The sequence below is a fragment of the Gymnodraco acuticeps genome, unplaced genomic scaffold, assembly GCF_902827175.1.
Source record: "Gymnodraco acuticeps unplaced genomic scaffold, fGymAcu1.1, whole genome shotgun sequence".
Taxonomy (NCBI): Eukaryota; Metazoa; Chordata; class Actinopteri; order Perciformes; family Bathydraconidae; genus Gymnodraco; species Gymnodraco acuticeps.
Genome location: NW_022991201.1, coordinates 568,469 through 640,557, shown reverse-complemented (window position 1 = coordinate 640,557; position 72,089 = coordinate 568,469).

The window sequence follows — 72,089 nt, the reverse complement described above, 5'->3', positions numbered from 1 at the left end:
CGGAAATCCCAGAAGTTATCTTGCTAAACGAAAATCCTGCTTCGTAGTATAACCCCTGGTCCCGACCAGGTTAGCCGCACAGCATAAGTTACCTTGGAGATCTAACCTGCTAAAAAGAGAACCAGCTTCGTAGGACCGGAAACCCCGAGTTTTCCCTGAAGTTAGCCGACTAAGCGAAAATCCTGCTTCGTAGTATACCCCCCAGGTGCTTTGAGTGCCTAAATACATCCCTAAAAATGTTCAGCCAGATATTTCTAAGACAGAGTAGTACGTAGTAGTACAACTGAGAATACAGAGGAAGTTGGCACCTTTTCCAAGCCCGTATTGGCTCTTTTTTGCACGATGTGAGTAAAGCAATAATGTAAAAATATTTCCTAAAGGCACAAGCTTTGTAAAATGTACAGTAGTAGTAGTTTCAAACCTTTCTGCTGAAACCACAGTGATGTTTACATACTGAAACATGTTTTTAACCATCACAGTTTACCTTGTGTTGGGGCCACTAAAGAGGGAGCGTATGGTCTGGTAATGAGGAATACATCTGCAGATGGACACATTTCTGTCCATATGCTAAAGCATCCAGAAACACATTTTCAAGACAGTGCACACATGCTGCAGATTGTATATCTGTAAATCCCTGTCTACATTCAGTTCTTCCTGCTCAGATCATGTCTATATCATGAGGTTTGCCCAAGGGCATCATTACAGTAAAGTTTCATCTCATATTGAAACTCACACTATTTAATTTAGCCTACTTTGCAGAGGGATGAGAAGTAATTGGTAACACGCCATCCATTCTGAGTTAAGATAATATTCGCCAAGAATATTTTGAGAGCCAATAAAAAACCCAGATATAATGCAAACTACTTATAGATGCAGCCACATTATCACTCCTTCACTCCTTTATTCTTTCTATTTTTGTCATCTCTCCTTACCCTCTCCTTTCTTTTTTTTTCAGACAGCCAGTAACCTGAAAGCAGGCTAAAAAACTGAAAGACAAAAAATTGCCAGAATATTCATACTTAAACTTAAAAAGTATCTGTAACGTGCAGAAAGACGTTTTCCTGATGGGGATTAACGCAGGTGTGTTAATTCATCTTAACTCCCTGGGCTTTTCCACTCCTCCCCAATGTAGAAGAGAAGGTAGATGAAGAAAACCTCCCCCAACGTTTTTTTTACATTTTTCCCTTCCCTTTTACTGTTTTTTGCTGCTTAAAGAAACAGAGACCAAAGGTTTCTGAAGTGGTTATTCCCTCTACATTCAGCATTGTACTTTGTTTGAGGAAGCTCCTTCACAAATACCTGCAGGCGGAACTGAAAGACAGAGAAGAAGAAAGAACGCCAGGAGAGCCTTATATAACGGGCTCAGACGTATCCAAACAAATCAAAAAGGCAAAGGGGGGCTTTTATTGTGAAGCTGACAGTTGTGTTCCCTAAAGTGGGGGATGATGTTACAACCTGATGGCGTGAGATTGGACACAGGAGACACTCAGTTTGCAGGTGTACACATATGTGTGGAGAAACACACACACAATGTCTCCCTCTTCCTTCTCTTGCAGACACACTTGGAAAAGCACAGGCAGAGAGAGAGATGAGAAAATGAGTCGATCCTGTCATCGTCAATCCGTGGATATATGCATGTGAGTGTGTGTGTTGTATGTGTGCATGTCAAGGAATGGGAATCCTGTGTCAGCTGCCCTGCACAATGTGTCACAACACATCCTGATCCAGATCCATCACTGAGAGCTCCTTCCCATCATCCGTCACAGTCTCTTCCTCCTCCAGAAGTAGTTTGAAAGGCTGAGAGGGTCGTTTGCTGCTGGCTGCCCTCTATCAAAGAGCGAGCATGAAAACGGGGGGAAATGGAAAAGAGGATGGCTGCCAGTTTGCTATACGATAGAATCAAATGAAACCTTTATTTGGCTGAATTCTTATGTGAGGTTAGTTCAGTTTCAAACAACCATATTTAGATAAACTGATTGTTATACATTGTGGAGATACAGCTGCCAAGTTAGAGAATACAGATTTAGCTACACATTAGCAACACCACTGAGATTAAGACAGTAAGGAACAATACAAAGAAACACCTGAATGTGCTATGTTGGGCTTTTAGATGCCAAGATGTTTTGCTAATTATTTTTATTTTTTTACACAAAAAATGCAGATTAATCATCACCACACTATTACACTAGCCAAGAGGCTTTTTTTCAACTATAAGCCATTCAAACAACAATAAAACAAACAAGAATGGCATTCAGAGAGCGTAAACCTTCACCAAGGCCAATGCTGCATTCACATGCCCCTTGGATTAATACAATTTCTTAAGTGTGTTCTTAAACAAACAACACTCAGAGTATGTTGTGTGATAGCCTTTTTCTGTCCATGTTCCTAATCTGGAACTATCTGGAACTACATTTTTGGATTGTTCCAACACGGCATGAACACAGCACAAATGCCCTGTTTGGCAATGTTACATTTATTTGGTGTATCCGCCTCTTGATTTGTATTGGCTCTAAAAGTGATTGCCCATCGACCAAGTTTAATGAAATTCGGGCAAGTATAGGCTTCCCTTAATCCTGCCTAAAAACAGACTAACAGAGAAACCAAACAAAAACGTAACCCCCTTGGCGGAGATAATAAAATGTTAAATAGCACCAAGAAAATCAACAAAACATTTAAGCAAACAAACAGTGGCTGAAATGCTCACAATCCCCTTCAATCTTGTATTGTTGGTGTTCTGTTGGTGTGGGTGGAATTCTTAATTCAAATCAAGATGGCCAAGAATTTGCATTTTTAATAGTCATTTGTTTTTTGGTGCAACGTTTGAACGAGCGTAGCATCAATTTCCTCTGCTTACATTTTTACAACCACAAAATAACTCTTGAAATCCACTACATATCCAATAATCCAGAATAAAGAATATATGACCCATTTCACACCAGCAGAACAATGTGATGATCTAACAGGAGGCACAATTTGAATTCCGTTCCCCTAGTTTCCCTTACTTAGAAAGCACAATACATGGCAATTACTTTAATTTCCAAGTAAAAATATTGAAACTTAAGCTATAGCCTAAATCAGAATGCTTTCACAGCCTTACAAATAAGTATGAAATGAATGGGTTGCATTGCATCTAGTTCCCTGTAGGTACTGATGCCCCAGGAGAATAATATTAAGATGCTTAAGATATCAGTAATATATTTATTTGTACTCCTAGACATCAAATATATGTATCCACTTCAACCATAGTAAAGTGCTCTGCTGCCTCGGCTCTCTTATGCACTTTTTTAAAAACTCAGCGGATATAAATGCAATCTGTCTTATCCTTTAAGAGGTTTTTGACACATGGATCAAATGGGTCTTTTGAGATGCTTGTTAGTTCCCATTGTAAATAATTCTCGAAATCCCTGCACAGACACAGTTATATTTCACACAGGCTCCGCCCTCTACTGGACTCTATGGGTACTACTCTCTATCATGCTGTGCGTGCTTTCACCTACTGAGTTTACGTAAACCAGAGAGTACCACAGCCTCATAGCTGCGGCTCAGGGCGGACGGACAGGACACTGAGACTGGGTTATTCACTCCAGTTTTGCATCATCCCTCCTCCGTTCAGAGGCATGAGAGAGGCAAATCTGTCATCCCAGGAGGAGATAGGTTTCCTCTCGGCATGCATGTGCACTCTCAAGTCAGAGAGAAGGGGCACTATTCCCTGTACTTCCTGGTTCCCAAGAAGACAGGAGAATTCAGGCCCATTCTGGATCTTCAAATGCCTGCACCAGCACATTGCATGCAAGAAGTTCCATATGTTAACTATGAAACAGTTACTGGGACTGGTGCAGCCAGGCGATTGGTTCACAACCATCGACCTGAAGAACGCTTACTTTCATGGCGAAATTGCTCCAAAACACAGAAAGCATTTGCGTTTTGCCTTCCAGGGGGTAGCCTACGAGTACAACAGACTGACGTTCGGCTACTCCCTATCCCCACGCACGCTACGGCGCTGCAACCGCTGCGGGACCATGACATGAGGGTGTTCTTTTATCTGGGCGACCTCATAGTCATGGCCAGGTCCAGGGAATGGGCAATGTTTCACACAGCCCAATTGATCCTACACCTAACCAAGTTGGGTTGAAAAAGAGTTGCGGTCAATTGGAAGAAGAGCTCCCCCATACCTCAACAGCAGGTAGAATATCTGGGGGTGATGCTCGATGCAGGCAGACTACGTGCCACCCTGACAGAAAGCAGACAAGCATCCCTGCTGCGGGCAGTCTGCAGCCTGTGTCAGGGGGCGACGGTGACAGCTTTGATCATCATGCAGACTTTGAAATTGGAACAGTCTGCAAACATGTTTGAAACTGAGCACTTTGGTTCCCCTGCATCATTTTAAAACTCAGCTGGGTGACATGCTGTTTGATACTCATGGTACCTGTCTCTGTAAATAGAGTTTGTAAACTGTACCCTGTACATTATGTTGTTTGTCATCGTTATTGTTGTTCTGTTGTTTTTATGTTACATGTGTAACTAATGTCCTGCAGGTCACCCTTGAAAAAGAGATCTTTTGATCTCAAGGGGCTTTCACCTGGTTAAATAAAGGCTACAAACAAACAAACTTTGGGTCTCATGAAGGCTGCTCACTCCGTAGTGCCACTCGGACTTCTGCATGCACGTCGCATACAGAGGTGGCTTACCGGCCTTCGTTTAGATCTCAAGACACAAACGACGTCTGGTGATCATCCCCCCCTCAGTAGAGAGCAACCTCCGATTCTGGGGGTCCCCAGAGAATCTGCGGAGGGCAGCTCCAATGGGGCAAGTGACCTCCTATATCACAGTCTTTACAGACGCTTCAGTGACAGGATGGGGGGGACGTGCTTAGAGAGAGCTGTAGGTGGTTGCTGGCCTCTGACAGAGGCTCGGCACAGCAACCTCCTGGAGCTGCAAGCAGTGATGCTGGTCCTACAGCACTTCAAACCCTTAATACAGGGCAAACATGTGCTAGTGAAGAGCGACAACCGCACCACAGTGGCGTACATCAACAGGCAAGGTGGAGTCCGCTCAATAGCCTTGTTGACCGCGGCAGAGAACCTGTGGTTGTGGGTTTCACAGATTGTGTTGTCTCTAAGGGACCTGTACATCCCGGGACGGGAGAACGGGGGGCCGACCTCATTTCAAGAGGCGGACCCCTGCCAGACGAGTGGAGGCTTCACCCGGAGGTGGTGAAGCAGTTCTGGACTCAGTTCGGGAGAGCAGAGGTGGACCTGTTCGCCAATTGGCGCAACAGCCACTGTGCCCTGTGGTTCTCCCTGGCCCGGTGGGACAATCCGCCCTTGGGGGTGGACACATTTGCACACGAGCCATGGTCAAGGAAGCTGCTTTACGCCTTTCCACCGCTGCACCTTATCCCCCCCCATCTGGATAGGGTGAGGCGGGAGCAGCTGTCAGTCATCCTAGTGGCCCCAGATCGCCGCCTGGCGCCGTGTTACGCGGGGTAACACAGATGATGGGGGGCCAGCCCTGGGCTATTCCTCAGGTCTGGGGAGCGCTGTCTCAGGAAGCAGGGGCAATAGGGGCGTTACCCACTCTGGGCCAACCTCTCCAGGCTTGGCTCCTGAGAGGGACAGGCTGAGACAGGTGGGGCTGTCTGACAACGTTATTCAGACTATACAAGCAGCAGGAGCAGAATCCACCACAGCCTGTTACAGGCCAAAGTGGGGCGGGATTCCGGCGATGGTGTGAAGGAAGGAGTCTAGAGCCTCTGTCATGCACGCTGGGCTCTATTCTTACCTACTTAGAGTTACTGGTGGACAGGGGGCTGACTCATTCCACAATTAAGGTGTATGCAGCAGCCATTTTGTCCTGCCATGAGGGATTTGGAGGCAGGTCAGCCTTCAGTCAGCCGCTTATGTTGCGGTTTTTGCAGGGGGTCAGGAGACAGCGCCCAGTAGAGCATGCCTCCGCCCCGCAGTGGGACCTGCCGTTGGTGCTCGAGGCTCTGGTCACAGAATCATTTGAGCCCCTGGAGCTCTCCTCCCTGAAAGCACTGTCATGGAAGACAGCATTGCTACTTGCCTTGACTTCGGCCAAAAGAGTGTCTGAGCTGACCGCTCTGTCGGTGCACCCAAGCTGCCTTTTGATCCGGGGTGACCGTAGCGGGGCGACACTCAGACCGAACCCCTCCTTTACTCCTAAGAGCCTAAGGAGTTTGTTCAGGTCAAGGGCTATTCAGTTAGGTGGCTTTAATCTTCCACCCCATATTGAGGCGAGGGAGGCTAAATTGCACCTCCTCTGCCCAGTGCGTGCGCTAGCATGTTATGTAGAGCGCACGGCTGCCATTAGACACACTGAACAGCTGTTTGTGTGCTTTGGGGATGGTGTGGCTAGAAAAGCTCTCTCCAAGAAGCGCCTAACAGAATGGCTATGCGGGTGCATTACACATGCCTATGGACGGGCGGGGAGAGCCCTCCCCACTGGGGTCCGTGCGCATTCTACACGGGCTGTGGCTGTGTCAAACAGCCTTATTCAGCAGCGTGAGTGTAGAAGATATATGCACGTCGGCGTCTTGGTCTACGCCAGGCTCCTTCATAAAATGTTATCTCCTGGACATGTCTGGCTCCTTCTCGTCGTCTGTGCTTGCAGAGGCAACGCATGACTGGTGAGAGGGGGGGTGGCTGTGGGTCAGCAGGTGTCTGACCCCCCCCCCTGGACATAAAGCACTTGTGTTTTCCCATGCTCCTGAGGGACTCGGGAGACATGGTGCGCAATCAGCCCCATACAGGGCTGGAGGCAGGCTGGGAGAGCCTTCCTCACTATTGTCCATGCCCACTCTACACGGAGCGTGTGTGAGTGTGGGGGACGTGGTGCACTTATGTTTTCCCATGCTCCTGAGGGACCTGGGGAACATGGTGCGCGGCAGGCTCCAGACGGAGTCTCCGCACAGATCTTTTCCATGCACACTCTACACGAGGTAAGCGTGTGTGAGTGTGCCTTATCCAAATTGCGGCCCCAACTTCTCTACGGTTACAACCAGATGGGAGGAAGTGGGGATGCAATGGATGTTAGCCAAAAGCCGGTCAGGGACGGTGTGGTGGGTCGATGTTGTTGGATGACAGGGCGTGTATACATTGGAGCTCCGCCCACTGTACCCATAGAGTCCAGTAGAGGGCGGAGCCTGTGTGAAATATAACAGGGGGTTACGTATTGTAACCCTAGTTATATAAGCACAGGCGGAGCCCTCTACCTGGGGGCCCTGTCTAGGATAGGATAGTGGGCGGCGGGTGTAGCCGCCTTTATATACTGTGGGCCTGCGCGCGCATTCAGGTAGGCTCGCCCCGATTGGCCGGCTACGTTTACGTAAACTCAGTAGGTTTACCCATAGAGTCCAGTAGAGGGCTCCGCCTGTGCTTATATAACTAGGGTTACAATACGTAACCCCCTGTTACGGTGTAATTATGCTGAAACACATTCAATAAAGCATGTTTTCTCCCTCTCTGAAATCAGTTGGAAGCTATGAAGCCAAATTAGGGCAGCCTTGTTTGACATCAACAAGGTTAAAAAATAAGTCTAATTTCTCTGTCTATCGAACAAACAGACCGGGACCGTCAGACTGAGAGGGAAGAGAGGGGATATTTTTGTGTTGTGCATGTGTGTGTGTTAGGCGGTGTGAAGGATGATGATTGTCTGCTCTCTCGCAGCTGTCTCTCAGAAAACACAAAGAAACTTTAAGTCACTAAAGTCCTTAATTCAGCAGTTTGAAACTAGGCCATTACATTACATTGTGTGTGAGCCCGGAAGAGAGGGAAAATAACAACGCGTGTGTGTGTGTGTGTGTGTGTGTGTGTGTGTGTGTGGTGTGTGTGTGTGTGTTTGTGTGTGTGTGTGTGGTGTGTGTGTGTGTGTGTGTGTGTGTGTGTGTGTGTGTGTGTGTGTGTGTGTGTGTGTGTGTGAAGCCTGCAGCTGAAATAGGTTGTTGCCTCTCATTACTGTTACATCACCTCCTGTCTTGCATCGACAGAATACTGCGTTAAGCATGCACACAAGTATGCAGATGTGTGTGTAGGAAATGTTAAAAGTTGCCGTGTGAAACTCTCAATTGATTGTGTGGTGTGTGTGTGTGTGTGTGTGTGTGTGGTGTGTGTGTGTGTGTGGGTGTGTGTGTGTGTGTGTGTGTGTGTGTGTGTGTGTGCGTGCCCTTCTGATCTCTCCTCACTTCCTGCACGCAGCATCTAATCCCCCTGGATTGCTGTTTAATTTAGTGTATTGATCGTCCACAAAGAGGCGAGTGTGTATCTGTCTCTATAGTCTGTCAGTCAGCAAGATTGTGTGTGCAGGTGTTTGCTATTTTGTTGGTATTTCTTGTGTTTGTATATGCAGACGGAGTAATAAATAACTTGCATTTGAATTGCATAAAGGAGAATAAATATACACTGAACAAAAATATAAATGCAACACTTTTGTTTTTGCTCCCATTTTTCATGAGAAGAACTCAAAGATCTAAAACGTTTTCTATATACACAAAATAACCATTTCTCTCAAATATGTTTGGCCATTAAAATGATTTTTGATTCGATTTCTAGCGCGAAGTGTATATTGTACTTTTAGAATCCGTGTCCAGTGGATGTGTAGGATCTATAGTTTGATAGATATTACGAAGATGATTTGACGTCTTGCCAGGAGAAAGTGTATATATACTGCGTCTTTCCCCCTATTAATTTATATTGACGGCAGCGTCCATGTAAAGTTAGCGTCAACCCTAACGGGGTGAAAACAGTATTTCCGGTCTCGAAGTTTTCATAATAAAACCCTATATATTCCCCTCACTGTCAAATGATTACACAGTGATATCTGCATTACTCATCCACTAAAAAACATCAGTTTATCTTTGTTAATTACACAACATTGATTGGTTTAAATTGTGTACAATGCTTTTGTGTTTTTAACCTTCAATTCGGAGAAACAAATAGTTTTTTGGGAGTTTAGGATGGCCGAAGACACTACACTACCCATAATCCTCAGCTATCATTTGGGACTACAACATCCGCTTTGCTTGACAAACCCCGTGATTAGTCCTCAAGCTCTGTGATTGGATGTTGGAGTGGCAGTGCGCCAAGTTTACACCGAGCGTCAAACAGCTCTTTGAAATGGAATGAAACCACGGCAGACTATCCAAAACTAGATTCGAACGGGTCCAGCCCCACCCCCCAGAACTACACATGCTGGCTAATTGTGTTTCGCAACATGTTCTATGGCACGTCTCTACTGGGAATTGTACGTTTTCGTATTTCCCATCATTAGAAGTTGCCAGTATTAAACTGTGTACACCCTTGGAGGTTTAGGGGATACGAAACACATTGGTGTTATCAAATTTAAAACATATAATTAATAAATGGGTGAAAACTGCTTGTGTCCATAATGGGTAGCATTAATATATACCCACATGACAGCTAAGGTCAAGGTTCAAACGAAGACCTTAACTTAAAGTGTTCTTTAATGTTGAAATAAAGCCTTATTAGTTTGTCTATTTTGCACATCCTCCTATTACTATCTCTGGACGTCCTGTACTAAACTGTTTTATTGTAGAGATCACTACAGTATCTTCTTGATATTTTCTATTCTATATTTCTATCATTGACCTTCTACTTTCCCCCTATTTTATATGTAGGCTACTCTTAATATTTAAATGTTTTCATCAAATATAACATATCAATAAAAACATTCAATAACGTGCTTTAACCACTAGGCGGTGCGGGTTAAAAAACTGTCAAGTTTACAGTGTTAACACAATATACTTTATGAAGATGTTACAAATAACACACAGCATACAATGTAATAATACCTTTGTATTATTAGTGTAAGAAACGTATGTATGTATAACATCTGAAGATGTGTAGTTTTATTCATTTTTTCACATAATTTTACAGGATATTGCTATATTATTTCACATATTGTAGTTCTACACATTAATATCTGTGGTATATCCATCATTTAATGGTAAGCTATTGGAATTCTGAATCCATAGATGTGTCTCCCATCACCCCTGACTATTCTCTCAACTCAGTATTTACATTATTTAATTCAAAGGAAAATCAGTAATATATTTAAAAATGACAAGTCCTTTTCTATAAGCTGTGCACCGTTATGGTGTAAATACAGCCTATCTACCAATTGAATCAAATATAAAAGTCAGCCGAATTACTTTTGATACTGCAAGGAGACGTATTGTGTGAAGAGAAATTAAAGATGTTGTTTAATTGCTGATATATTTATGATCCACGTCACATATTCAGTTTCGGTGGCAGTTTGTCCAGAAGTCTTCTAATCAGGGCTCTATAAATAAAGAACTACGGCAGATGTGTAATATTTAATGCAACCGAACCGTGTATTACAATGCCGTTATGTGATGACTTTCAAAGAGAAAAGCAAGCACACTCGGAATAAAGTATTATTTTTATTTATTTTTGATGGTTTTGGATTTCACATCGCATAAACACCATATCCCAACGTGCAGTGCGGCTAAAACATCCAATCCCCGAGTTTCAACGATAGCTGAGTATTATGGGTAGTTCGGGTTAGGCAAAACCTCTGAAAAAAGAAATGTGTCTCTCAGAATTGAAAGGGAAAAATCTATGGGAAAAACACAAAAGCAGTGTAAACAATTTAAACCAATTAATGCTGTGTAATTAACAAGGATAAACTGATCTGTTTTAGTGGATGAGTACGGCAGATATCACTGTAAAATAATTTGACAGTGAGGGGAATACGGTTTTATTATGAAAACTTCGAGACCGGAAATACTGTTTTCATCCGGTGAGGGTTGACGCTAACTTTACATAGGGGGAAAGACATACACGTTATCCTGGTGAGACCTCAAACAATCTTCGTAATATCTATCAAACTTTATAAAACGGACAAGTCAAATCATGCAATCTGATTGGTTCTTAGCCGTGATATACTGAGCGTATACCACGGGTAGAATTGTAAGTTACTTTTCACAACAAGTCAGTATCCCTCCGCGCCTGAGAAAAACAGTATACCGTTGGGCTGAAAAGCAAACTGCCTGCAGTTTGCTTTTCAAACTGGAACAAGAAAGCAGCGGAGAAGTAACGGGGCAGAAACCCTCCTTTTTACACAGGCGGTCCAGACAAAGACATCAAATGGCAAAACATATTCAGTGTGCAGTTCCTTTGGCATTAGGGCAGGGATATCTAGATACTTTCCAAGGTTTGACATAATGAATTGAGCTACTTTTAAAGCAAGCAACGTTGTTTTCAAATCTGTAATCAAAGAGGTCCGCAAAAACGCTATCGACCAATCAGATTGCTTGATTTGACTTGTCAGTTTTATAAATATATTCAAATTTCTTCCGTTACGAAACAAACTTAGAAAGCATAAGATGGAAACATTTAAGATTAACTTTGACCTCCGGGGGGTCTTACTATGGAGGAGTGGATTGAGGAGTGCCTATCTCCAGAAAAAAAAGCACCTAAACGACGACATGCAGAGCTACGTGAAGAGCAGGTAGACCAACTGGAAAAGTAGCACCATTAAAAAGCTTTCTGATGCGGGTCTTGAAACAAAGCAGAGAAATGATGACCGTTAGCGGTCACAGGTGCAAAAGCTCTCTCCAGAGCTACTGGAAGCCCAATCTCGGGGACCGGAGAAAGTGGAGCAATATTCTCGCCACGCCAAGCAACAGCCTAGATTAGAACAACCTCAACCTATACAAGTAACCACGTAAGCCATGCTACTGATGCTGGACAGGTTTTCAGTGGCTACACAATAAAAGTGCAACACGCAGTGCAACACATCTCCTTCGCATTGAGTTGATCAGGTTGTTGATTGTGGCCTGTGGAATGTTGGTCCACTCCTCTTCAATGGCTGTGCGAAGTTGCTGGATATTGGCAGGAACTGGAACACGCTGTCGTATACGCTGATTCAGAGCATCCCAAACATGCTCAATGGGTGACATGTCCGGTGAGTATGCTGGCCATGCAAGAACTGGGATGTTTTCAGCCTCCAGGAATTGTGTACAGATCCTTGCAACATGGGGCCGTGCATTATCATGCTGCAACATGAGGTGATGGTCGTGGATGAATGGCACAACAATGGGCCTCAGGATCTCGTCACGGTATCTCTGTGCATTCACAATGCCATCAATAAAATGCACCTGTGTTCGTCGTCCATAACATACGCCTGCCCATACCATAACCCCACCACCACCATGGGCCACTCGATTCACAACATTGACATCAGAAAACCGCTCACCCACACAACGCCACACACGTTGTCTGCCATCTGCCCTGAACAGTGAAAACCGGGATTCATCCGTGAAGAGAACACCTCTCCAACGCGCCAGACGGCATCGAATGTGAGCATTTGCCCACTCAAGTCGGTTACGACGACGAACCGGAGTCAGGTCGAGACCCCGATGAGGACGATGAGCATGCCGATGAGCTTCCCTGAGACGGTTTCTGACAGTTTGTGCAGAAATTATTTGGTTATGCAAACCGATTGTTGCAGCAGCAGCTGTCCGAGTGGCTGGTCTCAGACGATCTTGGAGGTGAACATGCTGGATGTGGAGGTCCTGGGCTGGTGTGGTTACACGTGGTCTGCGGTTGTGAGGCCGGTTGGATGTACTGCCAAATTCTCTGAAACGCCTTTGGAGACGGCTTATGGTAGAGAAATGAACATTCAATTCACGAGCAACAGCTCTGGTGGACATTCCTGCTGTCAGCATGCCAATTGCACGCTCCCTCAAAACTTGCGACATCTGTGGCATTGTGCTGTGTGATAAAACTGAACATTTTAGAGTGGCCTTTTATTGTGGCCAGCCTAAGGCACACCTGTGCAATAATCATGCTGTCTAATCAGCATCTTGATATGCCACACCTGTGAGGTGGGATGGATTATCTCGGCAAAGGAGAAGTGCTCACTATCACAGATTTTTTCAGATTTGTGAACAATATTTGAGATAAATGGTTATTTTGTGTATATAGAAAATGTTTTAGATCTTTGAGTTCATCTCATGAAAAATGGGAGCAAAAACAAAAGTGTTGCATTTATATTTTTGTTCAGTGTAAGTTTGGGGTTTGAATGCAGTGAGTTCAGCACTTCTGCATATATATTTATCTTAAGTGTGCAAGTGAGTTTGGATTTAAGGCATAGAGCAGCAGAAATAAAATATAAGATGCAAAAAAATATTTATAAGTAAAAGAAGGAACTCCACTCCACTTCTTCAATAAATGGTTAAATGGGTTGGATATATATAGGGATATTATTCAAAGTTATTTAGAATAAAATAATGGCTGGTTATATAAGAATTAACCTCAATAAGCGTGTGAGTGTTGAATTTATGAAGAACAGGAATTGAAGTGTGTGCCTGCAGGGCTTTTTTACTCACTGAAAATCTTCTCCTGCTCTCTCAAACCAGGTAATGACAGCATCATCATCATCATCATCATCATCATCATCATCATCATCATCATCATCATCATCATCATCATCATCATCATCATCATCATCATCATCTAATCATAGCATCAGATTAAGATTACACATTTATTTATTTGAAGGAAGATAATTGTTTTTTGTAAATGTACTTCTGTGAACTACGATTTCAAGATAGAGAAGGTCAAAGAAAAGTGAATATGAAAATAAGGACCGCAAACCATAAAATGTGTGCTTTATTGCTGTATCCTATTGACGTCATGTTATCCTTACTGATCTAATCTCGTAGCTGACAATAGTCCTTCTAGGGTTGTTGCAAATAAGCATACTCAATAAAACGTTGCAATAATTGCATCGAGTAGCAGCTGTCATTCTAAACGATAAATACATCAAAAAATCAACAGTTCATAGCTAAGCATTACGGAGCCCTGGAGGGTTCATAGAGAGAAAAATAAATAAAACGTGGCCACGTTTTACTTTCTCGTGCGCACGCTTTAGTAACTCGTGCGCACGAGTTACTAAAGCGTGCGCACGAGTTACTAAAGCGTGCGCACAAGTTACTAAAGCGTGCGCACGAGTTAATAAAGCGTGGCCTCGTTTTATTTAAATTGAGGGATTCATGTCCATGACTCACAGTATCTGCTGCCCACAGCTGTTTTATAGAAGGAAAACCTCCTTCACTTTATGAAATCTCTGCGGCACCAGTGGCCTGTACTACGAAGCAGGATTGGCTATTTACACTATTCATTCATGAAGTATGACGCTGCGCTGTCAGCACGCGTCTCCATGTTTGTGATTGGTCAAATGTTGCTAACCCCGTCCCTTTCACGTGAACGCGCTCTCAGCCGGGCAGAGAAACCCTGGTTGATTTACTGAGTTGATAACCAGCTTCGTAGGACCGCTTATCGACATCGCGTTTGTTAGGGTTAGTTAAGCCGGGTAAATCGAACATGTCCAGGTCCAGGGTCTGTTGAACTGGCTTCGTCGTACAGGGCACTGGAGGAAGTAACGTGTAACTCAGCAGAATCTGAGAAGAGCAGCACCAGCTGCAAAGAGCTGTGCCGTTTACTGTTTACTTCACTGCGTTTCCCTTCATTAGAACCGCTGAATAGAGATCGAGGCTGCTGCGTTTAACCACACACACCTATACACACATCGAACTACCAGAGTATTCTCCCTCGTTTTATGAAGGAGATGTCCTGTCACCGGGGCGCATGATGTGTGTGTGTGAGCTCAGCTCCGCTCTGTGTGCGTGTTCGTGTGTATCCGACACCACCGGCATTTGTTTTCAAATTACCACGAACAGTACTTTAAACAAATCTGGTTCCCCATAGTTAAGTGTATTCCCAAGTGAAAGAAATGTGTTTAATCTCGATGTGCTATAGTCCTGCCGGAGTGCACCGGAACGAACGATACTATCATAAACAAATGCCCCCCCCCCCCCCCACACACACACACAAAACGAGGCCATGCTTTATTAACTCGTGCGCACGCTTTAGTAACTCGTGCGCACGCTTTATTAACTCGTGCGCACGCTTTAGTAACTCGTGCGCACGAGAAAGTAAAACGTGGCCACGTTTTATTTATTTTTCTCTCTATGAACCCTCCAGGGATCCGTAAAGCATGTTCCATTTTCAAAAATAAAAGGAGAGTGGCAGAGAAATGACTGAGATTTTCCAGCATTCCAGGCTTGGACTGGGATCGCCAGTTCAAGTCCCCGACCAGATCTAAAATATGGAGTTTGGACTGGTACTTTGAGAGGTCCCAGTTCACCTCATGGGCCCTGTCGTGGTGCCATTGAGCAAGGCACTGGAGACCCCAACCCCCCCTCCCATATTGCTCCCCGGGCGATGTACAATAGCTGCACACTGCTCCTAGTACTGGGATGGGTTAAGTGCAGAGGTCAAATTTCACTGTGTGTGCTGTGCATTGTGTGACAAAAATAAGGAGGATTTCATCCTCTGATTTGAATTCTAATTAGGATGTGCTGTTTAGCGACCGTTTTTGATGCCTCTCATTAAAAATGTAAATATGTATTCAACACGTCCCTCTGTTTTCAGACCATGGCGTTTAATTGTCTTTCTAAGAGCAATAGCTAATTCAAGGCCAAGCTTTTAAACTTGTATTCTGTGTGCTCTTCAATAACGTGTCTCAGCTCCATTTGAATGTGCCACATGTGTTGAGGAGCTTCTTGCTTCAATATACCCTTAGATTGTCTTCCCATGCAGACTTAAAATAAGGGCTTTGATGGAATCTATTAGTGGAGGGTGAGTAAATATGCTTTCCACTCGCAGTCTGCCTTTCTCTATTTGGCTTTGTGGATCTGGTTCAGAGAGACAGTGACTGACAGCTCCTGGTTCTGTTCTCAGACTTCGCTTCTTACCCTGATTTCTCAATTACTCTTGATTTGGATCTGTGATTCAAATAAGTAACTGCAAATCTTAAGTAAGCTGGTTTGTTTTTTAACTTTATCCTGTTTATTGCGTAATGATCATAGTTAGTTACTAAGAGTGATAATTTGTTTATGACGCGATATCTGAACGTGATGGATGTTGATTGATATAACGGGTCGCGATACGAATGTGAGTGTATATAATGATTCCTAACGTTATCGTGGTAAAGTTGTAGGCATTGGTAGTTAACTGTGTACTGTTTTATATGTTATAGTTGTAGTTGAAATAGGCTCCTTTGAGTCTTTTGTGCCTGCTATTAGGTAACATCATATGTGTGCTAGTATAGCTGCTACTAGTCCAACACAGTCTCACTCCCTGAACGTCCAGGAGCGACGCTTGATCAGGGTTATATGGCGTGCAGTTGTGACGCGCCGAGTCTCCTTCAGCTTCATAAGCGGTCGCAAAGAGCTTTCAATTGATTGCAATGTATTCCCATCGGCGGCGGTATTTGACGCTTAGGGAAGCACCGCATCGGTCCATGTCGGCGGCATTTAAAGGCAATATGAGCATCCATTCCCATTGGATAACGGAGGATCTTTACTGTCGATTGATTTTACAGTGATGTCTGCACTATTCACCAACTCAAAAACATCAGATTACCCTTAATAATTATAATAATAATAATTACACAACATTGATTGGTTTAAATTGTGTACAATGCTTTTGTATTTTTTCCCTTCGATTCTGAGAAACAAATATTTTTTCGGAGTTTAGGATGGCAGAAGACACTACCCAGAATCCTCAGCTATCGTTTGGGACTACACCATGTGCTTTGCTCGACAAACCCCGTGATTAGTCCTCAAGCTCTGTGATTGGTTGACCTCCAACGGCATTCCATATGAAAAAAAACATTTCGTAAAAGATCAAATCATACTTTATTCAGCAGTGCTTGCTTTACTCTTTGAAAGTCATCACATGAATGCATTGTAATAAATGGTTTGGCTGCATTAAATATTACACATCTGTCCAGGAGCCTAGGAACGTCACAACTGCACGCCACGGACACTGACCAAACGTCGCTCCTGGACGATTATGGAGTGAGAGTGTGTTGTAGATTGTGTTGCTTTTTAATGAATATTTAAAATGCCTTTTTCTTAATGTCTTTCATTTTTGTAAAGCACTTTTGAATGTGTTATATTTGATGAAAACATTTAAATATTAAGAGTACATACAAAATAGGAGGAAAGTAGAAGTAGGAGGTCAATGATAGAAATATAGAATAGAACATATCAAGAAGATACTGTAAATGATATCTAGAATAAAACAGTTTAGTGCCGGATGTACAAAGATATTAATAGAAGGATGTGCAAAACAGACTAATTAGGCTTTATTTAAACATTAAATAATACTTTAGGTTAAGGTCTTCTTTTAAATACATGTAAGCAAAAAGCTTTGGGGGTATCTGATAAATATTAAGCCTGACAAAGTACTTAATGTTTAATATATTGCATGGCAATACACACAATCAACAATCAACTTTCCTGCAATGTTAACTATGTTGAAGCACTTATTTTAACCGATATTATACATATTTATTATACTCTTATAAGATGTATGTAGATAGAATAAGAAATGTGCAGAATAGGACAGTGGAGGTACACACATATTGATAGATGTCTTGTTGAGGAACCTATGACCCACGTTTTTCATCATTGCATAACTACACCGTAGTTGTGTATATGATATGTCAATAAACCTTTGGAAATCTTGAAAGGGATGTGCAAAATAGCCATTATATACAGTTTTTGATGAACGATCAGAGAATAACGAGTAATGAATTATGCTTTATTGGGATCTGCAGATACATTTGTTGTCTTCTCAAGCACCAACTATCAAATATCTCGCCTGATTGTTTGCACTTGACAATCACCTTCACTGAATTTTACTCAGGTGTAACTAAAGTCTGATTTAAGGGTTGTTTATATTTCACATCATTAATCAGAATCTGTAAAGTAACTAAAATAAATGTAGTGGAGTAAAAACACCACGTTAACCTTAAAGAAAGCCCTCATTATAAAAAACCCCCATCACCCCAGCCACAAACTGTTCTGTCTGCTGCCGTCTGGCAGGCGGTACTGCAGCATCAGGACTAAAACCACCAGACGCAGAGACAGTTTCATCCCACAGGCCAGAAGACTATTAAACACCTGAACTTTGAAACATCATCCATAACATTCATCTGGCTGCTACTTAGAAATTATTTGTCAAATATATCATATTCCAATCACTTGACTCTTATTGCACTATTTCACTTTTTACTATTTTACAATTTTTCTTTTTGTATTTACTTGCACTATTTTTTCTGTGTACTAAGGGGGGGGGGGGGTAGGACACGTTCGATTCCTGTTTTGGTTAGTATGCCGTCGATGGGATTCATTCCATTTCAAAGTGCTATTTGACGCTCTGTGTAAACTGTGCGCACTGCCACTCCAACATCCAATCACAGAGCTTGAGGACTAATCACGGGGTTTGTCAAGCAAAGCATAAAGTCCCAAATGATAGCTGAGGATTCTGGGTAGTGTAGTGTCTTCTGCCATCCTAAACTCCAAACAAATATTTGTTTCTCCGAATCGAAGGAGAAAAATACAAAAGCATTGTACACAATTTAAACAAATCAATGTTGTGTAATTAACAAGGATAATCTGGTGTTTTTGAGTTGATGAGTAGTGCAGATATCACTGTAAAATCAATCGACAGTAAGGAGAATACTTACTTCCGGGTGTAAAATCCTCCGTTATCCAATGGGAATGGACGCTCACATTGCCTTTAAATGCCACCGACATGGACCGATGCGGTGCTTCCCTGAGCGTCAAATACCGTCGCCGATAGGAATACATTGCAATCAGTTGAAAGCTCTTTGCGTCCGTTTATGAAGCTGAAGGAGACTCGGCGCGTCACAACTGCACGCCATAGAACCCTGACCAAGCGTCGCTCCTGGACGTTCAGGGAGTGAGACTGTGTTGACTAGTCTTATGTGGGTGTAATGTTGATATTTATTTTCAGTATCCTCTGTTTCTTTCTCTTGCAGAACCACACACACACACACACACACACACACACACACACACACACACACACACACACACACACACACACACACACACACACACACACACACACACACACACACACACACACACACACACACACATCCTTATACATATACAAACACACACACACATACATCTTGTGTCCATATCCTTTTATTCACATAACTACAATAAATCCTCTTGGATTGTACATCTTCTCTGGCATTTTAATCAGATGCTCCACAGCGGCTTCTTATATTATTTCTAACCAGTCACATGACCCTCCAAAACAACTAGTAACATGCAAATGTCACACAAAAAACATTCTCTGGTTTAGATGTATAGTTAGGTTTTGATTTCAGTTGCTTCTTACATTCTGAGGTGTAGAATGTAAAGAAAGAAAGAATGCCAAGATGCATTGTGATGCATCAAGAATCGTTTTATAATTGAATCGCTGTCCTTTGAATTATGATCGAATCATGAGGCCAGTGAAGATTCACAGTGCTTTGGTAAATAAGCTGGTAAATGCAGAGATGGGGACTCGAGTCTGTGACTCGGACTCGAGTCGCACTTAAGTCGCACACACAGAGACTTCAGACTTGACTTGGACTCCTGCTCAAAAGACTTCGGACTCGACTTGGACTCGTGTGTTGGGACTCGTGAACAATCATTGTGTTTTCTATTTTTGGCGTATTAAAGGTGGGGTAGGTAAGTTTGAGAAACCGTCTCGAGATCGCTAGAATTTGAAAATACACAACCGGAGAAAATCTGCCACTTCCTCACAGAGCCCCTCCTCCAACACACACGAACGCGCACATGACCAATGAGGGCACGAGATAAGTTTGTGCCCCGATGGAGGCTGACAGGCAGGTAGGCCATCCAGTTACTTTAGCCGGGCCGGCTATCGGGATGTTAAGAGCATTCCATGGAATATAACAACAAGTGTATCTCGAGCCGGTTTCTCAAACTTACCTACCCCACCTTTAACATTAACATTAACATCATGGTAACACCATGGCGACCGGCGGCACACCTGCAGCTGTACCGCTTGTAATTAGGTTCAACTATAAAAACTTCGAACAAAACGCCGGCGGCACCAACAAAAGGAGCGCACACTGCAAAGTCTGCAATATTAAAATCAAGGATGCTGGTGCAACAACGTCAAATTTCATCAGGCACTTGAAAACTCACCCGGAGAGGTCAGTCACATTAACGCATATGGACGGTTAGCAAACATGTTTAGCTCAGCATCAGCTATGTAATGTTAACTTAGCTTGCTACTAGCTTTGTAACTGAATATTTGAAAAGATGAGTGAATGTTTGCTTGTCACACTTGTTTGCGTTGAGTGGCGTTGACATCCAACTCTTGACATGACATCAAAAAGGTCGGTAACGTTAATCATTACGTTCCGCTGCTACCATCTACTGGCTAACGTTAAACGTAGAAAAATACATAGTTACATACATAAATACATCTGTCGGTTTATAGGCAGGTTACAGGTTTATTGTTGACCACGTAACGTTAATGTTACAGGTTTATCAGGTTACCATTACACTGGGTTTGAGTGAGAGGATAGAGGAATATGTTTATTTATAGTAGACTTAAAAGATGTCATTAGAGACCCAGTGTAATTAAACAATACGGTTGCAGAGGTCAAATTTTAACATTTTTGTCCACTGGCCAAATGGCTAGCCTAGTGAATGTTGAAATGTTACCAGCCACTCAATAGATTGCCATTGTTATTTTTGGCTGGTGCATGCAACATACAGAACCAGCCACTTGCATGATTTACCAGCAAATGGTGTTAATGGTAGATATCTCTTTTGGAACAAGTCATGTTTTAATATCACCAGTTCAGTATATTTCAGATAATATTGCAGCAATAGTTTTTTAGTTGCAAATGGCACAGAACAAATGTTTACTTTTAAGTACTTATAACACAGTTTCCCTGCGGGGGATTAATAAAGTATTTGTGATACTGATTTCTGATTCTGAAGTGTTTTGCTTATAAGTTGTTTGCATTTAGCTAAAGTGTGATGTTTTTCCTCATATTGCATTGCAATAGCCTGTTTAAAGTGATCATATAACAAACAACTAATCAGTACTGATACTGTATGCTAATAGATATAGGAGTGATAATAATACAGTAAATGCTTTGAATTTCTTAGATATAGCTGTGCAGTATTCTTAACAGACTGGATAGCAGCAGACAATAGAAGGCTTATTACAACCAGAAGACACATGAGACTTTTATTTTTTAGAGACTTGAGACTTGACTTGGACTCGTGACCAAAGACTTGAGACTTGATCAAGTCTCACCCCACAAAGACTTGAGACTTGACTTGGACTCGTGACCAAAGACTTGAGACTTGACTTGGACTTGCAAAAAAAGACTTGTGAACATCTCTGGGTAAATGTTCATCATTGTAGTACATGTTAGAGAATATTTCTTCTCTCTTCCTAAGTGTCAAATAATAATTCTTCCTTACTCCTAAAATATTTAACCTTATTGCCTGTTGACGTTTACGACCAAACCCTGGCTCTGTTATCTCTCTTAAGATAGAAGATATTTCCACAGAAGACTTGGCTTTTAATGAGATCAATGATGGCTCTGTTTTTTGTTCCACAAGTCATGACAGTAGACAATTACCAGGACCCTAAAACTGATTCAGGTATGAATATAGCCATCTGTAATTCATGTATTTACACCGATTTACACCCATAAATGTAGTATTATAGACATGTACAGTATGTGGACATCACTTTTCGGACACCAATGCAACGTCTCCTAAAGGTATTGTTGCATGAAAAGCTGCAACATGTGTCACCATGGAACAGAAGAAAATATAATGCAGTCTTTCTCTTTTATGTCTATAAATTAATCTGTATTACACCGGATTTTTTTTCTTCCTGCTTACCTCCATTCCTCCCTCCTGTGGAGAGACTGTGTTCACACCCATGTCCCCTTCTTTAAGAATCTCAGCATGTGGGATAATTCTATTTGATCATTTTCGCTGCAAATGTGTGTGTGTGTCTATGTGTGTGTGTGTGTTTTAGCAAAACTTTATAAATGATGTGTGTTTTCATGTGCACTTTTTTATGTGTAAAAGAGTGTTCTGTTACCAATACATCTCAGTGGGGCTTTTTTCATATAAACCGGCTGTTATTACCTTCCCAAACACTGAGGCTAACAAATGAATTAAAACTGTATTGGCGTATGTTTCTCTCTTCATGTGTGGGTGTGCAATGTCTCATTATCACACTTTTGAGAATTATTCGAAAAACTTTGAGCTAATTCAACTTGTTTTTTATTTAACTGAAAACCCTCCTCTGGCTTCTCTGGGAGCTGCTATTGTGTTAATTTGCAGGTTTTACATTGTTGGTGTTTGTTAAAGCATTTGCATTACTTTAAAAAAATGTCAGTGAATGTGTTTGCTTGTATGCTTGAGTAATGTATACAAAATTATTTGTGTTTGTAAATGATTTGCATTTTTGCATTGCCTGTATTTATTTACATGAATAGTGTGCTGCTTGAATTTTACATGTAAGTGACTGCATGCTTGTGTAAACAGAGAAAATGGGGTAAAGATAGATAAGAGAGATGAATGCTGACAATTGCCAAATGTTTTCATTACATTCTAATTTCTTCATTTTGTCTGCCTCTCTAAACTTTTAATGGCATTCAACGAGTCTCTGGGTCTCTGCTTGTTTGTTGGCCTCGCTTAACTTCTCCATCTGGGACTACAGTGCATATTGTGAATTTTCTAAACTTTTTCTGTTTTTGTTTCTTTTTTTCTGCTCACCAGGGGGGTATACTACGAAGCAGGATTTTCATTTAGCAAGATAACTTCTGGGATTTCCGGTACTACGAAGCTGGTTCACTTTTTAGCGGGCTAGATCTCCATGGTGACTTATCCTGGAACCTAGCCTGTGCTCCGAAGCAGGATATGTTCCAGGATAAGAGATCAACTCAGCGAAAGCACCACGCCTGCTGACCAATCAGAGCTCAGTGTGCGCTGGAAATACAGTTTAAACTGCCGTTGCAGGAAAGACGGCCGGCCAAAATCACCGACTGTGTGAACGTGAAAATTAATAGAATATCACCTCCCATCTTCAGAGCAATCGGACTATTATAACATTAGCGTTTCTTTTCTCATGTTTCTTTTCTGTTGACCTCTTTTATAGGCCTAGTTATTAGAAATTATTGATTTATTATGTTTTCTTTGGACTTTTGGGTAAATAAAAAAAACCAGTTTATTTAAACCACTCCTGTGTCCTGTTACCTCACTTACCTGGTCCCTGACACTACCATTTATAATTGGTAAAAGGGAGCCTTATTGTAAAGTGTTGAACATATCACCATTTATTAATGAGTTACTACCATTTATTATTGTTATTATTATTTATATACAAAGCCATGTTAGGGAAACTTCCATCCTATATCTGCTCCCTGATCTCACGGCGAATTGTAAGTGGCTACTGTCTGAGATCGCATGCTGTGGTTTTATTAAATGTGCCAACTGCTAGGACTGTCTTAGGGAAGAAAGCTTTTAGATGTGCAGCGCCACTGTCTTGGAATAGTCTGCAACTGAAATGGAAACTGAGCAATCTGGTGCCACTAAATGTTTTTAAAGCTCGGTTGGATGCTACTCAATCGGAAGCTGTTGGTACCTGTACATGTGGATAGTTATGTAAATTGTAATCCCTGTGATGATGCTGTAAAATGTCCTTTTGTTGTTCTGTTAATGTTTTTATGTTTCATGTGGAACCTACTTGAGCAGGTCTCCCTTGTAAAAGAGTTCAATGATCTCAATGGGATTTATCTGGATAAATAAAGGTTTGAAATGAAATGAATTGTAAAATACATCACCAAAAAAACAAAACATTTACAACAACCAACAATAACACATGCACAAAATACACATCAAGACAACATAAATAAAAACGATATGCTAACTATAACTATACAAATAAAAACTATTTGCTTCTGTTTCTAAGGCTTTTTTTTCAATAACATACAAGCCAAAATAATTTTAAAAGTAGGCCCTCAGACAGGTTTGCCTTTCCTAATGGGGAGCAGTGCACCTTCAGCTTTCATACTTTCAATTTTTTCTTTGACATGTACATCGCCTTGGATCACAGCCTCACACCGTTTCGCAAAGGCCAGCACTGTATCCCCAATGGGCCTTTCGGAGAGTAGCTCCTGATAAGTCTTGTGAGCTACAATTGCTAGCTCGCCAATTGATGAAGTCGACACCACAGTATTCCGGTCAATTCCATGTTTGTCTGGTCGTGGTCTTTGTTTTCTAAAGTGTTTTGAGGATGGATGTGTACCTCCCTACGATCTCATTTGGTGTTTGTGCTAGGGAGAAATAAAAACAAAATTAGACAAATCATTAAAACATATCACAGCACATAATTCCAGACTAGACAATTGTACTTGTTGAAGATTTCGCACAAATGTATACATCTGTACTGTAAGGGAAACTTCTGCAGCAATGGAGAGTCAGGACTCAGAGAGACACGAGGAGAGTTGGAGCTTTGATGTCAAACACTGGTAGTTTATTACAAGGATACAGCCGGAGAATTCATATCACAAGTCACAGCAGCAAAAGGTTCTGACTGCACGGGTGGGTTGTCATGTCAATTCTGATCAGCCTATCTCTCGATAGACCTTTTAACTAGTTTACAGAGAGTTAATCAGCATATTGGGGGAGGCGTAAACATCTGTGGAGCTAGAGGAGATTATCCCCCAACTAGAAATACTCAATCACTTGTCAGTGGTGTTTAGAAGCCAGCGTTCCCACAGCCGTAAACCATTTTGTGACCGAGAGTTGAACTGGTTTATCAAGATAGCTGGAGCCTCCCATTCCTTAATGTTTATTTTACTATATTTTGTATTTATTTGAATACATTAGTCACAGTTTAATAATAATAAAAAAAATGTTTTTAATGTTTTGTGATAATCTTTTCTGCTGTACCGAAAACGTACCGAACCGTGACCTAAAAACCGAGGCACGTACCAAACCGAACTGAGACCTAAAAACCGAGGTACGTACCGAACCGAAATGTTTGTGAACCGTTACACCCCTACAATCAATGTTAACTTGGAAAGCCACAATATTAATATTTTAACTCAATCACATAGGTGATATTATTGTGGCACATCAGTAAAGCCTTACAAGGTGGCAGACGTAATGAATGAGTTTGTCTCACTCTTAGACTAGCAGGGGTACCAAATCTATGCAGACTGCTGCAATAAGTACATTAATTAACTGTCTCATCGATGTTTGTCTGAATGAATATGATACTAACAATCATATTATTCCTATCAGCTGTCAATCACTGTTAATAAATAATAATAATAGATTTAATTTGTTAGCGTTTTTACAGGTGCTCAAAGACGCTTTACAGATATAGTGAAGAACTGTTATGATTCACATATTCATTTATTATTGAATAAACTATATTTTTTGGAGGAGTTAATGATGAATGTTCATCAAGATGCTTGCTCACCCTCCTTCAAATTTGAAAAACAAGTAATTATATAATTATTGATATACAGTTACAACCTTGACTTTACATCAGAAAGAACAAACATTAAAGAAGTGACTAACTGCATCAGTTAGGGTTAAAAAACGTGTATTCAGCTAAAACATCGCTGCAGTTATTATCCAGTGGAAGGTCCTTACCTACTGGCCTAGTTAAATCAAAGTGGTTACTTTCTGTTGGCTGGGCAGTGTAGTTTTACACACCGTCTTATTTTACTTTCTCAGGACTTAAAACTGTTTTTTGGGGGCAGACCCCCACAAAGAAAACAATATATACACGCATACAAGGTCATCATCTTAACAGTTTGTTATTCTCATCGAGTCATCCGTGAGCAGAGCATCAAGTTGGCATGTCTATTACAGCTGAATGCGGCGATTACTATTTTGTAGCAAAACGCCTCACAAACTTATTAAGATCAACAGCTGTAGTGTGTTTTGATTAAATGCTGAGTACAGCCAAACTTGACATTCTCTTCTCTGTCATTGTAGACCGCAACTACCTCATTCCTTCAGTGCTTGGGTCCGAAAGGCTTCTTGTTTTGCGCCGTCCCGTTCAAGTGAATTTGCCACCAATAATATTTCCACTCTCGCGCCAGGGCCGGGGGAGGGGTTACATGACGTGCATCTTGTGCTGCATTCACTTGCACTCGGACATTAGAGACTTTCTCTCATAAATGTCAGATGAGCCACAACTTTTCTTTCAAAACAAAGATGCCAACTGGGGTGGCAGCTGGGGTGGCAATGCTATTGTTTAGGGTGGCAGTTGCCACCCCATGCCACCCCGGTAGATCCGCCCCTGCCCTAACCCTAACCCTAACCCTACCCCTACCCCTACCCCTCACACCAGATACTGCCTGGTTTTCGGACCCGCCCAGACCCCCCCAATAAAGCAAAACTGCACGTTTCAGAGTGGCCTTTTATTGTGGCCAGCCTAAGGCACACCTGTGCAATAATCATGCTGTCTAATCAGCATCTTGATATGCCACACCTGTGAGGTGGGATGGATTATCTCGGCAAAGGAGAAGTGCTCACTATCACAGATTTGTTCAGATTTTTGAACAATATTTGAGATAAATGGTTATTTTGTGTATATAGAAAATGTTTTAGATCTTTGAGTTCATCTCATGAAAAATGGGAGCAAAAACAAAAGTGTTGCGTTTATATTTTTGTTCAGTGTATATACAAGGAGAAGGATTGCTACTGTAACGAGGACCATGAAATGTGAAGTCAAAGATCTCTGTCAGGTATATGCCTGGTGAATGCACATCAGTGTTTAAGGGAAGATCATTCAATCTATGAATCCTTTTTTAAATAAAAGTTATTGTTTTGTTTTTTTTATTTAAAAAAAAAAAAAGTATTTATTGTACAGGTCACTTCAACATTTCATAAACAAACCAAAAATAGGTTGACAGTCCAATATCATCAAAAAACATGTATTATTCCTTTTTATCCCACTCTTCGCTAGAGCTGATTGTTTCCCATTTCATGGTGTGTTGAGCCACCTTTTGATTCTTTGTGGCAATCATCCTTTCCAAAATAAATTGTGTTTTTAATCTACTTTTCACACGCCTTAAATTCAGATTTTTTCTTGATTGAGCTTTAAAAATAAGTATTTTTGCCAGAAGAATAATTGTATTCATCAACTGTGCATTGTCCTCATCCAAAAGCCCAAACAAAAGACCAAAGGGAGTAAATGCAAAGTCAATATAAAGTGTCTTAAGCCAATTTTGACGTATGGACAATAAACAAATAAATGCAACTGGTCTTCCTCTTCCTCCTAACAGAATCTACAAAGTGGTGACGGTTCGATATTAAAAGTGTTAAGTTGTTTTTTTGTAGCGATAATTTTGTAAAAGATCTTCAGTTGGAAGATTCTTGAATAGGAATCAATTGTTGTTTTCTATATGGTTCTATCAGAATATTAAATTCCTCTTCCCAGAAAGAACAGACCGCATGAGAAAAAGCAGTAAGGCCCTTGCTCTGTAAACAGTGATTATAAATTATTTTATTTGTTTTCATTTTTGATAGCCATTTCTGACTTCTTGTGTGAGGTGTACAGACCTGTTGTCGGTTTCCATATTTTTTTAATTTACGTTTCCAGTTAGTTGGAATAGCTGAAAGCAGCTGGTTAAAGTTTTTGCAGCTAAACTCAACCAGTGTAGAGGCAGTAGATGGCAAACTAATTGCAACAGGGATTTTTGTCATGGATTTTTAAATACCGTCTTGCAGGAAAATGTGCCGGAAAACAGCGCCAAAACTCACTTCCCCAAAAAAGGCAATGTTATTGATCCTTCCCCAAGTATCCACCCTGATGGTGAATGTTCAGGGTTATATTTAAAAATAAATCTATTTTTTAAAGTGTATTATTACACAGATAAGCCTTCAGACCTGGTTTGACAATGTTGCCTCACATCTCAAGGATCCTGAGTTGTCATTATATTTGCAAAAACTGCAAGTTATTATGACCCACAGTAACCTAACCAATACATTCTGATTTTAATTGATATTCCATTTTTGGAATTATGACCAAATATAACCAGGATATGCCCACACAGGTGTTTTCACTTGTTTTGCCTGATGAGAGCTCTTCACAGAGGAGAGGAACCGAGCTTGATTGTCTGCCATTTCTCTAACCCTCATGCTAGTTTTGTTACATCTACAAAGCAGGTGAACAGTGAAAGTCCTTTTTTAATGGCAATGATTTAAACATGTCATAACAGGAGCCTTAATAAAAGGTTTTACAAATATTATAGCAGCATGGTGTTTCAGTTCCAGAGCCCTCACACTGTCCATGATATACTGCTTGGACATCTAAATGAAGCAGATCTACTGTTAAAAAAACATATAGATAGTTTAGTAATATTCTAACAATGGCTAACAAATTATTTTTTCGCCATTTTCGTTCCTACCCTCACCTATGGTCATGAAGGATGGGTCATGACCGAAAGAACGAAATCGCGGATACAAGCGGCCGAGATGGGTTTTCTCCGCAGGGTGGCTGGTGTCTCCCTTAGGGATAAGGTGAGAAGTTCGGTCATCAGGGAGGGACTCGGAGTTGAGCCGCTCCTCCTTCGCGTCGAAAGGAGCCAGTTGAGGTGGTTCGGGCACCTAGTTAGGATGCCACCTGGGCGCCTCCCTAGGGAGGTGTTCCAGGCACGTCCAGCTGGGAAGAGACCAAGGGGTAGACCTAGGACCAGGTGGAGGGATTATATCTCTTCGCTGGCCTGGGAGCGCCTTGGGATCCCCCAGTCAGAGCTGGTTGATGTCGCCAGGGAAAAGAAAGTTTGGGGCTCTCTGCTGGAACTGCTACCCCCGCGACCCGACCACGGATAAGCGGGAGAAGATGGATGGATGGATGGATGGCTAACAAATTAGCTAATCAGCTAGATGGCTATATCTTAGACTTTCATAAAACTGTGTTTGTAGTTTGTGGCAGACTGGCCTTATAAACATATTAGTTGACTAAAGGTTACAGGTAAATGTGTCTTTTTGTACATTTGGAGGCTGCGCAAATGTTAATGAAGCCCTACAATAAATAATGTATTCCTGAAACCTCAAATGTATTTAATATGTAAGTAATACAGTAAGTAATATTCCATGCCAGTTTATTAGTTTTATTTGCTATTTATTCCACTTATCAGCCATTGCCGTGCATTAACAGACCGAACACAGATATGTAAAAATGTAAGTGAAACTAGCATCTATATCCATATATACTGAGGCAATTTAACAAAGATAAAGCAGCAGCACACTATCGTTTTTAGGAGCGTTTCCTGTTGAATTATCCCATTAAGTCATTTTGACATTAAATACTATCACCCTGAGAGTATAATGGATTCTTCCAGTGCAGGGAGAATGTATAAACTTGACTTGTTTGGAAAATCAGATCTTTGTTTTGTGTCTTGTTTATTTTACTGTCATACATGCAAGACATTAACTGTGATTAATAGTTCAAAGCTTCCTCTGGTAGAAGTTACTTTTTATTCAGACTCCATGCAACTCTGAATAATACATATTTGGTTTGTCAGGTGTGATTGTTTGCAAAACGCACGTGGGACTGCGTAGGCATGATTCACTAGAGAGACGTCTATCAAAATCCTCCTCAAATTTGCACAGTGCAGGTGGTGAACTGTTTCTCATAAAACAAACACTTTTTTATTATACTTCTAACGCAGATTTTATAGGGTGTAAACTAGCTATCAGTCATGTTAGACATACGCCTTTTTGACCAAGTGGAAAGCTGACACAGGAAGCTGAAGCTCATGGAAGGTTTCTATCACATCCTGCTGTTCACTGAGCTGGCAAAATATCTTCGCAATTGCCTCCAAAGGAAGTAAGTATGTGTACATTTGGTCTCAGTGGTCGTATGGAAACGAACATGTCAGAGGCAGAATTTTCCTTTCTATGTCTGAATTTCTTTAGTACCCATTTTGACTTATTTTGTATTTTGGGTTCATTCTCTCTTGCCAACTTAGTCAAGTACATGTTTTGTCTCGTTGTATAAGATATTAATATTTTTAGTACATTAATATATTATCAACAATATCCAGCTTTTTGATTGAAATTGCCTTATATATCAGATTAACTATGTTCTTGTTATTTATTTAAATATTTAATTTATTTCAATACTGAGAAGACTGGGAGTGCTGTATTATACGTGGAACTGTATTGATAGTATCAGTGTTATTCCAAGACATTACAGGTCTACTTTGTGAAAAATAAAACTGATTCATTATTCAGTGACAGAGGGAGATGCAGATGAGGGAGAGGGGAAGACAGGGTGAAACCTGATGTCTGGGTTTGTGTTGCCACCTGGTGGCCATGAGGGGTAAAACAACATGACAAGGCCAATGTGTCACGGGCATTTGGGCTATTTGTGACTGAAAATGATGGCAGAAAATAATGGGCTCATAACCCACAGTAACAAGCACACTCATCTCCCAAATCACTTTAGAAGGCAGTTGAGCAGAGAAGGACCGCTAATCGTTGTAGTTTGACAAAAGTGAACTTGAAAAGCTGTACTCAGTGGATTAGTTCAAAGGACTGGTTTGTTCTCTGCAAACCTCCTCCAACACAAAACATATCACAACCAATTTCAAGACATTTCTGGTTAAAAACATTGAACAGTTTGTTTATCAGCTTATGAAAACACAGGCTTTTCTACCACATGTTTCCCAAGTTTGCGGTAACAATAAACATGAAATGCTGAATGTAAGACATTTAAAAAAAATCTTAATCAAATTGGTATGACACTCAAATCAATTACTTTTTTTTCTTGGAATGCTGTTCTCCTCACAGTAAGGCTGAAGACCATCTTAGCACAGCTTTATTTTTTATTGTAGCTGATATTGATAAGCGCAAAGAAGTACAATCATTGCAATAATTTAGGGTTTTAAAACGGAGACATTTAATGGGATTTACAAAGCCCTTAGCCTGGTTCAGTTTATTAAGTACCCTCCGCACATATTATAAGAATTACAGAAATATTCTGCAATGCTTGTAGTTTCTGTATGTTATGATGGTTCAAAAGACGTTTCAATAACTTGTTAAGATTTGAAGGACATCTTCTCAAAGTCCTTCATTTTAAAACCAAGTGCAGTACGGGTGCTTTCAAGTTTCCACATCACACTTGTACAAGTTGTATTGGATCATGATTGGCTTCCAAACTAGATAGGTGAAAATCATCTCGTACATACACACCTTAACATCTAATAAATAACAAATAGATTTTCCAGTGACAATGGTCCCTACATTTAATTAGTTTAAAGCAAGGTGTGGTCAACCTTTGGACAGTTCTACTTTTTCTTTATTGGCCGGCATTTTGAGGAGCGCTTTAATGTTAACATCTGTACACTTTCTCTTTCCTCTTCTACCCCCACAATTCACTATGCATTGTTGAGGTTATCTCTGAGCTAAAAATAAAATACCAATTGGAGGTAATGGCAAACCTGGAGAGGATTGTTTCCTGTCCATTACATTTTGTCATGAGGAAACAGATGACATTTGGATGGGGATGCTTTAAAAGAGACTTCAATCTAACAGACACTTCATTTGTGAACATTTGATCCAGAGGCCACCATTTGCATAATGTTAACTCAAGCTCCACTTTTGACACTCCTCACCCACTACTGCACATTTCAACACTTACCTCCTCTCAATATAGCAAAATATGTCTCTGTCTGCCTTGTAATTCTTAAGACGATGAACCAACTTGCTTTGCTGCATATTAAATGATCTATCTCTCCTTAGCTTTACGTTACTTAGGCAGAACAAAATACCATTGAGGTTTAACTCCAATGAGCTCAAATGGTGCATCCGCGAACAGCTCCCTCCTGTTGCAAGTGTTGGAACAAAAATTTCACTTGCTTTTTAAAGCATCAGCTCAAAGAGACGCTGATAATAAATGGGTATAGTCACAGGCTTTTAGCTCAAAGGTCGGACAGCTTGCAGTTTGTATAGCAATAGCACAAACCAGTTAACCTGATGGATAGACTACCAATGCGAGGTTAGGCTCTCTTTGTGTCCTTTGAGTCCTGCCATTTGTACCCTGAAGGTATATCAGGTTCACCAAGTCCTTCTGTGTGCAAATCAGGCATGTGCACACATAGACATCAAAATGCACTTTTTATGGGGTGGTTTTTCTTTTTTTGTCCAATAAATGAATATATATCTACTGCTGTTTGCGCACAGTTTCTCTTTCCAAAAATATATTGATTGAATACAAAATAAAAATATCATTTCGGGAGAAGACTGAAGTTCCGATGCTCTCTCTCTACCCTCCCTCCCCCCACGTCTCCTGCACAGTGGTGCAGTCATCGGCAGTCACTTCAGACAGACAGGTAGCAGCACCTCCCACCTTACTGTCCCACATTATGCCGGCTTTTTTTGGCTTGTCTGAAGGTGAGTGGTGATGAACAAATGACTAAACTGCCAGTACCTCGAGTTTACAGCTAATTAGCCAAAAGACAAACACAAATATAGTTAACTAGGGTAGGCCTAGCTAATAAGTTAGCTCAAGGTTTAGCTAAGGCAATTTATCATGGGCATCAGGGCCGTCCCTCCCTACAGGCCGATCATGCAGACTGTGTGGGGCCTCACCTTGCGGAGGGGGCCTCATCTTGCGGAGGGTGCCTCACCTGAGGCGAAAATGCGGCGCACCTATGCGCTTATGCGGCGCAATTAGTGTGGCGCAGCACGTTTCGCCGCTGCGAGGCTCTACTAGCACCCCCCGACGCTCGCGAAACAGAGGGCCTCATCATATAACTTTGCGTGGGGCCTCATGTTGGCCAGGGACGGCCCTGATGGGCATACAAGCTAATGTACTGAACTTAAGGGGAGACACAGGTGAATAAAGTAAAATGTGTATCTAACGTCATCACAATCGCCATATTGATATGCAAATTAGGCGTTAACTATAGGCCTAATTAAAATGCGCAAATTTGCATGCAGTTACCAAGGCATTGCAGGTGAAAAGGATACAAAAAACATAGCACCTCACAACTTCCCCAGATAGTTACTTACGTCAAGTTAGTATTTTTCCCGGAAATGTTGTGTTTAAATGCAGATTAGCTTTATATCTATATAGATGAATTCAGACAGGGTAGTAAAACAAACACCATTTATATGTGTTTTTTGGAAGTTTTCTTTCCATTAGAGTGAAAGAAAACATGGAAGCAAAATTGTCCAAAAATAACTAAATGTACAAGTACATGAAAAAACGATATTTTTGCCTGTAATGTCCGCAGTAACTTAATAATTTTGATTGTTGGCTGCTCATTTAATAACTATTAATTGTACTAGTTTGTTGTCTGCACTTGTGAATAGTGAATACTAAAGAAGACCATTGTCTCTGTGTTAGCTGATTATTTTGTAGAATTCTGTTGAGTATTAAACAATTGCATGAGTGTGAGGGTATTCAAATAAATTGGTCAGTAAGTCAGAGATGTGCAACTATATTTAACTTTTTGTTGTAAACGTTTTTTTAATAAATGATTATGGGAAGTGCGCTTTTTCTCACTTGAGCTCCTGCTCCCCAAAATGTCTGTGCACGTCCCTGGTGCAAACGATGTCAATGCGACTTTGACCCTAAATACTGATGTATAGTTCTGTCTCCATGCCGATTCAGTCTCAGCTGTGACAGTTTGGCAGGCAAAGAGACAGAGATAATAAAACCTTAAAGGTGGGGTAGGTAATTTTGGAGAAACCAGCTCGAGATCGCTAGAATTTGAAAATACGCAACCGGAAAAAATCTGCCACTACCTTACAGAGCCCCTCCTCCAACACACACGAACATGACCAATGAGGGCACGAGATAAGTTTGTGCACAGATGGAAAGCTGACAGGCAGGTAGGCCATCCTGTTATTTTAGCCGGGTCGGCTAAAATGATTGGTTTTACAGTTCAAACCGGAGAGACGTGATGTAAGGAATACATATTTATTGTTACACGTCATATGAATGAAATGATTGCCATGATAATACAACAGGAGAATGTAATGGTGTTTGGCGATTAGGCCCCGGTTTGCAGGATAATCATTCAGGATGGAAAGAACCGCTCCGATGAAATCCCCGGGGTCTAGACACTGGTGGTGGTGATGAGTAGGTGAGACTGGTCTGAAGGAGGAAGGTTTAGCTTTGTCCTGGAGGAGATGGGAGGCGAGAGGGGTGGAGGCGGGTTGCGTGTGGTCACCTGAAATGACAACTGACAGGGAGGAAGAGCAGGCATTTAAGGATTTTAGCATGTGCAGCAATTGGCTGCTGAGGGGTGACGCCCTCGTATTTAATGAGGGGGGAGGGAGCAATAGAGTGACGTGTAAGTGACTCATTGTTAGGTCTTCCTTATTGAACTTGCGCTAAAGCTTTCATTTCAAACCGGAGAGACGTGATGTAAGGAATACATATTTATTGTTACACGTCATGAATGAAATGATTGCCATGATAATACAACAGGAGAATGTAATGGTGTTTGGCGATTAGGCCCCGGTTTGCAGGATAATCATTCAGGAGGGAAAGAACCGCTCCGATGAAATCCCCAAAACCAGTGAAGTATGAAATACTGAGATGAACTGAGTTTCTTACCTTGTAGGGTGACTGTGGTGATCTGGGGATGAAATAATAGATTAACATATGTATGCGGCAGGAGGCCGGAATCACTGCCGGAGCTTACTGGTCATGCTGAGACTCTGACTGCCGAAATCAGTGCCGGTCTTATCTGAAAACGACCTGATGGTCGCCTGCCTGGCTAGCAGGGCTTTACTACGCCGCCCGAAGGTCGAACGTCCTGGCGAAGCAGGGATCTTGTTTTTTAACAGACACCGAAGTGTAAGGTGGCCCAACGTCCACGACACAGAAGTGTACGGTGGCCCATAGTCCACGAGACCGAAGTCTACGGTGGCCCACAGTCCACGAGACCGAAGTCTGCTGGGACCAGCAGTCCACGAGACCGAAGTCTACGGGGACCCCCATTCCACACCTGACGTCGCAGGGTATACATTTTACACAAACACATTTGAGCAAGGGCCTGGGATTTAGATACTTGCGTGCAGGAGAATGTAGCCCGTTACATGTAGATGCAGCGTGAGACGAGACATTGTTCCCTGTGGGCAGGGGCCCACGGACTAGGACAGGAATGCAGTTTGAAATCCGATACCATAATGAGACATGTATACGTGTAGACGTGTTATGAACCACCACCAGTTATATGCATAGATACCATAGTTAGGGTCTGAGAGATCTTTGGGATGCCAGTACGGCGCTGATGTCCGGGCGAATGTAGGTTGTGAAGGCGGAGGAGGACCACCGTCCTAGTTGTTATAGGGATGAGGTAGAGAGACCTTGATTAGCAGCAGAGGTGGCTGCACCTATCCTGAAGGAATGTCCCGGGTATGATATAGGTGATAGGCCGGATTTAATAAGAACTTGCTTGAGGTAGAAATTGACGGGGCCATGACCCTGCGAACCACTCTCCCTGGAAGAAACCCCCAAAACCCAGGGATGGGGCGGCATCCATGAAGAACCTCATTGAGTCAGAGGAACGCACGAGGTCATCGTAAAAGAAAGTAACTCCGTTCCAGTGGGCGAGCAGGAGGGACCAGAAACGTAGGTCTGAGCGGCAGCCTTCGTCTAAGAAAACGCAGTCATGAAGGTTGTCGACCGCTGATGCTGCGTCCAGGAGGCGGGAGATGAACGAACGCCCCTGGGGGATGACGTGCATGGCGAAGTTGAGGTGTCCGAGAAGGGAGAGCAACTGTTGTTTTGTGATAACTTGTTGCTCGCAGTATGACTTGGTGATGTCCCGGATGCGCTGCAATTTGTCGGAGGGGAGAGACGCCTTCATGTCTATGGAGTCGAGGGTGATGCCTAAGAACTCTAAGCGTGTGTCGGGACCTAACGTTTTCTCTTTGGAGAGAGGGACACCTAACTCCTGAAGCAGTGTTTAAGCTTGGCCAGTGAGATCCCTGAGCTGTCCTGTGGCGGGTCTATGGGGAGGAAGTCGTCCGGTAGGTGAAGGACGGAGGGGATTCTGACGATGTTCAGCAGGATCCAGCAGAGCGCTTCCGAGAAGGAATTGAAGATGCAGGGGCTGCTTCTGCACCCGAAGGTCAGGCGAACGGCGAAATGAGTTTGGACTCCCGCTTAATATCGAACAAATTCCACTGAGACGGATGAATGGGGATGATTTTGAAGGCATCGGTAATGTCCGCTTTGGAGAGCCGAGCTCCGTGCCCTGTGAACTTGATCATCTTTATTGCATTATCCACTGAGGCATGGTGAAGGGAGAACTGATCTGGAGGGATGATGCTATTGACGCTGCAGAATGGGCCGGAGCGGGGAGCGGACAGATCGAAAATCAGCCTTTTTATTTACGTGTGGCTATTCCGATGGGATTTGAACGGAACACTGAGAAGGGGGAGGAGCTAAAAGGACCGATTATATATCCTTTGAGAAGTTCTTTGTCGATGAGCTGGGAAACTATGTTGGGTTCTTTAGCGGCTGACTGTAAGTTTCTTGCTACGAAAGTCACTGTGGGAGATGGGAGGACCCCTACCCTGAAGCCTTGGGAGAGCCCTGACAGGAGATAGTCAACAAACACGGAATCTGGGTGAGTAGATCGCGCAGCTGCTAGCTGAGGGATGTTAATGGGAGTGGAGGGGTGATATTCCAAAATGTTTTTTATTTTTTTTCACGATGTTTCTGGCGCAGAGCTACTGTGACGGCCCGTCCACGGTGGCGTGCGTTAAAGCTTCCAAACGCTTCTGCCCATTCACTTGGAATGGGGTGACGTCACTTTTAGCAGAACTGTATTTTGGGAAGCGACGTGGAGCGTTGCTGGCGTTGCTCGCTTCAAAAGTTGAGCAATGTTCAACTTTTTGCGCCTCGGCAGAAGCGTCAGCCAATGAAATCCCGTTTATGCAAATCTGCCAGTACAAGCGCTAGCCAATCAGACCGCGTGTATGCTGGGATAGACTACGCAGGTCATTTCCTCATATTCCAAAAATTTGAGGGAACATTCATTATAGCGGTAGTGAATCACCCGGTGCTGTATGATCAGTCTCTGTTCATCTACCGGGATACAAACCGGAGGAGCGAGGCATGGAGGGAGGAGGCAGAGACAGTGGATGAAACTGGTAGGTTTTCGCCTGTTGGGGATTTTTTCCAGTTTACTTCGTTTTAACATTGCTATTGCTTTGTATGCCGAGGGCGGATATTCATGTGATTGGTTTTTGCTTCAGACACGCCGACGGCTAACGTACGCTGCTGTGCGGACCAGTAGCGTGGGCAGAAATGTACTTTTAGGGTGGGCCTGTAAAAATATAGGGTGGGCCAGATTTTTCTTCTGCGCATCAGAAGCTAACAACAGTCCCTGCCGGTACCGGTGGTAGATTACTTTTAGAATACTTCCTTTTCTTCTCTTTTTTTTCTTTCCTCTTCTCTCTTTTTATCTTTTCTTTCTTTCTTCTTCTTTTTATCTTTCTTTCTTTTTCTTCTTTTTTCTTTTCTTTTTCTTTGGAAATCTTTCTTTTTCCATAACAGATGGGTATGTTTTGATGAACGGGAGACACGTATTTTACTGTTTTAATGGTTTATGAAGAGCACAAACACAACATCTTGGTGTCATTCTGGACAGCTCTCTCATCTGCACCCACATAAAAAACTCACCCAGACTGCATTCTTTGTACTGTCTTAAAACCTTTCCTTGGAATAGTTTATGCATTGTAAGGTGTCCTTGGGTGCTTTGAAAGGTGCCCCTAAATAGAATGAAATATCATTATTATTTATTATCTGAAACGATGTAATAACTTTTAAAACTGTTTCCAGTCACTTGCCCCATGCATTCAGCAGCAGCAGGCCATTCAGTTAGATTTGATCCCGTTATAAATGTCATCATTTCGACAATAAATAAATGCTACATAAACGTTATCTTCCACGTTTTATCTAACCATCTCCGTTTCTACCTTTCAATATATTTTGAAAGAGATCTCTCTCTCTCATCTGCGTGCGGGGGCGGGGCCTCACAGACACGCTGCATCTCTCGCTCACAGACACGCTGCAGCGCTGTGCAGTGTGCACACGGTTCTGCCGGTAATGAATATTACATATTGTGAGGAAACTTTTCCACCAATAATTCCAATAAGTATTCACTTCAGGTTTACGAAAGTAACTGTACTCAGATTACTCGTTTTTTCAAATGTAACACCAGCTGAATATACTTGATTTTTTTGTATTCTGATTACGTAACACCGTTACATGTATTCCGTTACAACCCAACCCTGTGTAAGGGTGAGTGCAAACATTTTCGTTAAAACTAGTACCTGAGTGCAACGGAAGTTGAAGCTCCTGTGACGGAGTCTTCCAGGGCCTGGAGGCGAGCATCGATAGCTATCATGGAGCTAGCCAGGGATTGCAGGGAGCCGGCCACGCTACTCTCCATAAGGGGTGTGTTAGTGACACTCCCGGACTGGCGAGCCTGGGAAGGGGTGGATTTTGGAGGCGAATGGGATCCTGGAGGGCTCGACTTCCTGCCCTTTTTTTTTTTTTACCTTCGCGGCTGCGGCCGCGTCCTCGCCCTGCTCTCTGGGGAGCTGACTGGAGCTGCTGCCGCGGACTGGGGAGCTACGCTGGAGACCTGGTCCGAGAGCTCTCGGAGTTGAGAGAGAGTGAGGCCTGGGCCTGTGGGAATGCCCTGCTGCAGGAGCCGGGCGATGAGGAAGTCTGCCTCTGTTGATAAGCCGCTGTGGGGAGCCGAACCGGGATCGGAGACTTCCAGAGAAGGTTCGTGTTCCGAATTGTCCGAGTTGGACATCTTGAGCTAATTGTTTCTTACGGTTTTTCTCACGAAGAGGAGTATTGTAGTGCTACCACGGCGTGTGGTCACCTGAAATGACAACTGACAGGGAGGCAGTGTTCTCCATCTCTCTCCATTGAATTCAATGTACATTTTTCGCTTCCGGGGTCCCATGGTCCGGAAGTATATGGGCGTGACTTCGCCTCTCCATAAGAGAGGCGAAGTCCCTCCCCTTCCGAAAGCCTCCATGGGACCCCGGAAGCGGAAAATTATACATTGAAGTCAATGGAGAGAGAAAGGTTATCTTTTGATCCCGTTTGAATTGTGCCACGAATGACACATATGATGTTTGTCAATTTAAAAGAACATTTTGCAAGTCAAAAAAATTAAAATGTGTCGTAAAACTGTGAAGTTACACATTTTTTCGTGTGAAACCGCTCAGTGAACTACAGGTCTCTCGTCTCGCACAATACGCGTCACCAACATAAAGATGGCCGTCACATTAGCACATTTCACCACATTCTTTCAGAATGAGAATACAAGTATTTTACGAGGTGAAAATCACTACAAGTCTGGGCACGTTGAGAGCTGTACCTATATGAAAGGGGAGTTAGTCGGTTCTGTAAGAGCCAGCATGCGGGACCGGCTTTACAAGGTTTCGGTGAGTAATATGAGTGCAATGTGTAACGTTAATGTCAGCTAGCTAACATTAGCTAACAAGGTACACTAACGTGTTTTGTTTTAGCAACTAGTTTTCTCCTTAAGAACTTCGTGGTCTCTGTGTATGCTGTGGATAACATTAGTGTTCACAAGAACAAGGTACACTCCCGTGTTTTGTTTTAGTTGCTCTTCAGATTGAAGCGGACAGTTTTATATCGACTATACTGTATGTGTGATCTCCTTTGTGTCATTTGAGTTTATTTGCTGTGTGTAGATTCAAGGATTTTGGTTATCTTGTCAATTTGTTTGGTTATCTAGGCACAGCTGTGTGTGACTCCCTCTGGTACACTGGTATGTGTGTTCCTAATGTAGAGAGCATTGATTAATTAATAAACTACACACTGAGTCTAGATCCTGATCAAATCCTTTTTTTTTGTTGATCAAATGTTTTTCAAAATGTATTCATACACATTTAAAAAAATTAGGGCTGTCAGTCGATTAAAATATTTAATCGCGATTAATCGCATGATTGTCCATAGTTAATCTCGATTAATCGGAAATTAATCACACATTTTGTATCTGTTCTAAATGTACCTTAGAGGAATATTTGTCACGTTTTGAATACTCTTATCAACATATGAGTGGACAAATATGCTTTATGCAAATGTTTATTATCATTTGAACAATGACAAATATTCTCATGAATATTAAACACAACAACCTCATAGGTAATACAGAAAAATCAAACAATAACAACAATCAGACAAATATATGGAAAAATAAACCCTCCCACCCCCAGATCCTGACCATCCATGTATTGCTCATTCAATCTATTATAGCATGCTAACAAATGGTACTTACTTTATTTTTACAGATCTGCATGGGAGACGATGGCGCGATGCAGAGCGCTGTCTGTGATTGTGCACGGGGGATGTACAAATGCAGCCACGCTGCAGCATTGGCAATATTTGCCATGTGGCAGATCAGCTCCACAGATGTTGAGTGCCAGTGGAGGAAGCCTGGCACTTTCAAAGTAGTCCAGCCGGTGTCTCAACTCTATCAACAGCAAGAGGAGACATACAACCCACTGGCCAGAGACATCGCCACTCAGGATGTAGACTGGTTCAGGTCTGCACTGAGGGGCACACAGTGTGGCATGGCATGGCTTTTATCACCTGAGCCAGAGCCGCAGCCTCAACATCAGGCCATTGTCACCGTGCCGGAGCTGGTGAAGGAGCATGGGGGTCGGGGGCTTGAGGCAATTCTTGCCTCAATGCGACTGACAAGAGACCAGCAAGCTGCCATCCAGACAGCCACCGTAGGACAGCGGACAAATCCCCAGTGGCAGTTACACAGACAGGGCAGGTTGACAGCCAGCAATTTTGCTGCTGTGCTGAGGTCGGGACTTTCATCCACTCCATGCGCGTCCCTCATGAAGAGGGTGCTTGGGGGTTACAATTTAGACGGAGTCATGGCTGTCAACTGGGGAGTTGTAAATGAGGCCGAAGGGGTGAAGGCTTTTGTGCAGGCCTATCGGGTGACAGTGATCGACGCTGGTCTCTTTGTGAGTGAGTCGGGTGTTTTGGGAGCATCACCCGATGGACTTGTGCAGCCATCTGCCCTGCTGGAGGTGAAGTGTCCACACAGCCAGAGGAACATGACCATCGCGGAGGCAGTCCAGTTACCATCCTTCTGTCTCCGTGAGGAGGGTGGGTCTTATGTTCTCAAGGAGAATCACCCGTACTGGCACCAGGTCCAAGGGCAGCTGCACATCACAGACCGGAGTATCTGCTATTTTGTTGTGTGGACCACGAAGGAGGCGATCATCATCCCCATCCCCAAAGACCCTGCATGGCATGGAAATCTCCTCCTCCTGGAGAACTTCTACACTCAGCATATGCTCCCTGTGTTGGCCAGTAGAGAGGAGGACATATAAATAAACACACACACACACATGATATTTAACTAATAAACAATAAATCCCATGTTGTTGGAAAAGTAATAATGCTGCATGTGTACGTTTTATTTCAAATATAGCAAGTGTTATCGTGTTATGTGTTCCTGATATCGTGCAGCCCTAATATTAAGGCCTTATTGTCACATGCACAATAACTACAGTGCAGTTTTGGGCAATGAACATGTTAAGTCTCAGGCCCCTCTAAAATAAAGGATATTTAAGACATATAAATAAATAATTACTTTTACTGAACTACTACATAACTGTATTACATGGTTATATAAATAGTTTGAATGATTCATGACTGACAGAAGCTTGTTTTTACACTGACCTGTTATACTCATATCTTTGTAACTTCAGTAAACCTCAACAATTCCCCTTCTGGTTTCATGCATCACAGTTCAGTAAACTGAGTAAAATATGAACCAGTGTAATCATTATAATAACTTAGGATTGTAACTCTTTAGAAAAGGTGTAGGTGGCTCTTAAAAGAGCCGTTGTGTGACTTTGGGCTGGTCTCAGCGGATGCAGCGGGCCAGCTGGATGTTCCCCCCGGGGATCGCAGGCTGAAAGGTTTGGGAACCCCTGGCTTAGTCAACGGTGGCTACTTCCTAATGGCTACTTCCTTTATCAGGGGATTTTGCAGGTTCACCAAGGCACAGCAAAGCTGTACCAGCACATCTGCAGTGTTTCTGAGGTGGTAAGGAATCAGGTCCAGAATCCTGAACTCCTTTATTCTGGCATTTGCCCTCTCCACATGGACCCTGTTCTTGGCTATTTCCCTGGTAGCTCTCACCTCACTCTCTGTGAACTTACCCTTGTTCAGGAAAGGGGGAATGTTCACAATCACACCCGCAGGCACAATATCAGATATTAAGAAGCCCTTGTCTGCCAGGATAAGGTCGCCAGCCACTAAATGTTCCAGAATGCCTGAATGCTGCATAATGGCCTTATCAGACACAGAGCCCGGGAAGAGTTGGCTGCAGAAGTTGATGACTCCATTTGGGGCCACAGAGATGAGCACTTTGAAGGAGTGCATCCCTCTGTAGGTGGAGTATGTCAGCTTGGCTTGGTCCATGTGACTTGGGGCGGCCACGTGGATGTCGGTGCAGTCGACAATCATTCTGCAGTTGAAGGCAGAGGACTGGAAAGCAGCAGGCATGCTGTTTTGTTTTTTTTGCCTACTGGGCACAGTGGACATCATTTTTTTTAACAGCAACCTGTGGAGCAGATGGACCATGGTGTTCACCACATTACCCACTGTTGCGGTACTGCAGTGGAATAGCTGTGCAAGGTGCAGGTGAGGATAATTCTGCCGGATCTTCATCATGGCCATGATGAAGGCCTGGTCTGCCAGCAGGATGCCCTCCACTTTCCATCCAGCGAAATAGACAATGGAGCCCTCAAAGCGCTCCACCAACCCCGCCACCCTTTTAAACATGGCCTGATCAGGAAAGCCCTGTTTCCATACGGATTACATCATCAGGTAAGCCTGCTGCTGAATATTTGGCCATTCGCATCCAAGTATCCCCTGCCAGGTCTGCGGAACAACTGGACTGCACACTGGAGGGTCCAGGTTCGGTGTCTGCGGACTGCACGTTGGAGAATTTGGGGTCAGTTTCTGCAGACTCTGGCCCTTTGCTGTAGCTGTGGTCGCTGGACTGATTAACCGCTAAGCTCCCTTTCTCTTTGGTCCACTCAAATACAGTTGGCCCTTTCTCTTTTCCATGAGGAAAATGGGAGCTGCATATTCGGCTTTTCTCATCTGGCTCCCTGTCTGCTCGTCTACAATGAGAAAATTATATAATTCATTACTAACAATCATTTAAACCTGCCAAATAGCCCCCCTACCCATAGTTTAAACAGTCTGCACTCTTGTATTTATATTGTGAAGCACTTGTAACATTCAGCTTGTATGTGTTTTAGTTGAACCCTAAGTAAGACAGAGCTCTTAAGGCCAAACAGTGTGTTTGGCCTTTTAAGTGTGACACATATGTAGGGATAAATGCTTCACCTGACCACTGTTACTAAATAAAAAAGGTTTTCTGCATCGTCCGTCATTTTTTACAAATAATTACCAATATTTCACAAATTCTTCATGTCAATTTAAGAGCACAGCTGTATGTTGACTGTCAACTTTGCTTGGTTCATCTTACTGGGGGGCAGCTACATGGATGTCGGTGCAGTCCACAATCATTTTGCAGTTGAAGGCAGAATTAATTTATTATTGACTCAGAATGAAGCACAACTTCATGTCATACAATACATTGACTTCATTTGTAATTGTGTAAAAAAATAAAGCATTGATTAGCAAGCAGGACCTGCAGGAACAGAGAACGGTGATGGGTGGAGCTGGGAAGAGAGAAGAATAAAGAAAACAGATCAACTTCATTATCGGATATTAAAAATTCAATTTTCAAAACAAGTTGCCGCTCCTACAGTTTTCTAGTATGTAAAGATGATTTCACATGATCTATGCAAAATATCACACTCAATACATGTGTGTCTCTGGGGGGTGCAATGTGCCTTTGATATATATAAATAATATACCATAACCAAATACGTACAGTGGAAATCAGGTTGCCAGGTCAGTCCAGTGTGCATGTTCCTCAACGTCTCAGCAGTTACAGGTGAGGTAAATAAAATAAAAGAGAAAAAGGTCAGTAACAACACTTGAAAGTAACAACACTTTGAATAATTATCTCTTCTAATAATTTTCTCTCAGTAAGTACACAACTACTGTCTTTCCAACAAACAGATTGACTCACCCTTACTGTCATCACAATGAAACACGTCCAGAAGAATGTCATGCAAAGCTCCCTGCCTGCCTGCCTGCGACTCTCCCTGACTGCTTCCTTAGCACCCGGTGGATGGCGCAGTAGGCTACGCTTCAAATGTTTCACGAAATACTTACCATCATGACTACTCTTACTGTTTAAAATGTTGGTTTACTTCATGTAATAAAATAATAACTTCATGGTAAGGCTACTAAAAATGACAAGGCTAAGTAAAGTAATGCTAACTAACGTGCTCGCTACTCGTCGCTACTAGCTAGGTAGCTAACTTGACTATGCACATGAACATGCACAACATGTATATTACCTATGATATTACCTGATATGTCTGATCCAGCGACTCCTGGTCCTTTCATCAGATGGGAATCGATAGAAGGAGCAAGTGGTATGATCACTTTTATGACTACAACCTGGTACAAAGCACACAGGCATCTTGTAAAAGTGAATTTATTTTTAGCGATCTATAATTTATTGGAGGGAATAAATCAGTTATGAGATCTTCTTCTTCTTCGCTTTAATTACGAGTCTTATTATAAATCACCGAGCATGCCTGTGACATCACTTACGCGACCCAGAATGGGATTTGTAGTCTTTGTAGTAGCGTATTTTTCAGTCTTATATTTCAGCAGTTTGACGACAAAATGTGAATTTTTTGACATGGAAATGATTGTTTAAGATTGACAACCATCATATGTGTAGTTCGTGGCACAATTCAAACGGGATCAAAAGATACGTTTTCTCTCTCCATTGAATTCAATGTAAATGTTTCGCTTCCGGGGTCCCATGGTCCGGAAGTAGATGGGCGTGACTTCGCCTCTCCATAGTAAGGAAAGTAGCTATTGGCTGTCCGGAAAGTCGCCAAAAGTCGATAAATGACGTCATCGCCTAATTTGCATATCATGTAATGGCAGCTGTAGGAGAGAGCATGGTAGAGGGGAGTACAAAAAACGTTCCCAACCCTTCAAGGATCACATTCTGGACTTCTCCAGGAAAGCATCATGATGTTTAGCTTGTCACAGAGAGGCAGAGGTGGGACCAAGTCATTGTTTTGCAAGTCCGAGTCAAGTCTCAAGTCTTTGCGCTCAAGTCCGAGTCAAGTCTCAAGTCATTGTTTTGCAGAGGTGGGACCAAGTCATTGTTTTGCAAGTCCGAGTCAAGTCTCAAGTCTTTGCGCTCAAGTCCGAGTCAAGTCTCAAGTCATTGTTTTGCAAGTCCAAGTCAAGTCTCAAGTCAGGATGGGCAACAGCGTAACAGTACAGAACTGTGTTAGCGTGTTAGACAAAAAGTGTGTGTATGTGTGTGCGTCTGTGTGTGTGTGTGTGTGTGTGTGTGTGTGTGTGTGTGTGTGTGTGTGTGTGTGTGTGTTGTGTGTGTGTGTGTGTGTGTGTGTGTTAGGGCTGTGCAATTAATCATATTTTAATCGCAATTACGATTTTGGCCTGCCACAATTACGAAAACAACATAATCGTAAAAAACGATTATTTTGCTTTGCTAGGTTGTGACAGTGCACTACAACATATTTGATCTAATTAATTTTTTAGTAATGTATCATTTATTTAACTAATTGTTGTATTGGTTTTTTAGTTGAATTATACGTTCAGGGTAATCAACAGTTAAAAAGATACTGTTCAAATTATTAACTGTTTTAAAGTTCAATAAATGGATGTTTTCAAAGTCAATGAATAATCATATTTAATAATCGTGATATTAATTATTGACCAACATAATCTTGATTATTGCCATAATCGAGCAGCCCTAGTGTGTGTGTGTGTGTGTGTGTGTGTGTGTGTGTGTGTGTGTGTGTGTGTGTGTGTGTGTGTGTGTGTGTGTGTGTGTGTGTGTGTGTGTGTGTGTGTGTGTGTGTGTGTGTGTGTGTGTGTGTGTGTGTGTGTGTGTGTGTGTCTCTGAGAGAGAGTGACAAGAGCTATATTCAGAGCTCTGCTGCCTTGGCTACACTATTTCATCGTTGCTGTTGTATGATTGGTGTTTAGCTACGGTATTTAGCGTCTACAGCACCTCCGCTTTTAGGGTTGACGTAGACCCAAATTTAGCCCGGAGGTCCCCCGGTGTTGTTGTGGGAGCTGCTGCATTAGCTGCTGCTGCACTAACGCTGCATTAGCTGCTGTTGCACTAGCTAACGCTGCACTAGCTAACGCTCCACTAGCAAAACAAACACTAATTTATTTTGCAAAAGGTGCAGCGGGCTTCAAACACGTTCCCTCCACTGGTTTCAACCAAGCACTAAATTAGATGTTTTCCAACCAAATACGGTTGAACTTACACTTCCCCATATTTATTTGTAAGTAGATTCGAAGATAGGCTACATGAGCTGAAGCTTGGTTGCTAGGTTACTAGCTGGGTGTTCTCCAATAAGGGGCCGGGGGAAACAAAGTTAGTGATTACTGGTTCCATTTTGATTTAATTCAATACAAATTGTTGGGGGGAACTGAAAGGCTATTACCGTACTGGTTACTTTGCAGCCCGGACATTTCCCCCTAAACACATTTAGACGCTATCGCAACATAGAAGTACCTTTCAAATCCGATAATTTTTAAGACCTTCTAAATCATATTTAAGACCTTTTTAAGGCCTTAAATTCTGATTATCAAATGTAAGACTTTTTAAGACTTGTTAAGACCCCGCGGGAACCCTGATTGTAACTTTTTTTAATTGTCTGAACTTCTCCCACCTCTGACAATAAATCCTGAGTGTTTACCCTCCTCTGAAGGTTATTTTCATTTTACAAATCCTGCACTCAGCTTTGCTTTCTCCAATATCATTGAAAAGCAGCCAGATGCTGCTTCTTTTTTCGGTTTTTCGCTAATTTCTTGACTTTTTTCCGACGCGCTTGCATTTAAATCCGGCTCCCCGGCTCCCGTCTCCCCGTCGCTCTGCACATGCTGTGCCCCCACCCTTCTTTCACATAATGGTATGATCCTAGTGTGTCCTCGCATATGATTGGCCGCATGGTGGCCCAGCTAAATAAAGACCCGCCCCTGCCTGCAAGGATTCTCAGCAAGAGTAGGAGCGGCTGAAGTTGCTGCTTTCCCCGACGGGAGTCTGCTCTTCTAGCTGCAGCTCGCGATCGGCGTGTTGGAGACCTCTGAATTAAAGTAGCAAGTCACCTCAAGTCAGAAGGCTCAAGTCCAAGTCAAGTCCTGAGTCATTGGTGTTCAAGTCCAAGTCGAGTCGCAAGTCTTTTGTGATGTTGTCAAGTCGAGTCTCAAGTCATAAAATGTGTGACTCGAGTCTGACTCGAGTCCAAGTCATGTGACTCGAGTCCACACCTCTGTTGTTTTGCAAGTCCAAGTCAAGTCTCAAGTCAGGATGGGCAAGTTCAAGTCAAGTCAAGTCCTAAACTTTGACAAAACGAGTCATAAACAAGTCATTATGTGTTTTTCACCAAATGTAATGACATCGATCAACAGAATAATACTTAATAATCAAATTGCTCTTTATTAGTCACATTAATAATTTAATAATCCATTTTCTCTCTGCTGGTAAAGTAACGTAGGTAAGGCTACCGTGACGGTTTGATTCAGAAGGAGTTTAATGGATAAGATCCCTGATGTTGAGGTAACCAGAATGTTTATTTCTACTGTGTACAACATGTTATAAGGGACCCACAATCTATCTTTATGCAAGGGATAATGTGCAGCGAGGCGGTCTCTATGGGGAAAAGAACACCTGAATCTAGATCCCTCTGCAGGTGGTACTTTAAGTATATTTTGATGCTAATACTTTTGTACTTTTACTTGTAACATTTTGAATGCAGGACTTTTTATTGTACAGGGTTCCTGCAGGTTTCGCCAACTCAAATTTAAGACTTTTTAACACCTTTTTAAGACCACTTTGAATAGAATTTAAGACCTATTTCACGGCAATAAAGTATGAAGGAAAATGTAAATAAAGAAGAAATACGTCCCATAATCACTTACAAAGTACATTTATTCATGTTCAACATAAGAACAGTGACTGAACACAACAGCGTAACAGTACAGAACTGTGTTAGCGTGTTAGACAAAAAGTGTGTGTATGTGTGTGCGTCTGTGTGTGCTTGCGTGTGTGTGTGCTGTGAGTGTGTGTGTGTGTGTGTGTGTGTGTGTGTGTGTGTGTGTGTGTGTGTGTGTGTGTGTGTGTGTGTGTGTGTGTGTGTGTGTGTGTGTGTGTGTGTGTGTGTGTGTGTGTGTTAGGGCTGTGCAATTAATCATATTTGAATCGCAATTACGATTTTGGCCTGCCACAATTACGAAAACAACATAATCGTAAAAAACGATTATTTTGCTTTGCTAGGTTGTGACAGTGCACCACAACATATTTGATCTAATTAATTTTTTAGTAATGTATCATTTATTTAATTAATTGTTGTATTGGTTTTTCAGTTGAATTATACGTTCAGGGTAATCAACAGTTAAAAAGATACTGTTCAAATTATTAACTGTTTTAAAGTTCAATAAATGGATGTTTTCAAAGTCAATGAATAATCATATTTAATAATCGTGATATTAATTATTGACCAACATAATCTTGATTATTGCCATAATCGAGCAGCCCTAGTGTGTGTGTGTGTGTGTGTGTGTGTGTGTGTGTGTGTGTGTGTGTGTGTGTGTGTGTGTGTGTGTGTGTGTGTGTGTGTGTGTGTGTGTGTGTGTGTGTGTGTGTGTGTGTGTGTGTGTGTGTGTGTGTCTCTCTGAGAGAGAGTGACAAGAGCTATATTCAGAGCTCTGCTGCCTTGGCTACACTATTTCATCGTTGCTGTTGTATGATTGGTGTTTAGCTACGGTATTTAGCGTCTACAGCACCTCCGCTTTTAGGGTTGACGTAGACCCAAACTTAGCCCGGAGGTCCCCCGGTGTTGTTGCGGGAGCTGCTGCATTAGCTGCTGCTGCACTAGCTAACGCTGCATTAGCTGCTGCTGCACTAGCTAACGCTGCACTAGCTAACGCTCCACTAGCAAAACAAACACTAATTTATTTTGCAAAAGGTGCAGCGGGCTTCAAACACGTTCCCTCCACTGGTTTCAACCAAGCACTAAATTAGATGTTTTCCAACCAAATACGGTTGAATTTACACTTCCCCATATTTATTTGTAAGTAGATTCGAAGATAGGCTACATGAGCTGAAGCTTGGTTGCTAGGTTACTAGCTGGGTGTTCTCCAATAAGGGGCCGGGGGAAACAAAGTTAGTAATTACTGGTTCCATTTTGATTTAATTCAATACAAATTGTTGGGGGGAACTGAAAGGCTATTACCGTACTGATTACTTTGCAGCCCGGACATTTCCCCCAAAACACATTTAGACGCTATCGCAACATAGAAGTACCTTTCAAATCCGATACTTTTTAAGACCTTCTGAATCATATTTAAGACCTTTTTAAGGCCTTAAATTCTGATTATCAAATGTAAGACTTTTTAAGACTTGTTAAGACCCCGCGGGAACCCTGATTGTAACTTTTTTTAATTGTCTGAACTTCTCCCACCTCTGACAATAAATCCTGAGTGTTTACCCTGCTCTGAAGGTTATTTTCATTTTACAAATCCTGCACTCAGCTTTGCTTTCTCCAATATCATTGAAAAGCAGCCAGATGCTGCTTCTTTTTTCGGTTTTCGCTCATTTCTTGACTTTTTCCGACGCGCTTGCATTTAAATCCGGCTCCCCGTCTCCCCGTCGCTCTGCACATGCTGTGCCCCCACCCTTCTTTCACATAATGGTATGATCCTAGTGTGTCCTCGCATATGATTGGCCGCATGGTGGCCCAGCTAAATAAAGACCCGCCCCTGCCTGCAAGGATTCTCAGCAAGAGTAGGAGCGGCTGAAGATTCTGCTTTCCCTGACGGGAGTCTGCTCTTCTAGCGGCAGCTCGCGATCGGCGTGTTGGAGACCTCTGAATCAAAGTAGCAAGTCACCTCAAGTCAGAAGGCTCAAGTCCAAGTCAAGTCCTGAGTCATTGGTGTTCAAGTCCAAGTCGAGTCGCAAGTCTTTTGTGATGTTGTCAAGTCGAGTCTCAAGTCATAAAATGTGTGACTCGAGTCTGACTCGAGTCCAAGTCATGTGACTCGAGTCCACACCTCTGCAGAGAGGCACACACACAGTGGACGAGGTGATTGAGTGACTGAGGCTGTGTGAGTCAAAGCAAAGCAAAGGCAGTTATTTATTATAGTTTGAAAGTGAGTGAAGAAACATTTACATTTTACATTTAAATCCCGCTCAAAACCAGGACGGCTTGGCAGTTGGCGCATGCGCAATTCATTTGCAGTCTCGACGCGGGGGAGTGTGGTTGTCTCCTCTGCTCTGACTGCAGCAGCAGCTCTGCTGCGGCCAGGCAACTGTCAGTCTGAGCGCCTGTGAGTACTATGGGAGGGAGGCGGGGCTCACGGCAGCACCCGCGGCTCGTTAACTGCAGAACAATACGTGAGTCTCCAAACACCAGAAAAGTCGCTAATAACACCATTATAAATCGTTAGATTAATCGTTAGTCGCTGTTGACACAAATAAGTAGCCGGAGGGTTTGGAAAGCCGCCAAATTTAACGAGAAAATCGCCAAGTTGGCAACACTGCAGGGAGGAAGAGCAGGCATTTAAGGATTTTAGCATGTGCAGCAATTGGCTGCTGAGGGGTGACGCCCTCGTATTTAATGAAGGGGGAGGGAGCAATAGAGTGACGTGTAAGTGACTCATTGTTAGGTCTTCCTTATTGAACTTGCGCTAAAGCTTTCATTACTACGGCTTCCACAGATGAATTTTTTTATGGATTTTTTGTCAAAGCACTTCAGATATTCATTGCTATCGGGATGTTAAGAGCATTCCATGGAATATAACAAGAAGTGTATCTCGAGCCGGTTTCTCAAACTTACCTACCCCACCTTTAAATGAACCCTTTTGTAATTTAATTCCTTCCTTAATTCCTTCTCTTGATAAGTGTGTTATGATGTTTTTTTTACCAAACACTGACACATCCATTCAACAGCCACACATAAAGCAAAGATAAATTAACTCAGCACATAAGCCAAAAACATTTCAAATGTATTTTATTTCAGATGGTTTGTTAATTGGTATTTCAACACTGAGAAGAGAGACGACGATGACAGCGGCTTGGCTGTAAATGGTCTCGAAACAGGATGCATAGCGGACAAAATCCACAAACTGCTTTTCATATTGCAAATGGCAAGGTAAAACTCTTTGCCTATTTTTGCTAAAAGAAATAGAGTGAAATGATTGACAGAGTAGTTTTGCCTACACATACACAGGTTGATGATTGACAAGGTCTTTATAGCTGCTGCTGGACTGTGATCAATGTTGCGTGTTTGATAAATGTGGGCTAGACCGCACACATCTTCTGCCTTTGTGATCTTCAAACGATTTTACGATTGCAGAGTTTGAAACTTGAATATTCCAGCTCCAGTACTTGCTCTCAAAGTACCCACCCCCTCACACACACACAAACACACTTCCTTCTGTCTCCTCTCCTCCATGATTTAGGTGCTCGTCAGCATGTTCAGCACAAAGCAGTGTCCCTCTTTTTGTGTGTGTTCTCCATGTGAATGTGTTTGCTGCCTGCAATGAATAATTAGTTTTGCCTTCACACAGTGTTTGTCAAACTGGGTTTGTGTGTGTGTGTACCTCTGTTCGCGTGGGAGTGTGCGGAAGAGTTCATTTTCATTTCTTTATATAGAAACACATCAAGCAGACAGTTGGATATTTTGGAAAAGGGCTATTGTGTTCTGAATGATTCAGTACAAAGTACTGATATGCGCGTGTGTGTGTGTGTGTGTGTGGTCTAGCATTACTATACTTGTGGGGACCTAAATCTGTTTACACAGTCACGTGTGGGGACTCGCCGCCCTTATGGGGACAAATTGGAGGTCCCCATGAGGGGAATCATTAATTTTAGGGTGAAGACTTGGTTAGGTTTAGGATTAGGGTTATGGTAAGGTTAAGGGTTAGGGTTAGGCATGTGTTGGTTATGGTTAAGGTTAGGATAAGTCTCCAGGAAATGCATGTAAGTCAATGTAATGTCCCCTGAAGTGATGTATACATGGTGTGTGTGTGTGTGTGTGTGTGTGTGTGTGTGTGTGTGTGTGTGTGTGTGTGTGTGTGTGTGTGTGTGTGTGTGTGTGTGTGTGTGTGTGTGTGTGTGTGTGTGTGTGTGTGTGTGTGTGTGTGTGTGTGTGTGTGTGTGTGTGTGTGTGTGTGTGTGTGTGTGTGTGTGTGTGTGTGTGTGTGTGTGCATGGCTATAGGACAGTTACTTTTGTTCTGGCTTCCCCCATGAATGGAATATCATATCAGAATGCAGTGGAACCAATGTGAAGACACACACATGCACATGTATCCACAAACAGACACACACATAAACACCACACACACAGACAGACTCCCTCTTCTCCCTGGACAGTGTCAAACCACTCCACTGCAGGTTCCCGTAACCATCTTGTGCTAATGGTTTGTAATTTTAAAAGCTCATTAGCAGCCTAATCAATTGTTGATTGTCATTTCACTCTCCTCTTGTTTATTTAAGGGCAAGAACTTGTATTAGCAGGGGCATTTTCAGTAAGATAAATGATCCTGTACTAACTATAAGACACATTACTAAACCAGGACAAGGGACCAATTCTAAAATTGATTCTGTGCCACATTCAACTTAATTCTGCAAATATCACCTTAATGAAGCCATATTGAAAAACATGATAAACAGTTGGCTTTTAACACAGCACAAGCTTAATGAATATTGGCAATAATGCCTTTGGCACAGATTGGTAAATCAAATCAAGAGAGTGTTTAAACTGTTAGACCATGGTGATGTAATGCAATGGAATAATAATGATAATATTTATTTATATAGCCGTTTTTAAAGCAACAGACATTTTCGTTTGACCAGGGGGATATATGGAGGGCTAAAGTAAGAAAGACGGATCAATTCAGTTCCTTGTGGGATTTATAGGGGAGTGAACTATATAAACCTCATCCATTGTAGATTGCTGGATTGCCTAAATTAGAGAGAGCGGCACTTAAAAAGGGAATGGTTTATAAAATATAGTTCAGTGAACTCTGACTTGATTCTGTGGGCCAGCTCAATAATGGCTTTACAATTATTATGCAGTTGGGATCACTGGCGACAAGGGCAGCCGAGGTGAGGCAAAGAAAGGATGAAATGTGGAGAAAGGAAACAGAAAAAGTAAAGAGGAAGCAAATAAGTCTGAAAAACAGGTATGTGGAGAGCACCGATAAAGAGAAGTAATATGAAGGAGGGGGAGTCTGAGGGAAAGATCATTGAGATGAAGAGGCAGGAGTGAGATAATGTTAAAGAAGAGGGGCAAAGAGACATGGGAACGATGAAAGGGAGAGGGTCGGTTGAGAGTTCATTATAGTAGACTGCAGTCTGTTGCAATTATCTACCTGCAGTGTACTGGAGGAAGAGTTTACTGTGGCTCTTGGGGGTTTGGCAGATAGCTGATGCTGTTGTCCCTCCACTGCACCCCACCGACACCCACTGCATGTGTGTGTGTGTGTGTGTGTGTGTGTGTGTGTGTGTGTGTGTGTGTGTGTGTGTGTGTGTGTGTGTGTGTGTGTGTGTGTGTGTGTGTGTGTGTGTGTGTGTGTGTGTGTGTGTGTGTGTGTGTGTGTGTGTGTGTGTGTGTGTGTGTGTGTGTGTGGGGTGGGGGGGGTATCTTTATAATCCCCAAATATCCCCACAAGGAGAGAGGAGTAACATATTCTACAAGATTTTCAGATAAATGGTGAAGGAAAGATTTTCCACATAGGTTGTCAACGTATGAAAAGTTGCTTCAAATCCGGATTTGTCTCATTTTACAAAATTAACTTTACGTTGACGATAACCTGAGCCACTTTTGTAAGATTAGCCTTTCATTAACTTTATGATTACAGTAAATCTCAATTAAAACAAATAACGTATTAGCCTCCATTACAGTAAAGACGTGCAAATCAATATCTGTAAATAGTGTTAGTTGTGTAACCTTGCCTGAGAGCAGGGGAAGTAAAGTTTTAGGTGGGGTCCATTACACAAGGAATACAGTACTTGTTTCTGTAATTTTAATACATCATATCAGGATCTCTCAGACATGTATGGGTGACAGATTTAATACTGTTCTATACAGATGCTGATAAATAACACAATGCATTTGACTGTAAGTAACCGCGGCTATTAACATACTTTTTAGGATTTACTATTTCACTTTAGGGTATGTTACTGTCACCATAAAATTGAGAAAATTAGCCTTCTTTAGCAGAGACCGGGTTGCAATGTAGTTTTATTTTCTCAATAAAAAGCATTATTATTGCACTTTGACAAATGTTTGCCCTGCTCCAACTCCAGTCTTCATTTGAGACATTCCCCTCGGGCATGCATTTCAATAAAAAACATCCAAAAGTCCTGTTGTCATCACATCATCACTCTACCAACAAAGCTAAATTAACTGTAGTTGAACTCTGTGCTGTGTATGTCTTCTCTACTTGTCTCATGCTGTTTTGATTGATCCCATTTGAAAAAAAATGTGATCATTTTGTCATATTTTATTTATTTATACTACTATTGTTCTCGTAAAAAAGTACTATAGGCTTTATTTTGTCCTATTCTGTTTAGAGCTATCCAAGGAATCAGGGTTAATAATAAATAGCAACAAAGCCGTGTTTGCAGACAGCAAGCAAAAGGATATTAAATGAATCCTAGTATAAGTTGAATGCAGTGTACAGGAAATGGAAAATGTGCAAACAAAACATTAAAGGTCCCATGTCATGGCCATTTCTACTGATCATAATTCCATTGTTGAGGTCTACTAAAATAGATTGATGCTGAGCAATTTTCCAAACTCACATTGGTTTCTCATACAGCATCTCTGTAAAGTATGTGTATTCACTCTCTGTCCTAAACGGCTTGTTTGAGCTCCTGCCCCGCCCTCCCTGTGAACCCAGTGTGCTCTGATTGGTCGGTACGTTGCGAGGCTCGTTGCGAGGCTCGTTGCGAGGCTCGTTGCTGCGATCTGCTGCGAGGAGCAGACAGGCTTCCATGTCGGCGATACAGCGAGAACAAGCGAAACTCATCCTGAGCACACACAAACACTCACAGCCGAAGTAAAAACAATAAGTGTGGCTTGATATTGAGTAAGAAAAAGGTTTATAACGCTGTGAGAATGGGTCTGCAGAGAGCATTTCTCCGCGATCCCAACTTAGCAGCCCGAAAAACGTTTACCCATTTAAACAGTCGCGGTAGATACCTTGTTTGTTTTATACATCATAAATACACAAACAACAATTAATACTTACAGGTTGTGTACCCGAATCTCCCGCTGGTCCAAACAAAGTAGGAACAGCATCGTTCTTCAGTGCCCTACGCTGTACATATCCGGCATGAATCGCTGAAAGGTTTGTGAAGCTTTGTTTTGTGAAATGCTGGCAGAGGGTGTGGCCTCTGGGTATTCACACGTCAGAGTACCCAGGAAGTAAACAATGGAAAATGGGAAATCTCCAACGAGGCGTTTTGGGGCAGCATAGACTGTGTTAGAGTTGTACTCGCTACAGGGTGTACTTTGAGGGTTTTTGACTCTGCCGACCATTTACATGCATAAAAACCTTCATAACACACAAAGGGACGGGTAATAACCGGAAAAGCATGACATAGGCCCTTTAAAGAGATAATTGACAATATGAAGGTTAAATATAGATGAAGTGTAAATGATAATAATGCTGTTCTCTCTCTTTTATGTATGCTGCAAAGACCCATATTCTCTGTACGGCATCAACTCGAGTATTCTCTAGCTGTATGGAGCTATGCATATTAAAGAAAGATATTCTCAGGGCGTGAATATGAAAACGTTGGGGCTAAATGTAATGTTGCTTATCTACATAATGTTTTCCACCACTGCGACCACTGGTCCATATGCATCGTCTGACACGATGGGCTCATAAGAACTCAGATGCTCAATTCCAGTGCTTTGTTCTATTCTTTATTGTAAAGAACACAAAGCTTTTCAATAATGACTTCTAGGATCTACTAGGACTCTCCATAGAATCACTAGGTTCGACTAGGTAATGCAAAACAGGGGGGTATACTACGAAGCAGGATTTTCGCTTAGCCGGCTAAATTCAGGGAAAACTCCGGCTTTCCGGTCCTATGAAGCTGGTTCTCTTTTTAGCAGGCTAGATCTCCATGGAAACTTATGCTTAGCGGCTAACCTGGTCGGGACCAGGTTAGGTTGCAGGCTAAGAGCTCAACTCAGTGAAAGCATTGCCTGCTGACCAATCAGAGCTCAGTGTGCGGAGTTTAAAGCGATCAAGTCATATTACAGGAGAAAGGAAATACAGAAAAGCTGCCGTCGCAGGAAAGACGGCCGGCAAAAATCACCGACTGTGTGAACGTGAACATTAATAGAATCACCTCCCATCTTCAGAGCAATCTGACTATTATAACATTAGCGTTAAGAACACTTACCACATATCTACCACAACATAAGTAACCGGATCAGAGTAACATTAAGTACAGTCCGCGGCATATCACTTCATAATGTATCATATATTTCCTTATCTGAGTCAGCTGAGCCGTATCTGGCCGTGCAACACTCACAGTGTCACATACTGTATGCAGAAGTATTATTTTAAGCAACACATTAAGTTGACGAAACACTCGAGACAAATGTAGCCTAATTAAAGTCAGATCCACTCGTGTCTTAGACGGGGCAGTGATATCATAAACCTGTTAATGTACGCATTCAAACACTTTTTCTTTTGCCAGCTGTATTCACCTTGCAGGTGCAGCTATGTGGCTTTTATCCTGGATAAAGTGTTTAAGTCATGGATGTTTAAAGTTTAACTTCTTCATATGTCTAATATTATAGTTGACTTTTCATTCAGGAAGTATGACGCTGCGCTGTCAGTACGCTTCTCCATGTTTGTGATTGGTCGAATGCTCCAGATACCACCCCTTTTATGTGAACGCGCACCTAACTAGATAGGACACGGCTGGCTTGAGCGATCCACTTGATAACCCGCGTCGTAGTACCGTTTAGCGAGAGCGCGTATGTTTTGGATTAGGCCAACCGGCTAACTCAAACATATCCGGGTTAGGTTGAACCAGCTTCATAGTACAGGCCCCTAGAAAGAGAGGGTAGAGTCATTAACATAATAAGACAGATAAACAAACACTAAAAACACAACAACTAACAGGATACTAGCGCTAAAACCTTACATCGTCAAATGCATTTTAAATTATTGCAGACAAACATTTGACGATGTTTCTTATCTTTAGTTGATCCAGCCAGTCAGTCGTGAATGGTGATTTGAATCAGGTTTTCCATGTTTTATTTACAACCCTAGATGAAAATATTATAAATGAATATTTGGGTTGAGCAAAAAGCAGCACATTTAACAATTTATTTTATGTATTCCGCTTCGGTTGGAGGATTATAACAGAATGACAACTTTCAACTGCATATTATGATTTACCAACATTTTAATTCCCACTAGATTTCTGGATCTGGGAAAATAATAGAATATTTTTCCTAAACAACTGACCTTGGGAAAAGAGAGAAGGTAACATTTACTTGAGTGGTTTGAATGTTGGCTGTTTGAAGTTTCAAGCCCCACAATGAGTGCAATGAATGCAGCTTTCTATTTCTAGAGTTACCCTTGCTATTTATTTACCATGATTATAAACATACAGAAATGCTGGCTAAAGGTTTACACTCCACCAAGGAAAAAGAGATAGACAGGGAAGAAGGAGTGTCTTGCATTGGAGTGAGTCAAAAGTCAAGCTAAAGGTCACCAACATAGCCAGAGAAGCCACGAGGGGAGAATAAAATGTTTTAACAAAAGTGTGAGTCAGGGCAAAGAGTCCTTCTGCTAACATTTTATCCAAGAGATCATCAGAGCCTGGGGCAAAATGAATGGACAGACACATCGCTGAGCAAAAGATCAGCCCTCAGCATAACAGGCAAACCAACTCTGAATATTAACATGCAGACTAATATTCAAAGCTACAATGTGCAGTGTTTAGCCTTGAGGTAGACATTATTTTTGCAACCAATCTGAAGCGACCAGCAAACTTGCACTCACGGGTGAATGACAACTTTCACAAATCTGTATTTTATGATCCAGAATAAACCCAAAATAAACCTTATATGCTCTTCTCAAAAATAAAAGAAGCCTGAAAAAGGAAGCCTGAGGTAATTCAGTATTGTCAAGGAGACTGATGCATGGAAATATTTGATCTCATTTATTATTAGTTCTGGCTATCTGCACCAGCTTATTTATGTGCTGTATCACTGGGGAGAAGTTATCAAAACATTGAAAAGAGCCTTTGTAACCTTAGGTACTAGTGGTGAACGATAATTATCGGTCCGATATTAGAAATTATGACGTCATCCCGATAAACCCGATAACAGTATTAATAGCCCCGATAATATACAATATATTCTTTGGATAAAAAAAAAAGAAAAAAATACTGCGGTGTGGGTGGATTGGGATGAGGGGCGCTTGTTTTTCCCTCGGCTCCTCCCGTTTTGCCAGTACTGTGGTATTAGTGGTTTAAAGGAAGAGGGGAGTTTTTCACAAATCCAGCGCTCCCTAACTCATGCCTGGCTGTGACGTAAATGGTGTGCGGCCGTGAAGCCAGGACAGTAAACAAACATGTCGCCGGTAGTATGGGACTATTTCAAAGTTTCAGAGTTAGATAGTTCGCTTGCTATTTGTGTTAACAAATGCAATGCAGAAGTTCCACGAGGAGGGAAAAAGGCAACGAGCTATAATACTTCCAACCTGATTAGTCACCTGAAACATCGCCATCGCTACGATGGTGTGTTAAAAGCGTACGAAGACGCCTGCGCTGCTAAACTAGCGGCGAATCCAAAGCCAGCTACAAAGGCACCGGGGCTTTTACCTATCGACGAGGCTTTTGAAAAAGGCAAGAAGTTTGCCAGAGACGACCCCAGGGCTAAAACGATCTCTAACTTGTTCATAGTAGTAATGCTCATGTCATTTGCTCACTACTAGTCTTTTTTTTACCACCAGGTGTGCAAAAACTACAGGTACATTTAATATATATATATATTATATTATTATCGGTTATCGGTATCGGTCTTGAGAAGCAGGAAGTTATCGGTATCTGTATCGGTTTCAAAAAACCAATATCGTGCATCCCTATTAGGTACCCTATGCTGAAATCTTGATGTATTTGAAATGTGCTTATCATACAAGTTGTTGGCATTTTCTGCTTTTTGAAAGGCAGACGGCACAGCAGTATGTCATTTATATAAGAATAGAATTGGGAGGCATGAAACCCTCTTTAATGGTCACACATGCAGAGCACACAGCACACACAGTGAAATTTGGCCTCTGCATTTAACCAATCCTAGTACCAGGAGTCTAGTACTAGGAGCAGTGGGCAAGGTTGAGAATATACAGGATGTTCGCGCAGACAAATGTAGAAAGAAGATCATTGAGACAACAATAAATCAAGTTTGATAACAAGCCCTAGAGATCGAGAATAAAAAAACATTACATCTTCACAGATTCATCCGACTCATACGCCCTCCAGTCTCAGCAGAATCATCGGCCACCTCAACCACCAGTGTCTGGACTCTATGGGGGGATTTGTCTTGCTTTTACTAAGGGCTTTCATTCACTTGTCTCTCCCGATTGAAATGTAAGAACACATCTGTTCATTCTGAGGTTCTCATAGAAGTTAAAACAAATCAATCAAAGAAGTTCAGTGAAGTGAAACAGTGCAACTCTCGTGATTGAAAATGTGCAGATGAATGAACTGAAAACATTTATTAAAATGCCAATTATTGTGATTTTCATATTTAATAGCTGGAATATTGGTCTTTCATAATCCCCTATTAACCGCAGGAACTTTTCCCCAGAGGGACCAGGAACTAAAATCAGTCAATGGGCTAGAGCAGGGGTACTCAAATACAAATCTTAAAGGTCCAAAATAAATGTTTCAATAAGACAAAGGTCCGTTTATTACGGTCATTCAAACTTTTAAACAATTGCAACAAGATTCTTAACACGAGGTTGCAAAAACAAAAAGTCTCTGTATGCAGCAGTTTTCTTTGTTATTGTGTCTGTGCTTGATCCCTCAGAGTCGCAGTGTAAGAGCTGCACAGTTATGAATAAAGGCAGCTGCACCCTCTTTCATTCAGCATTCCCATTATTGCTTTATAAATGTCTTGCCCCCTTGTGTGTCCACTGAGGTTCGTCAGGCCCAACACATCTTCAACAAACTCCCCCTTTGCCTCATCATAACAACTCACAAACACCAGCAACTGAGCATTGTCAGTGGTGTCAGTGGACTCACCCACAGCTAAGGAAATGCACTGTGCATTTTTTATTCCATCACAAAGCTGATGAATCAAATCACCAGCCAGTATTTATGTTCTTCTGGTTGCTGTGGAATCTGAGAGGGGGATTTGCTTGATTTGACCTGTTATTTCCTCTTTTTGTTTGCCTTCATCATGGTCTCCATCACTTCTGTCATGCATTCTTTTATACTGCAGTTATTATCCAGTGGAAAGTCCTTACCTACTGGCCTAGTTAAATCAAAGTGGTTACTTTTTTTTGGCTGGGCAGTGTAGTTTTACACACCGTCTTATTTGACTTTCTCAGGACTTAAAACAGTTTTTTGGGGGCAGAAAAAAAAATATTTACACACGTAAGGTCATCATCTTAATAGTTTTGTATATGCTCATCCGTGAGCAGAGCATCAAGTTGGCATGTCTATTACAGCTGAATGCGGCGATTACCATCTTGTTCAGCAAAATGCCTCACAAACGTATTAAGATCAACAGCTTCAGTGCGTTTTGATTCAATGCTGAGTACAGCCAAACTGACAGTCTCTTCTCTGTCAGTGTAGACCGCAAATACCTCATTCCTTCAGCGCTTGGGTCCAAATGCTTCTCGTTTTGCGCCGTCCAGTTCAAAATGAAATCGCCACCAATCGTATGTCCACGCTCGCGCCAGGACCGGGGGAGGGGTTACATGACGTGCATCTTGTGCTAAATTCACTTGCACTCGGACATTAGAGACTTTCTCTCATAAATGTCCGATGAGCCACAACTTTTCTTTCAAAACAAAGCTGCCAACTGGGGTGGTAAGGCCTATTTTTAGGGTGTCAGTTGCCACCCTGGTAGGTGAAACTAGGCTACTAGCTACAGTACAGATGGAACTAAATGAGCTGTTAACTCTCGCTCTGAATTTTTTTTTTTTAAAACTCTCGCTCTGACTCAGACAGGTTGAAAGAGACGAGACACACATTTTTCCCACCCGCATTCCGCGAAGACCCGCCCTACTGTGCCTCTGATTCGCAGATTGTTTGGGGGGAAAAAACGCTGACGGGATGCTGAATGTGATTGGACCAATGCGTTGACAGACACACACAGACAGTGGAACAGGACATACAGAGCGCTGTTTGCAGTCTATGGACATAGCGGATCATTTTGACTCGTTGCGTTGTGGCGATGTCCGGAGTCCGGACTTTGAGGATGCCTGGGCTAGAGGGTAGACCACATGATGGCGATGAGTTTGATGTATATCTTTGACCTACAGAAAAATATTTGGTTGAGCATGTATGAATCACAGGAAGCATCAACTGTCATTTTTTGTATTCAGCATCTGAGAGCCGCTAGCAGTCAAGTGTTGAGCAAGGCCAAACGTATAATACGTTTCATATGTGACTTCATTAGGTTTACAGGCCCAAAAGTAATTTGGATTCGCGATAATTGGTCAGACATTTTCTGAGATGTGACGGTCGATGACGAGGTGCCTGACCGGACACATTTTGGAACACAGGAATCAAAGTGAAGCTGTATTGCATATCTGTGTTGTCCAGCAGATCACACCATAGACCTGGAAGTCCTTGTCAAAATGAACTCTAACCAACCAGATCTGACCAATTCCTGGTTTGATCTGTTTTAATTTAGGCGCATTAAACTTTCAAGGATTCTATGTAATATCTTAGTTTCTACCTACTAATGACATGCTGTTATGTGGAATAGTTTGTATAATATTGCAGAGGGAATTTAGATGCCAGATGGACGAGCCCTGCTTATTTCTGTGCGAGAGGAGAGAAGACAGGAGTGGTGAGATAAGCAGAAAAAAATATTCAAAACCTTTCTCTCTAAAGGTCTCTTTGACAGCTCAACCCAGAGGCAACCTCTCTCTCTCTCGTTCTCTCTCTTTCAGTCTCTCGGGCTGTCTCTCCCCTTCTGGTAATCGACTTCATATCCAGGTCCTGTACAGTGACTCAGGTTACATTTCTCAGCTGCAGCTTTAGGATATCTCCAGACAGTCTGAATGTCAGCCAGTGAGCCTAATGACACAGGGTGGCCGTCGGCCTAGCCATGACATGCCATTTTATTTGTTGCCAAGTGTGTGTGTATATATAGATATATATCTATATATACAGTATATTCAAATATATGTTCAGGCCTACACAAACGCACTTACACATGTACACTTATCTCATGGAAATATTCAGACAGCCGTGGTATCATGGCAGACAGAAGGTCAATGATCCTCGGCTTATACTAGTGAGAAGGTGAGTCACACACACATATGGTAAACACACTCCTGGTTCATCTGCTTGCAACTAGATACACGAGACCAACAATGAAATACATATTTATCGTTTTTGGACGAGCACTTAGAAATTACATAATGAATATTCACGTGGTTTCTGTTGCATTTTTAAAGTAATTGGTTATACAACATTTAACCTGCATTGTTTAGTAAAGCCAGCAGGGGACATTTAAGTCTTGTATAGAAGTCTATAAGAAAATATTCCTACTTCTCACCTGATTTATACCTCAATAAACGTTGTTGTTGGTTCTGATTGCGCTCTATGTTATCTTTAATCCTTTAACTTTAAGCCTTTACACTGCGTGTTGAGGTCGGGAAAGTTAATTGTAAGGTTTTCTTTCCAAGATTGCCTTAGCCAATACTCCAAACATAAGGTTTCAAAACTGTAGTCCACAAACCAAAAGTAACTCCCAGCAGAGTTCGGCAATTAAGATTACCTCGTTAAGGATGCTCTCAGTGAGTGATGGACAAGACACACAGACATACACATACACCACAGGGGATGAGTGATGGGCATGCTTTTATTTGCTTGTCTCTCCCCCTTTCTTCTCCTCGCTTTCTTAAAAAAAAAAGAAATCTGAAAAACACAGTTTACCTGCCTGTCTTTAGGTTTTTAACTGTCCGTGTCTGTCTCTTACACACAAGCCTTGATATGGGGGAGGTTAGCTCTATGACCGCCTTAGGTGTCACTGAGTCATAATCAAGTGATAATAGGTTGGAGAATCTGAAGGTCATTGTCACTACTAAGAAAACTTGAATGATGACGTAAGTGCATTGTATGTCTTTCTCACAGTGTGCTTTTGTTGCCCCTTGGAAGCAGTTTCATTCCATCACTTTTTGTGTGCCAAGTATATCAGACCATGCTAGAATCAGAATTGCGTATGGGTAAACAGGTTCACTCGGCAGTGTCTCAATTAGAAGAAAATGGATGCTTTTCCAGGCCCACTTTCTGATTTAGTCTGATTACATAAGTGTGTTTTTACCACAGTCTGCTTCGCCATTATAGCAAGTAATACTCACTGAATCTTCATTTCTGTTGTCTGTTTGTAATGTAGCAACACTGAACTGTAATGGTTGTAACAGTCTGTGTGGATTTCCCTGAACAAATTATTTTTGTATTCTCCGAATAAAATCAAAGTAAGGATCAACCACAGTTTGCTGCATGTTGCTGTCCAGCACTGTCTGCTTTACCTTCATAGCCCTGAGTGCAGCAGGAGCTGTCTCATGTGGTTGCAATCAATCCCCTTGCACCCTGGCTGGTAGTATCTATATTTATCCAGCCAAGTCCTGTGGCTCACAGCGAGGGCCAGAAAGCGTTGTTTGTAGTCTGGACATTAGGAGATCCGGCTCGAGTTTGGAAGGTCACAAGTTCATTTCACAGCCCAGGCATGGAAGATTTGGTGTCAAGTTAAAAGGGCTGTCAGTAAGATGCGGCTTTTTAGTAACATCTAGTGGTTGCTGTTGGGAATTATGACAATGATTGAAAATCCATACTCCATCACTCCTTCTTCTTCTTCTTCTTTCTCTTCCTCTTTTTCTTCTTCTACAAGTACAATGCAACTGAACACCTTTACAACAGGCATTTTGTCCTTGAATTTGTGTTATCTTATTTTCATCTTGTATGCTTTCTTGTATTATACTAGTTAAATAAACTGCTTCATACTGAATATTTTTTTCTTTACCATCTCTGTGCTGCTGCATTATCTGACGTTCTCCTTTGGGGTTCAATAAAGGTGTGTCTTATCTCACAGAAAGAGAACAAAGGGCAATAAACTGCCATAAAGGGAAGACAAACGTCAAAAAGAAAACAGATGTAACCCACTCAAATAATTCAGTGAGTAAAATAACACTTTCACCCTGTAATAAACATCAGCTCCCACATAGGGAAGTGCTGGGGCAGCAGAGTCTGCATTTAAGGGATAGAGGAAGAGCAGGCCAGAGTTATTAATTCGGCTCAATGAGTGGCAGCTGCCCTGTGTCTGTGTGTGAGAGTCGAAGCAGTTTTCAAATTGTTTGTGATGTATTTTTGATGCTACAAAAACAGTAGCTAACAGAAAAAGAAGAAAGGTTTTGGAGCAGCAGTTTTTTTCCTCTCCCCAGCACAGAAGGATTATAAAGGATTGTATCTCCAGAAAAAAGACTAATAATCATTGGATCACCAAAGAAACTACAGACTGCCTGGGTTCGATTATTATTATTTGGTTTATTTTCAAAGCTCGATTTGTTTGTTTTGTTTATTCATTTTATTCCTATTTCAACTTTGTGCAGGTTGAAATAGTTGATAGACATTGGGGTGGGTGAGGGGTTGTTGTGTTGTTTTTTTTAATGTTTAATAAAATGCCTGGCTATGTTAATATAATATTGTTCCTTCTATTTTTTTATTATCTTCTACTCCTCATTGAAAGCAACCTTTTACGCAGCCATGTTAAGTGCCGTTCCAATTCTCCAAATGAAAGGAAAGGAGGTTTCAAACTTCCTTTATAACCTCCTTTAGCTTAGGAACCACTGGACCTCCCTTGACGAAAGGAGAGGAGAAAATGCTGCTCCACAATGCATTGCAGCCGCAGCATTTGCCGTCACTCAACAGTCGGCCGTTCAGGAAAACAACCGATTATGACGGAGAAATTATATCATGAAAGTTACGGTGTTTTTTAAGCATTTTAAAACGTATGTGGTAAGTTGCCAAAGTGCTTTGTTTTGAACGTTCATCTGTATTATAATCAAAAAGAGAAATATGAACGTTAGTTTTTACTGAAATGATCTGTGTGGGGTTTGTTCAACTTTTAAAAGATGTTTGAATGGTGATGTACACAGTGATAGATGTTAAGGACTAACGTTTATAATAAATACATTTGTATTTATTTTAAGATCTTTTCATAGTTCATACAATCATACGTATTGGGATCATTTGTATTAATGTGGACCGGAGGGAGAGGGTGACGAGCATAAGTTTCACTTTCCTTTTTTATTTCAATTCCAACTTTGGTCATGAAGAATATGTTTCTCTGTTGTCCACGTTCATAAAGCATAAAACAACAGCATCAGAGCACGGTGCAGAGTCTCTAGATGAGTTTACAGTAGTCCCTCCTTCTTATTATACATCCATGTTGTAGTCCGCTGTATAGAAAACTGTAGTTTCCATAGTTTCCCCACAGCAGCAGACGCACACAATGACGTCCGCTGGCGCATCATAAACACGTCGGATAGTGAAAGTGCATTCGGATTCTCTAAAGTACCGCAGTCTCTTCTCCTAAGTCCTTTTGAATTCTCCTATCCACTATCCCTTAACCCCGTGACGTTTCACTCAGAGGTCAAGGAATAGACGATAGGGTTAGAATTTAGGAGCTGATTTTTGGATTATCGGAACGCAACCCAGTAGTTTTCCATTCACCTGTCTCACCTGTTTTCCACACCCACTCGTTAGCTCACTCTCTTTCTCTTCTGCACCCATTAGCTTCTGCCAGTATTTAAACCCGCACCTTACACACACTCTTTGCCAGATTGTACTTTGCCTCATGCTTGTCTTTCCCGCGTTTGATACCAGATTGCCTACCCGGTTCCGACCCTGCCTGTCCTCGATCTGCCTGCTCTGCCTGTTCCCTGATCCTGCCTGTCCCTCGACTATCCTGTCTGGCCTGTTATCCGACCCTGCCTGTATCTACGCTGACCGCCTCGCTTACTCCCTGACTCTCTGCCTGTCCCTGACTCACCTTCTGCCCGCTGTCCTCCGGTGCGTTAAACTGCTCGGTTGGTATTCCTCAGATCCAGTGGAATCTCCAATAAAGTTTATTACCAATTCTCCTTGGTTTCTCGAGTGCTGCATTTGGGTTCTCCTTAAGATTGTGACAGTCTTTAGAGATTCATCTTATTTCGACGCTGATGTTTATTTACACACAATCCTTTTTGTCAACTGTGGCAGCTTTTTAAGTAGTAGACTGAAATGAATGCATGCACGTAGTCACGTACCATGCCTGACTGATTAATCCCTTCATTTCTGTTTGTGCTGTCGGTAAAGTTTCGCTTGCTTTATAAACACCCAAGTACTCATCATCAATAGTGCTGGATATTGTTATATCAATCAACTTTACTATATATTTTTTGAAACATGCATGCAAGCCACAGTCATAATTGACTACCAGCTCCATTTACAGTGACGGATGATGATAATATATGGTGATAAGATAAATTATGATATCCGACCTGAATAGCTTAACAAGAAACACGAGTAAAAAGGTAAAAAAGAAAACAAGGGTTTTATTCACTACATTCAATAAAGGTGAAAAGATTTCTGTGAAAAATAAGATAAAAGAGATGAGATCAACAATAAAACGCTAAGTATCTGCATATTCTAAAATGAAGAAAATGCTGAGATACTTGGATTCATCATTATGCTTCCAATGTGATGAAATATCCCTTTGAGACCTCTGTATTAACTGCACTGTTAAGCAGCATTCATTTATCTCATGAAAAGACTTCTACACACAAACTCACGCATATACATATTTGGCCAAGTGAGAGCATTCTCCCTAGACATCTCCTGTAATTAGATACATTTAAAATAATGGGTTAACCCGAGTTATTATTACAGTGTGTGATGGTACTTTTAATGCAGCCTTATTCACCACCACACGTACACCGGACGCGCGCGCGCGCACACACACACACACACACACACACACACACACACACACACACACACACACACACACACACACACACACACACACACACACACACACACACACACACACACACACCACCGTACCCACCATTGAACCTCTGTAATTTTTTCGAGGTGTATACAATAAAACAAGTGAAATAACTGCACATAATTAACAGGGCTCTTTGTACTTCCATTTACTGGCGGTGGGGGCAATGCACAACTAAGTAGCCTACATTAAAGCAAACAGAAGAAGACGACATCAATTTATCAACAAACCGCAGTCCGGACTTGTACCAAGCCCCCAGAAAGTGCGCCGGACTCGGATGAGAATATTCGTTGTGGCCAAACGGCGGTACTACACTTCCGTTAGGTTGCTGGGCCCGGAAACACTTTTTCCCATTGACCCATTGGGAAAGAGTGGTCTGTAAATCGTTGGATAATTTTTGTTAAATTAAATAAACTACCCAGTATGAACGTTTGTATAGCCAGGGGTGCACATAACTGGTATGCAGGTACGCATGTGCAGCAACAATCTAAAATGCGTACCGTCACTTGTCTCACAAAGCGCATTTGTGTACCGATGTACTTGTGAAGCTTTTCCAGAATGCGGTTAGATCACCGGACGACAGAGTCGGTCTCCGTGTGCAGACAGGGCTGCTGTTAACGTCAGTCTGTACAACAGAATTGTGCCAAAACTACGCCAACCGGCTGCGGAGGGAGACTCTCCCCCTTCACTGGAGAACTGCGCTAAAACAGCTGAGCTGATCACAACGTTCACGCTCTGTGATCACGAAGTACTCCACTGGCGCCCCCCCCATCGACTTTCCTGAAGTACTCCACTAGCTCTGTTGCTTGGATATCACTAGATCCTGTTATCAGCGTAATATAAAAGTACATAACGATTGATGTGTAATTTAGCATAATTATAGCCGCTAGCTGCTAACTGCCGCGGCCGCCTCGTTAATATCAAAGCCATCATAACAAATCCAGTACCATGCTGTCATGAACTAAAGATTAAAGTTAATTTGTTTGTTCTAAACTGTATTAAAGTAAACATGTATTATTTTAAACTGTATTGAAGTGAACATGTATTATTTGGGACTGTTTTAAAGTAATCCTATATATATAAACCTTCTCACTTACACTCAATGACCCAGATACCCTGCTACACACACATACACCTCCTTCAACCAGCACACACACATATTCTTTTCAAGGTTCTTTCTGGGGCCAATATAATCTCAAGCACCAATATATATGTGTACAATGTTTGATTGTCTGGGAAGGAATATTTTGTGTGAAATATTCCTTGGGAAAGTAAAGGAGTGAAGTCAGGTGGAAGATAAAGATTGACTCTGTCCTTGTTTACTTCCGAAGCTGTCACGCTCTGTTCAGAAGTATATGCACCAATATATCTGTGTACAATGTTTGATTGTCTGGGAAAGAATAGAGTTTGTGTGAAATATTCCTTGGGAAAGTAAAGGAGTGAACTCAGGTGCAAGATAAAAAGTAACTCTGTCCTTTACTTCCGAAGCTGTCACGCTCTGTTCAGAAGAAAAATACTTTTTCCCAGAACTCTGATTCGCTGTATTGGGCCCGACCCGAAGTGAATCCAACTAGTAAGAACACCTAGGGGAGTGAGCAACCGACCCAACTCCTCCCCACGGACTCTCTGATTCGCTTAGGAGTAAAATGGGACGGAAGAGCCGACACAACTCCGCCCCAAATATGTCTATATACTGTTGTTTATTCATGCAAAAATGCCCCCTGTTTCTGACTGGCTGGTCCCGATATCTGTATCGCACGCCAGTAGAGCGGTACAGGGCACTCTGTATTTCGTATTGTGTTTTTTACCATTAAAATCTGATTATTGTTATAACTTTTATGCCGGTGTTTTGAACTTCTTTTATTAAATCTGACCAGGCTCATCTAACGGACGGCGCGGAGCGGAGGTGGGCTTTAAGCCACCACTACTGTGTTTGCTCCTACAAACTGGTGACCCCGAAGTGATGAGTGCTGGTCTCTAGGAGGACCACCGACAGCCAGCGGACGGAATTCACCACTGACAACTACACCAGGGCGTCCTACATGATACAAAGGTAAAACAGATACCTGTTGATTACCAAAATCTGTGATTTGGCTTTGCTACAAAATGTTAGAGTTGTCAGCGGCGTTTCAGCATAAGTTACCATGGAGATCTAGCCCGGTAAGAAGAGAACCAACGTCGTAGGACCGGAAACCTAACCCTGAAGATAGCTCGCTAAGCGAAAATCCGGCTTCGTAGTATAGGCCTCTGGTCTGCCACATGTGGAAGCCCCTCTTTAGTTGTTCACCTGCTGAGCCCAGAGTAAAATGCTTTTTTGTACACCAACTACTAGACCCTCCAGAAAAACGCGATTCTGCGATCGCAGAATTTACCGCATAATCAGCAAAATGGCACAGATTTTTAAAAGGCCGCATCTTTATCAAAAGGCCGCATAATCCCCGCCTTTTTCCACACAAAGTTGAGACAAAAAAAAGTTAACTCGTCTTGACGTGAAGTGATGATGATGACGCGATGTCATCAGCTCGCGCATCACAGAAGGTAAACAACACCGTAGAGTGAACGTGTGGAGCTCACACGAGAAATAAAACACCAAGATGAAAAAATGTAATCCATCTCATTTACCGACGAACATTTCTGCTAAAGACCGGGCAAAGCAGTACCCCGATGTCTTGCACGAAAGTGGGGGGAAACTATTCTGCACCCCTTGCAACTGTGTTGGAGCATAAGAGAACATCGACGGTGACGACCCACTTTGATTCATTCAAACATTCGGAAATGCTTTCTGCTGCTGTGGACAAGAAAGCCAAACAACTCACGTTCACCGAGGCATCGACCTCCAAAACCCTTTCGAGGGCTACAAGAATCGAGGTGAGAAGCCTACAAGATTGAAACTGGTCAGATAACGAACAAGTAAATGAAAACAGAATGAGGCGGAGAAGTAAGTGTGTGTGTGTGTGTGTGTGTGTGTGTGTGTGTGTGTGTGTGTGTGTGTGTGTGTGTGTGTGTGTGTGTGTGTGTGTGTGTGTGTGTGTGTGTGTGTGTGTGTGTGTGTGTGTGTGTGTGTGTGTGTGTGTGTGTGTGTTTGTGTGAGAGAGAGAGAGTGTGATTAAAATAGCCCAATTGCTTTTACAATAAATAAACATTGAATGTATTTAATTGAATAGTAAAGGGGTTTAACGTTAGTGGCAGGTTGTGTGTGAGAGAGAATAAATAAGACAGCCCAATATTTAAAAAAAGATATTTAGCATATCGCAACTTTCCGCATATTTCGCAACTTCCCCCAATTTCACCGCATAAAATCACATAAAAACCCTGCATGTTTAATCGCATAATCAAGGATTTTAGCCCGCATAATCAAGGATTTTAGCCCGCGTTTTTTTGGAGGGTCTATCTAGCTGTGACATCACGCACTCTAGTTAATGTTAACATCTGAAGAAAGCCTCTGTACCAAGGTCTGAACAATGTTTAATATCTCTAAAAGTAAGAATCAGATTTAAAAGTTGTGTTACACAAATAATGTCAGACAGATGTGTAACATTTTAAAGTTGGAATGAGGTTTCTGAGTGAAAGTATGAATGAACAGTTAGCAGTTGAAGTCGCATGAACATTTGTTGAAGTCTGAAGAATTTCTCAATTGACTTCCATGTTAAAAATTAGGGGTGCACCGAATGGGAAATTCTTGGCCGAAACCGATACCGAAAATAGGAAACAGTTGGCCGAAAACCGAATGCCGAAAGGCCGAAAATGATTAATAGAAATATATATATATATAATGTATACATTTTTTACCAATGTTGTTCAGCTACCTGATTATGGAAATAGACATGATTATGGCAAAACTTAACTTAAATAATAATCACTATTATGGGTCCATAAAACATTTATTCAGCACTTTTGAATGCATACAGTAGCCTACTACTGTACTGTCATGTATTATTGCTAAAAAACATTATATCGCAGTCTTAGTGTCGCCAACTCGTTTCTAATATGCAAAGACAACAAATGCGTCTATGATGTATTTCGATCAGACGAGATCTCTCTCCCCCGTCTGTGTGCGAGGGGGCGGGGCAGTTTACACACACGCAGCTGCTACATGCAGCGGAGCACACTGCGGAGATGGCGGAGAGAACGCGCTCCGAGGTGTGGTTAAACTTTACCCGTCTCGATGTGGAGAATACTTGTTACCATAAGTGCAATAAGAGTTTAGCATGTAAGCACGAGCAATTTGTCTAAACATTTAGCAAAAGTGCACCGCATGCAGACGGAGGAATGTACCGGGTTCGACCGTCTTTCTAGCAGCTCTGTAGCCCCATCTACGAGTAACGTTTCCACGTCAGGTGTTATGTATGCTAGCAGCAACACACGGAGTTAACTACATGATACAAACATGGGTTAATGATTAGAGGTAACTGAGTTATTTAGTTTGTTAAAATTTCAGCTATTCTGTTTACAGTCTGTCATCAGATTATTTAATACGATTTGTTAAAGGCTCAGGGCAATCTCGATGACAAAGGTCAATTCCCCCCCCCCCCCCCCCCCCCCCTATGAGCCAGCCGCGAGCATGGTCGCCGCGTCTTTATTACGTCATCACAACAACACGTTAGGTTACCAACGTAAGCCTGTTCT